At 36.5% G+C, this 72,089-nt stretch overlaps 1 protein-coding gene, 1 non-coding gene and 1 pseudogene across 2 annotated transcripts; 2 read left to right on the plus strand and 1 right to left on the minus strand.

The window, feature by feature from the left end:
• The first annotated feature begins 349 nt into the window (after positions 1-349).
• LOC122128169 lies at positions 350-3,116 on the plus strand (annotated as a pseudogene).
• Positions 3,117-29,657: 26,541 nt separating this feature from the next.
• Positions 29,658-59,661, minus strand: Tmem47 (transmembrane protein 47). Its single transcript, XM_042702444.1, has 3 exons — positions 59,191-59,661; positions 43,424-43,564; positions 29,658-31,045 (listed from the first exon to the last, which is right to left on the minus strand). Exons 1-3 carry the CDS (start codon positions 59,414-59,416, stop codon positions 30,867-30,869), a joined length of 546 nt encoding a protein of 181 aa, XP_042558378.1. The 5' UTR covers positions 59,417-59,661; the 3' UTR covers positions 29,658-30,866.
• Positions 44,801-44,910, plus strand: LOC122128195. Its single transcript, XR_006151385.1, has one exon. It is a non-coding gene; the product is annotated as a U6 spliceosomal RNA (small nuclear RNA).
• Positions 59,662-72,089: the final 12,428 nt, after the last annotated feature.

A 72,089-nucleotide genomic window follows, 5' to 3' on the forward strand; every position in this document is an offset into this window, starting at 1 on the left:
GCTTCTCTTTTCTAACAAAGCAGCCAAACTTCTAGTGCTTTCACTGACATTTTGACCTGGAAGAAGACTGTGAGATTTTTCTGAATAATACATGTGGATATTTCACTCTCAAGAAAGTGAAGTAATGCTCTTCTGTCCTTAAGTGTGGGCTACAAATAGTGACTTGGTTCCAAAAAATAATAATGTGGAAATGAGGGAAATGTTTCTGCAAGGGAGAAACCTAACAAATACTAACTTGGCCAAATTATCAAGGTCAGTATCAACAGTGATAAGGTTTATGATGGCATGTGCTGACTATACAATGAAAACTCTGCTTTACCTCTGTGATCTTCCCACCAAAAGCATATTAATGCAGCATAATAATGAAGTAGAAACATTACACAATCTCAGTGAAGGGCATTCTATGAAATACCAGACCAATAATCCTCAAAATTGTAAAGGTCATCAAAAAGTAAGAAACATCTAAGAAACTGTCACAATCTAGAGGATCCTACAGAATCATAACTACTAACTATGATATGGTGTCCTCAGTGGGATCATGAAGCAGAAAAAATGACACAGAAAGGAAAAGAAAAAGAAGAAAAAATGGATAAATCTAAATATAGTCTGAACTAATAATGTGTCAATATTTTGGTTCATTAATTGTGACAAATGCAAATTTGTCAAATATTGTGACAAATATAAGATGTTGGTAGTAGAACAAATTCAGGATGGGGTGTGTTGAAATTGTACTACATTTGAATTTTTATATTCTAAACCTGTTCTAAAGTGAAAAGTTGCTTTAAATCAGGGAATATGTTTAAAAGATGGAAATAAAACATAATGAAAGAGAATAGAGTGAAGAGACATATATTCATACCAATGTTACTTAATTACAACAAAAAGTATGATGGTAATAGCTAAGTTAAAGATTTTTGGAATCAGCCTAGGTGTCCACCAAAAGATGTATGGATAAAGAACATATAACATATAAGCACAATGGAGTCTGGTTCAGCCATAAAGCAAATGCATTAACTGAAGTGCAGTTTTATATATACATATATTATATAATATTTAATTAACAAAATGATCTTTATCATATTATTTTCATTATTTTTTTTTGGATCCGGTCGTAGGGCTTGAACTCTGGGCCTGGGCACTGTCCCTCAGCTCTTCAGCTCAAGGCTAGCACTCTACCACTTGAGCCACAGCGCCACTTCTGGCTTTTTTCTTTTTGCTTATATGGTGCTGAGGAATTGAACCCAGGGCCTCAGGCATGCAAAGCAAGCGCTCTACCACTGAGCCACCTTCCCAGCCCCATTATTTTCATTATTAAGATGCTTTGCTAAGATTTGGTCTACATCATGCTTTAAAAGCGAATTGAATGCAATAGAATTCAGCAATAAAAAGTAAAAACTACTGATATTTGTAATAATATAGATGAATCTCAAAAACATATTGAGCTATAGAAACCAAATCTAAATTGGCTGTGTAATTGCATTTATATGAAGTTATAAAAATCCAAAAAGTGGTTACCTCTCAGGGAGAGTTGAGTGGAATAACTTAGAAAAAAGTTGAGAGTATTGAAATGTCCTATAATTTTTGTAATAAATCATACATAAACATATACATACTTATTTAAAATTTGTCCAATTTAAAGTGTGTCAGAAAGGACTCCAAGGTTAAAAATTATCCTAAATTTATGTCAGTATTTTTTTAAAATGACTGACAATATCTTCAAATCTGAAATCTGTGTTTCTGACTTTTCAGAGAAAGTGAGATCTCGAAATAACATTCTCACATAAGTTGAACAGTTGAACTTAGGGCTCATTAAACCATATCCTGTTCAGGTAGACATAGACACGAACATTCTCCAATAAGTCTGACACTCAGTCATTTCAATTAATATTATTTCTATAGGTATGTAGGAATCTGAGTTTGAGGTTCTAATTATGTATTTCCTTCCATCTAGGGCTTTTTTGTGTCTAGTGTTTTGTTTACATTCTTGTCCTTGTTCCTGGTACGCCTGCCATCCTTATAGTTGCACTGTACATGCAGGGTGACCTCATGCATACATGCAGTGTATATACAAATCAACAGCATATCTACACTACTATTGAAAAGATAGTACCAGCTTTGCCACTGACAGGCTCTCCAAACCCCGACACCTAGGCCTGGGCCACATACCTTGGAACAGGAAGAATTCCCAAGGGACAAGAAAACCAATTTTTGGCATTGATTCCATACAGTGATCAGAGATTAAAGCCAAGAAGAACAAATCTGTATGTGATGGCATCTGTGTTTTTCTGTCTGTTCCTTTCTGGACTGGCTGTGTTTTTCCTTTCCTCATTCTCTTGATGTGAAATGCATTGGTGTGAAGTCAGCATATGACAGTTATGATGTAGAAAAGTGAATTATATATTTAAATATCACAAATACACTAAGGATAACAAACAATAACTGCTATTCAGTTGAAGTTGAAAATATTACTGCACGTTGTTTTCAAAAACAGTTACTGGAAAGGAATGTTTAAACAACATCATCAACATTGATCCACTAGATGTGAAACAGATTGATTATATATTACCTACTCTTATAGCAGAGGAAATTAGTTATATATATATATATATATAAACTTATATATATATATAACTTATATATATAAACTCATATATATATATATATATATATATATAAAACTTCTGTACATTGATATCTATCAAAGCCTATAACATAGCACTCATGATGAAAGTTACTGTGACAATGACATACTTTTGCAATTCTGAGCAGATATCCCAGGAGATGTACTAGTATGTGGAAAGAACGCAACCTACGAGCTGGGGAAATCTGAATATGTGAATGTCCTTCAACCAGAACAGTGATAGCAGAAGGAGATATAGTTAGACAAGATGGTACTTTTTGATCTCTTAAGAAGGAGGTACTTCCTAATAGCCAATCTTAAATAGAACAACCTAAAGTTCATGACTCTGTTTTAAGAGTTCAGCTAAGAGAAGTGGACTTGTGATTATTGCAATGCTCCACTCCATGTTGCTATGTTGGTACCATGATATTTAACTTGAACATAAATTACTGATTGGTTTGTACCCTATGATCCTAAAAGAGAAAAAAATACTTTCTTTGTAACATAATAAGTTAAAGTCATACAACTAATACCTAGTTCTAAGACAGCATAATTTTGGTGACAAAAATAATTTGAGAAACTTAATTTCTGGATTTTTCATATAGAAAATTACCAATACCCTATCATTCATGGAGGGCTTTTCTTTAAAAGATAAACCTTTTCTTACCATTTTATATATGACCATTGTTTCATATGGTAGCAATTAGAATAATCTTTGTAAAATCTTTTACCTAGCTTGGAAGGTGGCTCAGTGGTAGAGTGCTTGCCTTGTATACATGAGATTCGATTCCTCAGCACCATATAAACCGAAACAAAAAGCCAGAAGTGGTGCTATGGCTCAAGTGGTAAAGCACTAGCCTTGAGCTCAAGAGCTGAGGAAGAGCACCCAAGCCCAGAGTTTAGGCCCCATGACCACCACCAACAAAAAAACCCTTTTACCTAAAACTTTCAAAACATCTGTGCTTCATGTGTCTTTCCATGTTAGTTACATAACACTAAGTTGTTGTATGACAAAGCCCTTTAATGTACAATATTGTAAATAAACGACATGCTTTTATACAACTTTGATAAATGTCAAACAAAGCATTGCACATTCAAAATTTAAAGTTGCTCATAAAAATAAACAAAATAGGAAAATGAAATTCGGAAGTATGAACAGATTCTAATTATATGTTGGATCTGGCATAACATAAATTTGAAATAAAACATCTTGGTGCTTCAAAAAAAGAAAAGATAGGACCAAGATTTTACCTGATGCAATATCTGATAAACAGAGAATGGATTAGGGGGACTGTTTATGAGAACTGGTTGTCACCAACCCAGAGACCTTTGAACTGAACACTTTTTTTATAAAAGCACAAAGATTTAATAAATAAAAGTATGTATAGCTGGGCATCTGTGGCTCTTGCCTATAATCCTAGCTACTCAGGAGGCTGAGATCTGAGGATTGTGGTTGGAAGCCAAGGCAGACAAGAAAGTCTATGAGACTCTTATCCTCTTATCTCCAATTAACACACACACACACACACACACACACACACACACACACACACCAAAACAGAAGTGGAGCTGTGGCTCAAGTGGTAGAGTTCTAGGCTTGAGCACAAAAGCTCAAAGGACAGTACCCAGGCATTGAGTTCAAGCTCCAAGAGTAACACCAAAAATAAGTATGCAAATTTGAGACACCTTTCTTGTTTTTAAAGGCTTTAAATTCATATTAATATCAAATCCTAAAACCTATATTATGAAAGTCTCTGCATGAATCTTATTTCATAGTGAATTTCCCCAAAAAGGACTTGCAGTTAAGTATGGGGCATGTAAATGGTGTTTCTTCCTAGTTGAATGCTATTCCAGGCTTAAGTTGCCTGAACACTTTGTAGGTAAAGATTCCCTCATGGAAAATAACTAAATTAAATTAGATCAAAATAAACTTCACTTTTCATCAGAGATTAGATATAAATATTTCCATTCCTAAGGGAATTGTCTGGCTTAGGCCGACCTGATGAGTGAGATATGAAAGTCATGTTTTCAGCTTTGCTAGGGGATTTCATTTAGGAGAATATTTTCCTCTTGTTTCTAATCAGTAACACATGAAGTGAAAACAAAAACATTCCAATTAAGCAATCACCAAATTTCCTTATGAAAACACATTGTATTTCAGATGATATTGTCCCTAAGCATTGCATAAAACATGAAAGACAGCACCCTCGCAGCATGTTTTGAAACCAGTTGCCAACAATATTTGTCAGACATGGCCAAAAGAGGATGGAGAAGAAAAGAAGCAATAATGTCTGGAAAAGTCTGGTACATCAAACAGTTGTAGGTGGCCATTTAAAAAGGCATTTTTGTACCATGAAAAAGAAATTACTTTTAAGTAAGCATGTCATTTGTTTCCCTGTAAACATCTTCACTGATTCATTCCTCTGGGTTGCTGGCCAACAGAGTTGCCTGGTTGCAACGTTCCCTGTAACATCTACAGTACAAAATATAATAATTTATATTACTATATTAGAAAGAAAAACAAATTGAATTAAACTGGAATTCTGCCTGTCGCAATAGAACTAAACTAGGGACAATCTGGTTTGAAATATGGAATTTGATTTTGGCCAAGTATTCAAATCCAAAGAAAAATAAGTGGCTAACAAAGATAACATTTTCTTAGACACACTTGGAATTTTCAGATAAATATAAATATTGAGTCATGTATTAGAAATAAAGTGAATGGAAGGAAAAAGAGAGAACTGAGTGACATTATAATCAGTTGCGCATTGGTGTTTACAAATGCTGACCTGAATTTAGAGCTTTCGGGAACAGAGTTAAATGACACCAGGCCAATGCCCTGAATGGCTTTTAGCAGTGAGGAACATGACAAGTTCTAGAATGATGCTTCCAAAGCATTCATGGCCTTTCTCAACAAACTAGGTCAGTGACGTTTGAAAGAGAAGTTTGCTTTTTTGCAGACATTAAAGATCCAGAAATAATTTTTGATTCTTCTCTCCATAGAAATCAAGAGATAAATAAATTCAAAAATATAAATGGTGTCTGAGGATATAGCTCAGAAGTAATCAGCTTCTCTAGTGTATACAAAGCTCTGAGTTCCACCATTCTGTCTCTCTGTCTTTCTCTCTCTCTCTCTCTCTCTCTCCTCTCTCTCTCTCTCTCTCTCTCTCTCTCTCTCTCTCTCTCTCTCACACACACACACACACACACAATTGTCCAAATAATCAAGCTTTCTGAATTAGATAAATTTAGACATTTGTGTGTGTGTGTATGTAATTCCAGTGCAATCAAAGATTGTGATTTTATTTTCTCTTTTGGATATGTGTTTTCTTTTTATATGAGATGCTGAAAATGAAATCCATGGCCTTGTGCATACTAAGAAGCAAGCAAGATACCAAATGAGCTCTATCTGTGGAGATCCTGTATGTGTGTGGTATGGTGGGGTGCAGAGAAATTTTTAAATGTTGTGATCTGTTACCCTTATTAGATTATTTTTGTCTCTGTGACAAAAATCTCTAACATATACAATGTAAAAGAAGCATTCATTTTAGTTCATGGTTTCAGAGATTTCCATGTTTGGCTCCACTGACTCTGAGTATATGGTGATACAGAACATCAGAGCTCACAGTGGATGTGTGTGGTGTGTGTGAGATATGTGTGCGTGAGTGTGTGTGTGTGTGTGTGTGTGTATGAGAGAGACAGAGAGAGAGAGACAGACAGAGACAGAGAGAGAACATAAGAATAAGGCAGCCTAAATCCCAGTAGCCCTTCAAGGGCATGCATAAATTTTCTTCTACCAGGCCTCATGTGTTAAAGTTTCCACCACCTCTTGCCACCAGCTGGGGACTAAATGTCAACACATGAGCTTGTGAAGGACATTAAATATTCAAACCATAATGCTCACAAATAATAAGTGTCTACTATGCTTTATGTTCTATATTAATTATCTAACTTAATCTTTATTAAAGGTTCAACAAAATAATATTTATTTATACTCATAACTACCATTTTCTAAGTATAAAACTTGAGATTTTAATACATTCACTCACAGTCACTATGCTACCAAGTAAATGATTCAGGACTTACATTCTAATGTCTTATTTCAAATATTTTAAAACATGTTTTGTGACCCAGTACTGTAATATTGATCAGGTTTTTGTTGGTGGTGGTCATAGGACTTGAACTCTGGGCCTGGGTGCTGTCCCTGAGCTCTTCAGCTCAAGGCAAACGCTCTACCACTTCTGGTTTTCTGGTGGTTTATTGGAGATAAGAGTCTTACAAACTTTCCTGCCAGGTCTGGCTTTGAATTGTGATCCTCAGGTCTCAGCCTCCGGAGTAGCTACGATTACAAGTGTGAGCCACCAGAGCCCAGCTAGATCGGGATTTTTGAAAGACAATATGAATTGCCTTAGAATAAGATAGTTCAGAATATATTAGATAACAATACAGGTAGCAAAAGTTCATGAAACTTTTCTTTAGAATATATGTATATGTTCACAGCATGTATATACTAAGTTACAATGCAATGCATTTCTTATTGCACCACAGTTTTTGAAAAGTTTGAAAAATACTGCAGACTTCACTCTCTCATCAGAATAATCTGTGGTCATTATGATAAGCCAAAAAGGAAAACCAAAAATAAAGTACCATGACTGACAGATTTGTTAACTTCCTAAAATGTTAAAGACCGTGAGTGCTATTTTTTGTTTTAGTTTTCTCCTTCACCAGATAAAAGAGGACATTTCACATATGGCTCTTTGGATTCTGTGATTCAGAACTTCATCAACACAGCATCAACTAGGCACTGGTGGCTCACGCCTACAATCCTAGCAACTCAGAAGATCTGAGAATCACAGTTCAAAGCCAGCCAGGGCAGGAAAGTTTGCAAGACTTTTATATCCATTTTGCCAGCAAAAAGGTACAAGTAGGGCAATGGCTCAAGTGGTAGAGAGCTAACCTTGATCAAACAAACCTCAAGGAGAGCACCAAGGCCCCAAGTTCAAGCCCCAGGATTTGCACAAAAAATACACAGTGTCTCAAAAAATGCCAAGCAAACAGTGAGTTTGGATTAATACAATATTAGAAATAAGAATATAGAATTTTAGAAAGGCATATGCAATTTAAATAAATCTCTTGATGCTTCCTGTTAGGTCCAAAATAGCCAGGCGTCCTTTCTTATCTTGAGGGCCCAAATGAGTATCTTAATTTACAAACACTCCGGCCTTACTCTTGCTCCTCAACCAGCTGTAACCCATATGGCTGGCGACAGACCAAGACCCAAGACTTGTAGCTGCTTTGAACAGACTGGAGCTTTGATCAGACACCCCCGCCTCAGTTCCCTCCCTTTCTCCAGCTGTGACATGTTATCTATGTCTCACCATTAGTTACTTTTGTACCAATCACCACTACAGAATTCTTGAACTCCCTTGGGCCCAGTATGAAATGTCTTAGCTCGTATGCTAAGCTTTGGCATCAGGCTCTCCTCTGCAAGTTTTTCTCCTTAATAAACGTGTGCTAGTTTGGACCTCTCTGTCTATTTTCTGAGTCCTTTCAACTTAACACCACCCAAGTAGTACCCTCATTTAACTTAAAAGAGCAATAAATAGAATTTTGCAGTCAGGAAATTAAGAGGGCTTTGATGCTCCTGACCTTAGTGGGAAAAGGTAAGGGGATTGAAATTGGGTGTGTTTTAATTAAGATACTGACAGCACAAGAAACTTACTTTAGTAGCAATAGATGATACTGAGGAGTATCCTTCAATACCTTACTGCTTTTTGAAAGTATTATCATCTCTGAACCATATGAGACGTTACTTGTAAGACTAATTTGATTTGGATGATCATTTGATTGGCTTCACTTAAATGCCATATAAGGACATCAATTATGTTGTAACTATTTGACTATTTCCTAATTTAGTCAGTTCACTCACTCTCAGTAAAGGCCATGCAAGAGAAACTGGATAACACACCACTAGAGACATTTGGTACATAGTTCAGTACTAATATATTTGAGGCACAAATTCAAAAAGAATGCACATGTATTATTACACATAGTATAACTATTCAACTGGCTCAAATATAATTAAATATATAAACAAGAAATAAATGTGAAAAAATATTGTAGCCATCATGTTTAGAGATAAAAATGACTGCGTTTAACTCACAAATTCTCATGTGTTTTTGAGATTGCTTTTCTGAGAGAACTAATATAGCATTAGTTACTACCAGCTTCATTTCTATTTCTATTTCTAGGAGCTAGTAACTAGGAGATGGAATGCTACAGGATTATTGGCAAAAGTCCAGTTGTTTCAAATGTAAGTATTCACTGGCAGTGCATGAGTTTTATGACAATAAAGGCTTGGGAAATTTATGTCTCTGCATTATAAATATAATTGTGGAGTTATCATCAAGCATCTGAAAATGATGCTAGAATATAATGGAAGATAAGTAGATTTAGAGTCAGAAGATTATAATGAAATATAAAGCTGGATAACTGAAAATTACTTAGTTTTCAATTTCTACCATTGAAAAATATATACTATAATTCCTTTTACAAAATGTCTTAATAGTTATTTGAGATTGAATCATATAAATATGCTGATATTTACTCATTTTTATCCACAAAAATGATCATTTTATTCTGATGGACCTAACAATAATAGCTACAGAATCCTTCGTTATAGGAACGTTGCTATTTTACATGTTGTAGCCTTGTAGTAGATTACAATTTTGACTTTCCCTTTGTCACTTTGCAATATAGAAGCCTTCCGATCATGAGAGGACTAGTCTGCCCCATCCCTTGAATCTCATCTCAGTTATCTTGATTTACTTTGGCCAATGGAATACTAGCATGAGTGAAGAAGCTGAGGCTTGAAATAAATTTATGCACTAGGACTTGCTCTGGCATGCCATGAAAGTATGTCCAGGGTATACTGCTAGAGAATATGACACAGGTAGAATAGTAAAAGACCATGTGCTGACCCAGCATAGCCTATTTTTAGATCAAAGGACATGCAACCAACTCGGAGACCTATTAACAAGGCTAACCACGATTAGCACAAGCAACTTCTAACTAACTCTCAGCTATGAACTTACAGACCATTGAAGTTTTGTTTAGGTACATATATTATAGTGGCAATGGCCAGTAGATACAAATGATTATCTCATTTCATTCACACAATGGATCTGTAGGCACAATTAATTTCTCCATTGGACAAAAAACACTGAGATCCAGAGAAAAGTTCTGTAAATTGCCTGGATTCATATTATTAGACAGTAAATGTCAGCAGCAAGGTTTGAAATTAGGGAGTCTAACTCCAGAGCCCACCTTCTCTCAAGTACACTGACTTCCTTTGTTCTTGTGAAGATGAAATGAGATTTATTTTTTAAGTGCTTTGTCAATGCTAAAGCACACTAAAAATGCAAGGCATTATTATGAAGGTGCAACTCCTTTGAAAAGATGCTATAAAATTCCAGCTAATTTTTTTCTATGCCTCATAAAAATATTTCAGGCAAACACTAGATGATTTAAAATGAATCATTCTTTGGTATTCCAGTTACACAGGGAAAACTGATAAATGGTGAAATACACCACCTTCCTTCCAAATCAGTGACAGACCGCTGCTATTTGCTAACACAAAAATAAAGCCAAGGTTTACTTGGCAAATGTCATTAAAAATAGATTAAGTTTACAGTAAATATAATCTGTAACACAGATCACACAGACAAAAAACTTGAAAGGAAAATGAAGGCATTAATAAGATAGTTCTTGATTTTATGAAGCAATACACACATCAGTCCACTGAACCAAAATAACCTCAGGGAATCACAATGAAACAGGACATTTATTCCCTAGCTTCAGGAGGCTTGCATACACAAATGGTATAAAACAGGAAGGTGATTATGCCTCAGAATTGAAATAAAAAAAATCTGAAGATGCTAATGAGAATTTAGTTTATGAGGTGTGACTTTATTTACATGAAGTATTCTCTATGGGCATGAATTTTTAAATTCAACTTGATTTTTCATTTGCCTATATATTAAAACCTCTAGAGGCTATTATTTTCTTGAAAAAATAACAATAGAAGGCTTCACTGGACAAAATGAATAACTGTTGGACTACAAGAAGTAAGCTGAGCAGGGCATTGTCGCGACTGCCTCGACCCGCAAGGATGGCACGACAACAGGTTCTTCTTTCAGGCGGTTTATTCAGGACCTTTTACAACATCTTCTCTCCTGCTTCTTCTGCCCGCTTCTTCCTGCTTCTCTTTCCCTCCGCCCCCGCGCTCCGGTTATAAGCCTCCTGGATGGCCAATCCCGAAGCGCCAGGTAGCATATACCGATAGGGCTGCAAACATGGAAGCAAACTAGGAGCCAAGTCATAGCCATATAAGGAGTTGTTTTTTACAGAGAGCACTCGTCACCGGGAAGACGGAAGGCGGGAGCCAGCGCCATCTTTGGTCGCAGCCAAGCCAGCTACAATGTTGCTTTTGTGGCCAAGCGGTCTTTGGGCGCGGCTCCCGCAGCTCTCCACAGGGCATGACTAGCAGAGAGACTAATTCAAAAAGTTTGGGGGTAATGTTTAAATTTTGTATAAACATAGAAATTAGGACTGGGAAGGTGGCTCAGTGGTAGAGTGCTTGCCTTGCATGCATGAGGCCCTGGGTTCCATTCCTCAGCACCACATAAGCAGAAAAAAAAGCCGGAAGTGGCGCTGTGGCTCAAGTGGTAGAGCGCTAGCCTTGAGCTGAAGAGCTGAGGGACAGTGCCCAGGCCCAGAGTTCAGGCCACACAACCGGACCAAAAAAAAAAAAAAAACAACAACCAAAAAACAAAAAAAAAAAAAAACCATAGAAATTAACGCATTTTAAAAGGAGAAGGAAAAATGGACTTAAAAGGAAAAGAGAAGAAAACATTAAAAAGAACTCCAAAGAAATAGATTAGGAAGTTCTTTCTGCTTTGGAAAGCATAACTAAGACTTAAATGTTTTGTAGAAAATCTGTTGTTTCATAAATATCTTAAAAAATTCTAAATTTGATATGATTGGTTCTCATTTTAATTATGTTTCTTTTTTAATTGTCAAAGTGATTACAGAGGGGTTACAGTTGAATAAGTAAGGTTATAAGTACATTTCTTGTCAAACTTGTTACCCATTCCCTCATTTTTCTCCTACTTTCCCTTTTTTTAATTTTTAAAATTAGTATAAAGGTGATGTGCAGAGGGCTTATGTTTTATGCGTTTCTTTTAATCATTTAATATTGTAACCTAATTTCCTCTACCTTCAGATAAAAGTTTAGATGGAGAGAGCATGCAAATAGGATTTGCTTTGGAATGTATTTATATTATCTTTTATCACTTATTCATTTATCTATTAATTAAACATTATTTATTGAGTTAAATGGTCAGTTCAAGCTCCAATATCATCATGCACACACACACACACACACACACACACACACACACTAATACACACTCCTGCCATCCTTTTAAATACATATTAATTGTACAAAATAATGGATTTCTTGTCAGGCACCCAGGACTCATGCCTATAATCCTACTACTACTTAAGTGGCTGAGAGCTTAGAATTGACGGTTTTTTAAATATACTTTCCTGTATGTTTATTATTATTATATATATACATACATGTTAAAGATACTGTGCAGAGGGGTCACAGTTACATGAGCAAAGTAATGAGCTGAGCATTGTTACACCCTCTTTTGTTTTTCTCTTACCATCCCTTTCCTCCCCACCTCCCCAACTCCTTCCTCCCCAGCCACCCCGCCCCCCATCAAAGTTGTAAAGTTCGTTTTCAACATAGTGTCTTCTACATCTCATTGTTACAATGGGTCATCCTGTATCTTTATTTCAGCATTTTGTTAGAATTGAGGTTTAACGCCACTCTGTGAAGACAAATTCTGAAGATTCTTTTTCTGCAGTTAACTAGCAAAAAGCCAGAAGAAGAAGTTTGTCTTATGTAGTAGAGTTCTAGACTTGAGTTAAAAACTAAAATTTATTTCATTAGGTCATTTTCTTATAAGATACACCTTTAATATTACCCTCCCCAATTACCTTTGTTTACCTTCCCCCTTTCCTCTCCTTCTTACCTAGTAGTCTCCCTTCTAATTTCATATCTTTTTAAAAACCTTGATTCCACATGTGAGAATATATAGGGTTTATGTCTTCTTTGAATCTAGCTTATTTCATATCCATCATAATTATCATCCATAAGTGTCTTCATACTATTTCTTGCTAAGAGGGGATATAATTTTGTAGTTTCCACTGAACTTGCTATTACTCCATCATTCTAGCCTGCCAATAGTTTTCTATCCTGAGACTATAATCCTAGAATACTGACAATTTTTTGTCAGTTGGGGGACTTGACCTCAGGTTCAGGGTGTTTCTCAGCTTTTTTTTTCCCCACTCAATGCTAATGCTCTACCACTTTGAGCCACAGCACCACTTCAAGTTTTCTTTTCTTTTCTTTTCTTTTTTATTGTGAAAATACCGTACAGCGGAGTTACAATTACATGAGCAAGGTAATGAGTACATTTCTTATCAAGCATTGTTGCCTCCTCCTTTGTTTCCCCTTCCCATCCCTTCCCATCTCCCCTCCCCCCCACCTTCCCCCCCCCCCCCCCCCCCCCGCCAAAGTTGTAAAGTTCGTTTTTCGACGTAATGTCTTGTACATCTCATTGTTGCAATGGATCCACCTGTATCCCTATTTAAAAGATTTGTTTTTTCCTTTCCCCTCCATAAATTATACCAACATCAAATACAGTGAAAATAGGGGTTATATCATGGGAGAGGGACATGCAAAGCAACAAAGAAATCATCTTATAAATACATTAGAAACAATAGCAAGAAAGAAAAACCATTTGAGTCCTTATCTTGGGGTTCATTTCGTCTAACATCAACTTATCGGATAGTTTCTGCTTGTTTCAGACATATACTAGTTATTGCAAATAAGGGAAACCATGGGACCTATGTTTCTTTGGGCCTGGATTACTTCACTTAATATATTTTTTCTGTGAGAACTTAAAAAATGGCAAAACCTCCCATGCTCCTGGATTGGAAAGATTAACATCGTGAAAATGGCAATACTGCCCAAGGCTATCTACAAATTCAACGCAATACCTATCAAAATTCCACCCTCATTCTTCAAGGAAATAGAAGAGGCAATCCAAAAATTCATATGGAACAATAAAAGACCCCGAATAGCAAAAACGCTCCTCAACGGAAAGAATACTGCTGGAGGAATATCAATACCAAATTTCAAACTCTACTATAAAGCCATAGTAATCAAAACAGCTTGGTATTGGCATAAGAACAGACCTCAGGACCAATGGAATAGAATTGAAAACCCAGAAATGAACCTACAGACCTATAGCCATCTAATCTTCGATAAGGGAGCTAAAACAATAGAATGGAAGACAGACAGCCTCTTCAGTAAATGGTGCTGGCAAAACTGGTTAACTACATGTAGAAAACTAAAGCTAGATCCTTATATATCACCCTGCACCAGAATCAACTCCAAATGGATCAAAGACCTTGAACTCAAAGCAGACACTCTGAAAACATTACATGATGGAATAGGAGAAACCCTGGGTCTCCTTGGCTCAGGCCGAAATTTTCTGAATAGAGACCCGGAAACACAACAAATCAAAGAAAGGCTGGACAAATGGGATTGTATAAGGTTGCAGAGCTTCTGCAGGGCAAATGACATAGCTAGCAAGATCAATAGAAAGCCCACGGACTGGGAGAAGATCTTTACTAGCCATACAACGGACAAGGGTCTCATATCTAAAATATACTTGGAACTCAAAAAATTAAACCACCCAACAACAAATCCTCAAAGAAACAACTGCCCAATAAGTAAGTGGGCGAAAGACTTAAAGAGAAGCTTCTCTGAAGAAGAAAGAAGGATGGCCAATAGACACATGAAGAAATGTTCAACATCCCTAGCCATAAAAGAAATGCAAATCAAAACAACATTGAGATATCACCTCACTCCAGTTAGAACAGCAAAAATCAAGAACTCTAACAACAACAGATGCTGGAGGGGATGCGGACAGAAAGGAACCTTACTTCATTGTTGGTGGGAATGTAAACTTGTTCAACCACTTTGGAAAGCAGTATGGAGGTTCCTCAAAAGACTCCACATAGAGCTCCCCAATGACCCAGCAATCCCACTTTTGGGCATTTACCCAAATGATCACACACAAGGCCACACTAAAGCTACCAGCACAACTATGTTTATTGCAGCATTATTTACCATAGCTAAGACATGGAACCAACCCAGATGTCCCTCAGTAGATGAATGGATCAAGAAGATGTGGTATATATACACAATGGAATTCTATGCCTCCATCAGAAAGAATGACATTTCCCCATTTGTTAGGAAATGGAAAGGCTTGGAAAAAATTATATTAAGTGAAGTAAGCCAGGCCCAAAGAAACATAGGTCCCATGGTTTCCCTTATTTGCAATATCTAGTATAGGTATGAGTCAAGCGGAAAAAGTCAGATAATGTGATGTTAGGAAAACAAAACCTCAAATAGGTATTTTAATGTTTTTGTTTCTTTCATGCATGTGTTTCTAATGCATTTATAAGATTATTTTTTTGTTGCTTTGTATGTCCCTCCCCCACAGTGTAACCCCTGCTTTCACTATATTTGATGTCAGTATAACATGTGGAGGAGACGGGGACAAACAAGTCGTTTAAGGATTCAGGTGGACCTGTTGCAACAATGAGAAGTACAAAATGTCATGTCAAAACCAGCTTTACAATGTCGGTGGGAGGGGGGGAGGGGGGGTATGATTGGGTGGGAGGGAGGGGGGAGGCTGGGAAGGGAGGTGAAGGGTAAACAAAGGAGGAGGATGCAATGCTTGGTAAGAAATGTATGCATTATCCTGCCCATGTAATTGTAACCCCTCTGTACAGTATGTTCTCAAATAAAATAAAATAAAACTTAAAAAAAAAAATATATTTTTTCTGTGATTAATTACAGACTTTCTAGCCTGGGCTAGCTTTGAACCACAATCCTTACATCTCAGCCTCCTGAGTAGCTAGGATTATAGGCGTGAGCCACTAGCAACTGTCTGACAAATTCTACAGATGCTGGAGGAGATGTGGACAGAAGGGAACCCTACTACATTGTTGATGGGAGTGTAAACTTGTTCAACCACTTGGAAAGTAGTATGGAGGTTCCTCAAAAGATTCCACATAGAACTCTCCTATGGGGGGTGAGAAGGTGGCTCAGTGGTAGAGTGCTTGCCTTGCATGCATGAGGCCCTGGGTTCGATTCCTCAGCACCACATAAGCAGAAAAAAAGCCAGAAATTGTGCTGTGGCTGAAGTGGTAGAGCACTAGCCTTGAGCTGAAGAGCTGAGGGACAGTGCCCAGGCCCAGAGTTAAAGCCCCATGACCGGACCCCCCCCCCCCAATACAAAGAACTCCCCTATGACCCAGCAATCCCACTTTTGGGCATTTACCCAAATGATCACAAACAAGACCATACTAAAGCTACCAGCACAACTATGTTTATTGCAGCATTATTTACCATAACTAATATATGGAACCAACCCAGATGCCCCTCAGTAGATGAATGGATCAAGAAAATGTTGTATATATACACAGTAGAATTCTATGCCTCCATTAGAAAGAATGGCATTGCCACATTTGTTAGGAAATGGAAAGACTTGGAAAAAATTATTTGAAGTGAAGTAAGCCAGGCCCAAAGAAACATAGGTCCCATGGGTTCCCTTATTTGCAATGCCTAGTATATGTCTGAGACAAGCAGAAACTATCAGATAAGTTGATGTTAGGCGAAATGAACCCCAAGATAAGGACACAAATGATTTTTCTTTCTTGCTATTGTTTCTAACATATTTATAAGATATTTCTTTGTTGCTTTGTATGTCCCTCCCCCACAGTACAACCCCTGTTTTCACTGTATTTGATGTTGGTATAATTTGTGGAGGGGAAGGGAAAAAGCAAGTTGTTTAAATATGGATACTGGTGGACCCACTGCAACAACGAGATATACAAGACCTTATGTGGAAAAACGAACTTTACAATTTTGGCGCTGGGGGAAGGGGGAACGGTTTTGGGGGGGGAGATGGGAAGCGATGGGAGGGGGAAACAAAGGAGGAGGCAACAATGCCTCATCATTACCTTACAACAATACTCATTCCCTTGGGCATGTAATTGTAACCCCTCTTACTATATTTTCACAATAAAAAAAGACAAAAAGAAATATCAACAAGCTAGATGATAACTTAAAAAAGAGATTCAAAAAAGATATATCACTTTATTGAACATTGTCTTGCACAGCTTGGAAAAATGTTTAGAAATGTATATTATATTGAAACTGTAAATTATCTAATACCTATTAATGATATTACAAGTTATAAATATTCAAGGGTATCAGGTTTACAATCCTGGACAAAGCACTTTTGTTTTTTTGTTTTGTTTTGTTTTGGGGGGTTGGGTTGTAAGGCCTGAACTCTGGGCCTGGGTGCTGTCCCTCAGCTCGTCAGCTCAAGGCTAGTGCTCTACCACTTGAGCCACAGCGCCACTTCCGGCTTTTTTCTTTTTGCTCATGTGGTGCTGAGGAATTGAACTTAGGGCCTCAGGCATGCAAGGCAAGCACTCTACCACTGAGCCACCTTCCCAGCCCCAGACAAGGCACTTTTATAAGAATTACTGTAGCATTGTTTGTTCTAGTCCAAATTGACAATAATCTATATCTTCAACTATATTACAATTGATAAAATGTAAAGTTGTCATAAGTGGAAAATTATGCTGCACCAAGTATGACTAAGCTATGGCTACACACAAGAACATAATGTTAAGCAAAATAAGACACAGAACAAGTACTGCGTAAGTTCATTTTTTTAAGCATAAAAAATAAAAAACAACCTAAAAGTCATGCAATTGTGGCTCATGCCTACAATCCTAGCTGCTCAGGCATCTGAGATCTGAGTGACTTCAGTTCAAAGCGAGCTTGGGCATGAACACTTGTAAGACTCTTAGCTCTAATAAACTAATAAAAGTCAGAAATAGAGCTGTAGCTCATATGGTAGAGTGCCAGCCTTGAACAAAAATGCTTAGGGTCCACCCCAGTCTCTAAGTTCAAATCCCATATTTATGTAGAGAAAAATCATTCCAATAAACTGCTTACAGTTATAAATGATAATTATCATCATTATTTTGTGACTAAATAACATATTAGCCTGAATTGCTGGCTTGAGAAACATATTTTAAAAAATATATAGGTAAGACTTCCAAAGAAGGCCCCTCAAATTATATAGAGATCCTGGAAGTAATATTATTAAAACACTGAGAAATTACAATAAATTAAAGATACAGAAAATAAGACATAAAAGACAATTGACTTTCAAACCCTGATTTTTAGTCTTTATTGAATTCATTATTAGATGAATGTTCTATTTTTATTACTTTATTGTTATTATAAAGGTGAAGTACAGAGGGACTACAATTACATGAGTTGGGTGATGAGTGCATTCATTTTGTACATTGTCTTCTGTTCCCTCATGAGATAAATGGTCTTTAAATCACTTTCAAACCAGTAATAACAAAATTTCATCAATCCTAAAACATATCGTTCACACCTTTGACAGAGTGCATCTTATAATGAATACTATCATCAATCTTTATTACCCTGGGTTAAGGTCAAAGTCTTCCAGAGAGACTTTTTGCTCTCTTTTACTATCCAAATTCAGACACTACTCACCTGGGACCACTTCGAGTTAAATTCACTTTAAATTAAATTCTCTGCTTGAGGTTTTTTAGACTACACTAGTACTGTGGATTCAGGGCTCAAACATGTGTGAATAATGGCAAGTTGCTCAAATTTTCCACTCAGTGCCTTGGCTGAGGTGTGAAGTTTTCTTCACTATTCCTTCTGTTATGGCCACTCTACTAACTCATGGCCTTACATTAAGCTCGTATCTATCCTTGGTTGTGTTTGTTCCCTTCAATGGTACATAAAACCCTATATTCAAAAGTTTCTTAATATATAAAACACAAATGACAGGTACACAACATGTATTTCCCCAAAAGAAAATATTCAGCATATAATTGAACCAAAAAACCAAATGGATTTTTACATGAATAATTTTTGTGCTGGTACTGGGGCTTGCACTGATGGCCTTGTCCATTATCTTCTCCCCTCAAATCTGCTACTCTCTACTCCTTCAGTCACAGCTCCACTTCAAGATTTTTGCTGAAGAGTTGGAGATAAGAGTCTCACAGACTTTTCTGTTTGGGATGGCTTTAAACCTTGATCCTCGGATCGCTGGCTTTGAAAACTGTAAGTCATTTCACAATATAAGACAGCATTATTATATCTATGTGCATGCTTTGTGTTCCTGTCCTAGATAATATGACACTTGACATCTAAGATTTTACCTTCAGTAATGTCTGGCCACTATATATGCAGTTTTAACTCCATATTTAAGATGCAATAAAACTTAGTGAATGGTCAGAAGGCTAAAAACAAGCGTATGAAATACAATTGTAAGAAACAAAGGCCTCTGTTAATTTGTAATTTGTGTGTGTGTGTGTGTGTATACTTAAATGCAAAGGAAAAATCAGCACCTGATGGGCTGATCATCATTATGAAAATTATTGGTCTTGCCATGATTTCATATTATGGAAGAATGTTTGGGAGTGTTTGAGAAGCCTATCTACAATGCTTGCTCCAACTGATTCAATTCATAGCCCTAGCAGGTAATGAAAGAAGTCTTTGGACCATGTAAGAGATTGCCCAGGCATAGCTAGGTGCATTGACCATTTTATGTATTAATGCCTATCTCAAATAAATCATTTTTCTGGTCTGCTGTGAAAGGAAAGAGGATATTTCTGTTAGGAAGTGAATGGCGGATTACTGACTTGCTGACCTTTCCTGACTGTGATAAAAGATGACTTCTTTCCTTTCAGCAATACTTCAAAAATGGAAATTGCTCTTTTAAACATATGATGTGAGAATGAAGTAAGGAGCCAGCTATTATTCCATAAATAGATGGTGGCAGAGGGCACCCCTTGGGAAAGGGAGAATTCTCATTAGGACTATTTTTTCTGAGCACTGTCGGTATGCATGTGTTTGCATTTAAAGATTGGGGGCAGGGGAAGATGAGGTAAGCCTGGATCAAATGTATTTTTAAGACTCTAATTTTATTCATCTAACATTTAAATACAGTGCAAAATACAATACTTCTGAATGCCTTGTGCTAAATTTGCTATGTGAATTCGTGTGTCACTTTTCCTGATGGAGGACTCAGGAATGAAAGATTATATTGCTCCGCATTGTTAGTTCCAAATAAGAATGAAAAATAACGAGGTGTGTATTTTTCTTGACCCAAGAAATGTGACAATTGCCTGGGGTTTCAGAAACAAACGGATCGTGCTGCTCAGACCCAGGAAGAAAATATGCTAAAGGATTCGATGTTTTTGGTAAGTATATCCAAGAGCTTTTTAAAGGCCTGAGAAATTTAAATAAACTAGAAAATGGTGATATAGTCAAATATTTTGGAATATCAAATGCTAAGAAAACTAAAAGGGTTAGAGGAATGACTCAACATATCAATGAAATTTTCAGTTAAGTCTTGAGAAACCCTTCTTAAAGTTATACAAGTTGTCAGACACACTCTCTTTTCTCTCATTCTGAATATATGTGGCTGCTGTAGACACCTTGAAGATATTGCATACAATAAAGCAGAGATGGTGTATCGTATTAATGAATACTTCTGATGATACATCCATTTATCTTAAGGCTATCTTCTGTCATACAGAATCAAAAGCAAAATGTCTGTCAAGGCTGGAATTCACATCCATCAGTAGACTTTTATTTTGGAGAATTAAACTGGAGGGAAAAACTCTCAAAAATAGATGCTTTGCTTAGTCCCTGAATTAAAGCTGCAGAGAGGATAGATAATTTGACTGCCTATTATACTTTTTAATAGAAACCAAGAGCATTCTAGTATATCATCTAAATGCACAAATGTTTTTTGTTTCCTTGAAAAACAGAATAGCTTTCTGTTTAAAGATGTTTATCTACGTTATAACAAAACCTGAGACTGAAATACATGTTTTGTCTGTGGATCTTCATAAACAGCCATGATTTTTGTATTAAAAATAAACAATAAACAAAGTTGCCATTAGAAAAAAACAGATACAAGGTGGGGAGATTTTTTTCTTCTAGTGTCTTAATTCTAGGCCATGTTGGGAACACAGATTAAGCCATTCACTTTGTGACTCGCTCTTATATAAAGACATTTTTCCAAGTCTGCAGTCAGTATGTTAACCAAAGTGTGATATAATAATAACCATAACAAGTTGACTTGCTTATGAAACCATGTAGTTCAAGAGTCCAGGCGACCTGAATAAGTAGAATATTTTACTATAATCAATGATACTGTTCCCATCTTGGCTTGTTTCATTTGAGCCTAAAGCAGCAATAGCATAAAAGTAATAGAAACCCTAGTTGGTAGTGTTGTATGAGGTTATGGCTCATGTAACATAAGCACTAAGAAACAGACAAAGTTGTAGAACCCAGTGCTATTGGAGAATACCTGTAAATGGTGTTATTTTATGAGAGCAAGCACAATACCAATGCATGTCAAAGGTAAGACTGGAATGGGCTGAAAGCTTGGCTCAAGTGCTAGAGAGCCAGCCAAACCAGCTAAGCCCAACAAACTATAGGCCCTGAGCTCAAACATCAGTAGTGGCAAAACAACCAATCAAGACCAATACAGTTTTGGGATGGACTCATGGCTTAAGTGATAAAAGAGTCTGTTTGGGAAGCATAAAGCCCTGAGTTCAAAAAAAAAAAAAAAAAAGAAAGGAAAAATGAATGGGAGAAAAACTACCACAAGAAATTTCAGAAATTCCAGGCACCTTTTTAATAATCTGATAATTATTGATCTTCCCATTAGAAAGGTTAAAATGAAAATATTTTCATTTAGTTATATTTTAATATGAATGAAATAAATGGGAATCATTTTGATCAAGTACTTGAGTTAGGCACCCTGGAATGGAAATATGTAAAAATATCTCCATATACTTCCTAATTCTTTTTTTTTTTTTTTTTTGTCGGACATGGGGGCTGAACTCTGGGCCTGAGTGCTGTTCCTCAGCTCTTCAGCTCCAGGCTAATCCCCTACCACTTGAACCACAGTGCCACTTTCAGCATTTTTCTGCTTATGTGGTGCTGAGGGATCGAACCCAGGGCCTCATGCATGAGAGGCAAGCACTCTACCACTGAGCCAACTTTCCAGCCCCAATATATACTTCCTAACTCTTTACTGTAATTTTAGTATAATTTGAATATTGAACTTGTTATCATCACAGTCTTTGTTGAGGTTCTTCTGTGTCCAACTCTTTTAATTAGCTGAATCAAAACAGGAAACTCTTGAAGAGACAGGGAAGTATTTTATGGAACATAAGGCAGCTTGATTTTACTAGGAATTGAGACTGCTTCTATTTCTTTGTAACTCTATGAATATTTCAGAATTCCTCTTGACTACTTTTCTGTGTATCCATTTCATTCCTGCACTTGTTTTCTTTGCATCTTTGCACACACCCCAAAGCCCCATAGTTTATATATCTTACTACTAGCTACATGCAGAGCCAAATTCCAAATTAGTGGGCAAAAGAAATGGGGGGGGGGGCGGTTAGCTTAAGGCAGAAAACATCTCTGTTCTAATCATCTGTAACCAGGGTTTCAAGGTCATGGGGTGCAAATATGGTGGCCAGACAAGGCTTCTAGTCACAAACAAATCATAATGGATAAAGTATAAATTGCAAAACTAATGAATTACTTCAACTGTTAGGTTTTCATGTTCCTCTCACACTTGTATGACTAAATGGCCCTTGGAAGAAGGAAATTTTTATATCTTTTTCTTGTAGGAAATTTTCCACAATGTTTATTCTGACTTCAACTTTGTAGCTCCATAAATTTATATACAATCCCTTAAGTGCTCCAGTTTCAAAAAGGATAGTATATAAACCATTCTAAGTATATAAATGCATGGTCATTACACCTATTTATATTTAAAGTAAAACCAGGCCAAGTTTAAGAAATGGCATATCATTTGAGTATTTCCCAATCAAACATCATGAAAGTCAGCCAACAAGTGGAACCAGTGCTTTGGCTTTAAATGGGCAAAGGAAGGTCTATTTAATTGTTACCTCATCTTTTCAAGCATTTCTGACTTGAAGAGATCATGAGATCATTGGGAGCACTAGGTTAGCGCATTTTGAATCATAATTGAACTTCCTAAAACTCAAAGAGCTAGATAAGTATGCACTAATATTTATAGACTTTTGAGACAGATAGGAAAAATTACTTCTATGTAAGCCTGAAGAATGGCAGCAAGTAACTCAAAACATTCCATATCTTGAAAGTTGGCTGAGAAGATATATGTTGAATTGTTGCACAAAGAAGATTCTGTGCAATGAATTATCCCAACTTTTTCCTTGGAAGCATTTAAAAATTATCAAGGTCTTCAGAAAATGTAACTGAAAATTGCATAGGAAACTGTTTCCAAATGAAATTTCTCTGTCAAACCTATGCAAAATGTGTCTCAAAAGTAAACAGGAAGCCAGGTGCAGATGGCTCACACCTGTAATCCTAGCTACTCAGGAGGCTGAGATCTGAGGATCACAGTTCAAAGCCAGCCCCAGCAGGAAACTCTGTGAGACTCTTATCCCCAATAAAAACCACTAGAAAACCAAAGTGGTGCTGTGGCTCAAGCGGTAGAGCACTCACCTTGAGCTGAAGACCACAGGGAAAGCGCCCAAGCCCAGAGTTCAAGCCCCACGATCACCATCACCAACAACAACAAAAGTAAACAGGATTTAAAGCTTTGAGTCAAATGAGAAACTTGTCATGATTGTAAGCATTATGTCCACCTTTGGTCCTCAGCTCCACCCAGACCTGAGTTTCTCCCAGCCCTGGAATTCCTGCCCTACAGATGGCCACTTGTTCTCTCCGACAGACCCAACTGAGCTCCCACCTACCCCACTTCCTGTCCCCAGACCCTCCTGCTACTTGGATAGGGACAGTAGGGACAGGTGCTATGTGCTCCTTATCCTGGGAAATATGGCCCCTCTAATAAAACTTGTAATAAAACTTGTAATATTATTTCTCCTGTGCTTGCTTGCCTCCGGGTGGTCCCCTGGGATGGATGTGAAGGATACCTTTCAGTGATCATGTGTTAAATGTTTCATACAACTTCCTTGTTTTGCTCCACATATACATATATATACATATATACATATATATATATATATATATATATATATATATATATATATATACCAAATTTCCAATAATTAACACAATCACTGGGAGGAAGTGTTATCTAAAGCTAAAAATTGGAAAACTTGTGCTTAATGTCAGTTCTTGCACATAACCCCTGAGCTGTGATAATGGACAAAAAGGAGACTCATTCTCCAAAAATGTTCTGAAACAACAGAAGTTGCCCCAGAGAATTTGCCAAGCATTAGAGTACTAACTGCCTTTGTAGTTAACACGCAGTATCAAAGCTTACCAAAACAGTGTTTCATCTCCATTAAACTTTAACAATTTAGCTTTCTCTTCATAGCAGTCATAAGAAAAATGTGTCTTGCTTTCGTTTAAAACAATTTCTTTGAAGTCTTTCTGCATTTTTATTTAAGAATTGAATATACTTTATAAATGATTGATAGGCATTTCTTATTCCACCTTTAAGATGATAAATTCAGGTCAGACACTAGTGGCTGTAATTCTAGTTGTTCTGGAGGCTGAAATCTTAGGATCATGGTTTAAAGTCAGCAGGGGCAAGAAAGTTCATGAGACTCTTACCTCCAATTAAAGACCAAAAATCCAGAAGTAGAGCTGTGGCTCAAATGGTAGAAGGCTAGCCTTGAGCTGAAAATATTAGGGATAGCACCCAGGCTCTGAATTCAAGTGCTACGATTGGCAGTTAAAAAAAAAAAAGATGATAAATTTGAAGCAAACTGAAGGGCAGTCTCGAGTATCATCATCTTGCACATGAAACTTTTATGTTGACTTCTACTCCTGGATAATTTACATCTGTAGTCTAAGAAATGCCTTCAGCCAGCTCCTGATAGCTCATACCTGAAATCCTAGCTACTGAGGAGACTTGGAACATGGAAGGTGGAGTTTGGAAGTCAGTTAGGCAAAAATGTCTGCACGATGCCATCTCCAATTAACCAGGAAAAAGCCAGGCTAGAGGCATGCTAAAATGGTAATGTACCAGCAGTGAGCAAGCAAACCAAGCCAGAGCACGGGCTATGAAACCTAGAATTTAAGCTTTGGTACCTGTGTGTGCATGTGTGCACGTGTGTGCGCGTGTGCACACACACACACACACATCAGAAAAGTAGAAATAAAAGAAATGCCTTGAGAGCAACTAAAGATGCATCCTAATACAACAAAAATTAACATGTGTATGTGTATGCTAATATACCCATGGATAATACGAATATTATTTTATTCATATTGCATTCATCCTTGTCTCCTGCAGAGACTGATTGATGTCTTCAAGGTTTCCGGTGGTTTGATGACATGGTTTTCCAGTACATGTTCCAAGCTTCTTTTACAATCATTATTTCTATGAAGTCATTCAACTTGGAAATAATTGCCTGCCAAAACTAAGTTTCTCTGGTGAACCTCTCAACACAGCTTTAGTTTTACAAAGAACATCATTCTTTGTGTGCCATTAATCTTGGCTTAGAAACACCGCATATTATCCTTTCCACTTGAACAATTCAGCTCCTGTTCTTAGTTGTACTTTGGAACCATTAGGATTACTTTTAGAATACAAATATGAGTTACCTCAATGGTAAGTTTTAGAAAATGAATTTTCCCAGTATATTCCCCAAATAATATTTAGTAGATATTAGGAATATGAGGACTTCCCAAGAGTCCCATATTCATTTTATATAATGAAACCACTAGCATTTTATTGTGTTATTTACTGTTTCTAATTTCTGTGATTAAGTTGCTATGATACTGTATCCCAAAACACAGTACTAAGCACTTAGTTCTATTTTTAATTTGCTTTTAATCTTCTCATTGAACACTGCACATCTGAAATGTCATTAACAGAAAGTCTTAACATGAAAATTTGATAAACAAATGAATAATTTAGATATTCAGTGCATTCTTCTACAGAATACATAATAATTTTGCTATCAATTTACTTTCTAAACAGAATGACTTAAACCACTGAAATGGAACATTGTTTGTTGACATAGCACAGGCTTGACTTAATAAAGCAGACTGCTCACAGGCCATATGGCTATTATGGAAAAGTAAATTGAAATTGCTTTCTTGTTTTACGTTTACAATGAGATCTCTGAAGGTAAAGGAATGTTCCATGTCAAATCCTATTGAAGCTGTGTCTCCCTTTCTTCCGATTTCAGAGAAACTGGGTCATGGATAATTACTAAGCTAGGTTTGTTCGTAAAGGTGATTTGGTCATGGGAATTCTGTGTGAAAATGCAAGCAAGTACAAAGAAAAAAAATCATACCCTCAATGAGTGATACTGTTCCATGAAATTAGAATTTAAAGCCACAGAAAAGGGAAAGTTGTACACAGAAAAACTAAGAAGATATTAGAATTTACAACTAATAAACAATTTAAAAGTTGGATATTAAATATATCACAGGCTTACAGTATTTTCCTCTTAGAAAAACTGGGAATCTCTCTAAATTGTGAGACATGAAAAGGATTCTTTTACTAAAAATTATATTTTAGACTAATGGTATCAACTGAAGAAAGTTGCAATTGCATGATTCTATTTATATCTTTAGGAAGATTTTCTGGCATGCATACAAGTGAATTCTGTTAAATATTTAAATTGCTTTTTAAGTATACTCATTATTTTTACACATGAAAGGGTAATAGCAAATTTTAACTTGATGTATCCCCTCCAAACACAAAGGTGTACACCAAGATTGCTTCTTTAACTGAAAATTCTGCTTTTATATACTGTATAGACACTGAAAATTGCACAAGAAACAAATTACATCAAACCCTCTATTCTTGTTCATACTAAATATAGGGCAGGAAATAGGCCTACATTATGTATCTTAAAAAAAGAATTTGAAAAAAACTGCAATATTTTTTGTTTTGTCATTCCTTCTTCGTATAACTCAATGGCAGAACATAGAAACTTGGCTAAGAATCTGAAACAATAGTTTGATTTTTTTTTTGTCAGTCTTGGGGCTTGAACTCTGGACATGGGTGATGTCCATGAGCTCTTCAGCTCAAGGCTAGCACTCTGTCATTTGAGCCACAGCACTACTTCGGTTTCCTGATGGTTAATTAGAAATGAGTCTCACGGGCTTTCCTGCCAGAGCTAGCTTTCAACTGTGAGCTTCAGATCTCAGCTTCCTGAAAAGCTAGGATTACATGTGTGAGCCACCGGTGCCCAGCTAATAATTTGATGTGTGTGTGTGTGTGTGTGTGTGTGTGTGTGTGTGTGTGCCAAACCCGGGGCTTGCTTGAACTCAGGGCTTGTGTGCTTTCCCTGAGCTTATTTTGCTCAAGGCTAGTGCTCTACCACTTAAGTCAGAGCTCCACTTCCAGCTTTTTAGGGGGAGTTTATTGGAAATAAGAATCTCAAGAATTTTCCTTCCTTTACTGGCTTTGAACCACAATCCTCAGATCTCAGCTCCCTGAGTAGCTAATACTACTTGCCTGAGTCATCAGTGCCTGGTCTGAAATAATAAAATATTTTTTAAAATGGTTTGAGGGCTTGTTTTGTGCTATTTTAGAATTTGAGGCCCTGGGTTCTATTCCCCAGTACCGTAAAAAGCAAATCATTTTTTTAAATTAAATTTAATATGTCACATTTTAATTTATGTTATATATCTATATCTATCTACATACACAGAGAAAGAAAATATTTAAACTGAAGACATGTAATTAAAAAATTTTGTCTGAAAGGTTTACGTAGGAGACACAGCCAGTCCATATCAGTGAAACCACTTTTATTTTTATTTTTTTCCACATAGATAACTTCATGTCAACTACAAAAATCATGAAATGAAGACCTGAACATGAAATTGCAAACTCAAATCACTGAAGCAATAAACAAGTTTCTCCCAGATGGATGTTAAAAAAAAGTAACCAGGATTCCATAAATTCATATTTAAGTAGTAAACATGTCATATATTTAAAATAATAAATACAGAATAGCAGTAGAGAACTAATAGCATAAACAGCATGAAGTATACTTTATTTAAGACAGATGAAATTTCTAGGCACAGTTTTAGGCATTAAAGAGGACACAGAGGCATAGGTTAGTGTGCGCTGCTCTGTACAAAAATACAGTCTGAATAAATTACATTGCTAGCCATACAATTAGACATCACTTACCAGTCAGTTCATTTCATGTTTAATAATATACAGGTACATGCTAATCCATATATATCATTTATATTTCAAACACATTGGTCTCTCTATATTATGTCTTTAAAATTTACATGTTGAACTTACAAAAAGCTAAATACTTGTGCAAGAAATCTGATTAACTAGCCCTGCTGAGTACTTTTATGGTATGTGTGAGTATATATTATCTCTCTAAGATAAACAATGGGTTTGTGGTTAACAATTTTGCTTAATAAAACATCAAACAAATCTAAAGTGGCAAAGACATAATGTTAGTGTAGGTGAAATTTTCACTTGTATATATTCTGATAGGCAAAATAGTATTTACGTGAGCAACAGCAAATCTCCTGTTGTACTAAGCCTTCCTAGTAATGAAACACTTCCTAATATTAGTGATGGTAAAAATATAGCATAAGGCTTTTCACTGGGAATGGAGAAAGTTATAAATCTACTTTTCAATAAACTGTAAATGTATGGGCCTCAACCTAACAGATTCTGTCACATTCCAGTGTGTCATATTGACAGAAAATAAAATTTTGATAAGATTCTAGACATGATACTGGTCTAACAGCACACGGTATCCTCTACTGGGCCCATAAAAAGTGCCTCATTGATGGCAGCACCAAAGTACTGCTTGCTCTTCCATTATTCAGAAATAAAGAGATCATCTCACAATAGAGTATGTTCAGTAGCTCAAATCCCTATCCAAATAGTGTGTTTTTCATGCTGTTCTCTCTGCAATTAACTGCAAGACAGTCTGTCCCAGATCGTATATTTCTCAGGAAAATTGCTTGGAAATATTCTATAGTAAAATTGCTTGGAAATATTCTATAGTATTAACATCTTTCTGGAAAATTTCCAATCATAGTTTCTTATAGCTTCTTCATAGAATCATATACTTTTATAAAAGTTTCTTTCTAGGACACATTTAATCAGTTGTCTATCATTACTAAAAATAAGAATAGGCCTGGTACTTTGTATTTACTTTATGATTCTATAGAAAATTCACAAGTGGTTTTTTGGCAGTTGGATAATAAAATAGGTTCTTTTGAGGGGGGAGGGCTGTGTTTTGTTGGCAATTATTTTTAAGACAATCTGAAAGCAGAACTCTGCTCTGGGAGGTAAAGCAAACTATTAAATACTATTGATGTGGTCCTGCTTGTAATGGATTTTGTAATACAATAGCAAGTTGTTGGTATATTTGTTTCCTCGTTTTCCAATGCTTCTTTCGGTAAGAGGGCCAAACTAGAACATATTATTTCAGTGTCTTTGTTAACAAAAATAATTATTTATAACTTTCATATTAGAATTGTATATTTTATATAAAAATAGGTTTATAATTAAACTATTCAAATTTGTGTATTAAACAGAATTAACACAAGTTTGCAATATGAGATTAGTTGCAAACTTAGTCCCTATTGTTGATATTTCCTTCCCTTGGAATAGTCAGTAAGTGATTTCCCTAACAAAAATCCATTATACTTGTGTGCACAAATCAGTTAGCCTGTCAGTTCACTTTAGAGGACCTGGTGATAACCAAATGAATTCTATTCCTCTACTGAGACATTTAAACATTTCTATAAATCTATCACTATTTCTGGGCTTTTAAAAATGAAGACATTTAAAATACTTGCAAAAATAGCAGCAGCCTGGTATTTTAATAAATTTCACACAAAGTGATCATCCTAATTGCTAATTCTCTTTTGAACTACAGTGCTTACAGAAGAATCATTAATTTTCAGATTAATATCATTTCAGTTTTTCTTCTTAGGCAATTCTATTAACACTTTCCAGTGAAAACAGTAGAGAACATAGAGCAAAAGCTTTAAGGTATATGTACTTTTGTATGGCAAGTAAGTGTGAATACCAATCTAAGCCTCTTGATGATGTGTACAAGGTTAGTGTTCAAACCACTTCACTAGAGCAAATATGAATTATATGTGTGATTAGTAAATATATGTGGAGGGCCAAGAAACAGCTTATTACCATTTATACTAATGTTCACCTATTAAAAAAATTTAAGCTTCTTACATATGCACAAATGTTTGCTGCAATGTTTGGTAAATTATTTAAAGGGCACAAAAGTAGCTCATGCATATTTCTTTCTGATTGCCTCAGGGAAAGCAGAGATCCTTAATTTTCTTCCATTTTAGATGAGAAGGAGGCATGATTTCTAACCACATAGTAAAAAACACATGGCTCCAAGTCTTGAATTCCTTCCCAGGGAGATGTTGATTGTCAGAGTATAACCTCCCATTATAAAGAGTATTCTTGAAGGTGGAATTTGTATTGTTAACCAGTTATATTCACAACTCCCATTAGATGCCTAAAGAGCAGGTCACTTTTCAAGAGATCACTTGAGCAATAACCAATAGCCAGTGAAGTCACTGGGTGAATAAACAGGTGATAAGGGCTCTGAACAGTAGAATCTGTGTCAGTGCAAAGGAACATCTGAATGTTGCTTATGCCAGCTGCTACCCTGCAGGCAATAAAAGATTCAGTCAATTTTCATTCCAACTAGTTTCTCACAATGGTTGCTGTCATACAGACCCTTCACTTGTCAAGAAAAATGACATGAACATAATGGAAGTTTGCAGCATTTGCCTATGTCTAATCAGCTCTCTTAATTTGTGCAGGTCCCTAAAATGAATGTAAAAGCTGGTTATGATGTTGATAGCCAAAAGGCAAAGGGTATTAAATCAACTGAGTAAACTGCTTGATGCTCTACAAGTGTTTTAGAAAATAGTGAGTTAGAAAAGATGAAGACATAAATCTTTTGTTGGGTGGTTATTTTCTTTTTCGTTATCTTGAGACTTGGTTTAGTAGTAGTCTTCATAGTTCTTAGGGTTCAGGCAATAAAGGATGGCACCCCCGAATGAAAATATAGTGGCACCCCAGGCCAGACCATAACCCCAGTTGAACTCATGGTAAATTTTCAAGCTCACAGTTTCAATGAACTTGATTGGGTAAAGGACCAGACTGCAAACCTGTAAAACAACTGAAAGAAAAGCAAATTAAAATTAGAAGATATTATATATGAAATAAAAGAATTTAAACACATAAATATACATACATATATAGATTATGCTCTAATAAAGTAAGCATAAAAGCTATAGAATTAAAAGCCTTGGTTACTCTAAATGTACTATAGAACAGTAATCGTTTTGCTTAAATATTTTCACAATATAGTAAGAATGACACTGTTAATAATTAGCGAATTACTATTAGTATAAGTGCAGTAGAATAATGCATGAACATACAAAATAATGATTCTCACCTTACAAACATAATGCTAAGTAGTACTACTTAACTAAAATTTTCTCCTCTATAGAGTCTAAGAATAGTGTCCCGAATGTCGACTCTTGTTATTTATGTACTAATTAAGAAACAGAAATTTAAATCCATTTCTACTCTGAAACTAGCCAACTCATAATTTTATTGACCTTTGTTGGCTTCACAATCATCTACTTTGGTCCAATATTCTAAAGTTCTATCTTGATGTCTTTGTCCCTACAACCCTGATCCAAAAGTTTTTAGTCTTTTGTTCCCATCCAATTCTTACCTCTCATCTTTGAAAACAGGCTCAAAAAATTATCTTTGTTAGGAAGCCACCATTAATTTTACTCTTTTGTGAGATCTAACACCTGACATTTCAATACCTATCTCCTACCTACTTTCAAAAATAATTAAATCAATGAAAGAATAGGTACTATAGAAATGGTACTATAAAAACCTAGTCTAAGTCAGGTGTCAGTGGATCACACCTATAATCCTAGTTACTCAGTAGGCTGAGATCTGAGTGTCCTGGTTCAAAGCCAGCCCATGCAGAAAAGTCTGTGTGACTCTTATCTCTGATTAACCACCAGAAAACTAGAAGTGGTGCTGGGGCTTAAAGTGGTAGAATGCTAGCTGTGAGCCAAAAAAAGTGGGAGACAGCACCTGGGTCCTGAGTTCAAGCCTCATGACTGATACCAACAAAAACAAAACAAACAAACACCCCCACAATCTAGTCTAATAAGTGCTACTTTAGTAGAAGATAAAATTGAACTCTTTTAGTTCCTAATTAAATCTCAAGATTGTCAGGACTAAATGGGAAACATGATGAGTAATATTTTATACAATAAAACAAATCAATCAGGAAAGGAAAGGAAGTTTTTAAATATTTAAAATTAAAGTGGCATATATCTTGTGCACATTTTTGTAATAGGAGACTCTGGATTACACAAGAGATGATGTCATTCATTAGAACTTAAACTTCCTATTATCAAATTATATAATTTGGACTTGATTTCAATTGATTTAATGAGAATTTATAGGATGGATCTGCCTCATTCTCAACTATGACAACTTTATCCCTCAAAAATAGATAACTTTCTCTCTAAAATTTAGAGTACAGTATAGAGGGGTTGGAAAAGTACTATATCTTGTTGGCTGCTTCCTTTCAAAAAGCTGAATTAGAACAGAGCCATGTACATTTATCTACTATTGTCTGCATTACAATGACAGACCTGTAGTTGCAGCAGAAATTAAGTGGCCTATGAAGACAAAAAGTATTTGATTTCTGAACCTTTACAGAAAACATAAAGATGCAAACCTTGATATGTAAAATAAAATTTTTAATTATTTACTTCCTATAAAAATAATACCCAGGCTGTGAAGGTGGCTCAGTGGTAGAGTGCTTGCCTTGCATGCATGAGGCCCTGAGTTCGATTCCTCAGCACCACATAAGCAAAAAGAAAAAAGCCTGAAGTAGTGCTGTGGCTCAAGTGGTAGAGCGCTAGCCTTGAGCTGAAGAGCTGAGGGACAGCATCCAGGCCCAGAGTTCAGGCCCCACAACCGGACCCAAAAAAAATAAAAAATAAAAAAAAATAAAAATAATACCCATTTTTTTAATTTGAAGAACAAACATATGAACAATTAAGGGATAGAAGAGAAAAACCTGACATTATGCACACATATAATTTAGATATACTTTATTAAACTTTTAAAAAGAGGAATAGGTTGAGTAGCATGTTAATTAAACTATTTTATGCTTTAAGATCCACTTTCACTTCTTCCCAGCACCTATAAGGTATTCATAGAAAGTCTATATAGCAAATATCTATCTATGGCATAAACTTGAATTATAGAAAATTCATTAAGATATGATTCTCACAAGGGATCTATTTGGAACCAAATATAAGTATTCCAATTTGCTGAGTTCCTGAAGCTCCCACTTGTAATACTAGCTACTCAAGAAGTTGAATACTGAGGAGCATGATGAATCTCAGAGATTTCTATCTCCAGTTAACCAGCAAAAAGGCAGAAATGACAGTTAGATTCAAGTAGCAGAGCACCAAAGTTGAGTGAAAATGCCAAGGGAAGCTGAGAATCCCTGAGTTCCAGTGCTAATATCAGTGCATACCACACACAGAATTCCAGCCTTAGTCAGGCCCTGTCACCCTAGGTACTTGGGAGAAAGAAAGGAGGGACGCTATCTCAAAAGTAACCAGTGCAAAAAAAGGGTTGGAGGTGTGGCTCAGTGGTAGAGGGTCTGCCTAGCAAATCCACAGCTGTGAGTTCTAAACATCAGTACTCCAACAAGAGAAAAAAAAATCCTCCAGTCTTTGCCATGTACCTTAACCCTGCTCTGAGATTATCATATTTCTACTTTAATACTGAGAGTGTGTCCACAAAGAGGTTAAAAAAGAAGAAGAATATCTTGATATCCAAAATGGAAGCTGTACCTTGTTTTTAGCTTTAAAAAAGAAGAAAAAGTTTTAGGGTACTTTTAGGACTCAGCTGACAACATATTATGTAACCCAGACTTCATTTATTTTTATCTACTTTATAATAAAATGTTTATTAATTTTAAAAAATTGCTTGGCTTTGTGAAGAAAGGGAAAAGCTCATGTTTTAAATATATATATGTATGTATATAAAACAACAAGTCAAACATGATTAGCCACTTCCCCTTAAGTATCCATCCTTTAGTTCCAAGACTAGAGGCTATTCCTACCAGGGTATGATTGAAATAGGAATGTGAGTTAGACATCATATTTCATTTGCTCATCCAACAAACACATCTTTACCACAAATATTTGAATGTTACTCTAAAGTGACTCAGGTTAAGTACAGATATCAAAAGAGACAGTCAGTAAATACTGAACAAAAAGCTGGGTGTGTGTCAAAAGGATCATGAAGTAGAGGCCCAAATAGGCTACACAGGGAGATTGTTTCAAACAACAAAGAAAAGTAAATATGTAATTTAAAAGTAGATACTGCTGAGACATGTAAACCCAAGAAAGCAGGACCAGATAGAATAATGGAGGCAATAATGGAGGCTCTAAAGACACAGTGGGAAAAGGTCCCTCTGGCAAAGCCAGACCTGATTCCTGAATGAAGTAGAGGTACTGACTGGTCAGGATAGACTGTTCTGGAAGGCAGGCACAGATAGTGCCAAATTCTTGAGATTCAGGAGCATATCTGGTTGCATGGGAACATCAGGAAGGATGTTATGATGCAGATCAAAGGATTCACAGGCCAGAAGGGCTCCTGGACAGCCTAGAAGACAGCTAGGAATCTGGATTTCCTTGTAAGTGTATCCAGTAAACCACTGGAGGAATTTGAGCAAAAAAAAGTAGTAGTCAGAATTGCATTCTGAAAGAATTACAGTGCTTCTTTAGTGAATCAGTTAGTCCCTGGAGTAAAGGTGTTTACCTAGTGTGCTTTTAATATTCATTTCATTGTGTTTTATTTAGCAAATATTTGGCCTTTATAGTACAATGTAATGACATAGTTTTCCTTAGGGAGGACAAGTGAAAATACAACTGCACTGAGCTCCAATTGGTCTTAGACTGTTACTGTGTTGAAGCCAGAATTACCCTAAAATGCTTTAAGCCTCTGAATTATGTTACTCTCTTTAGAATCACACAGAGAGAAATACATGTAATAGGCAAACAGAGAAAATATAATCCTGCATTGGCAAATGCAAATGTTCTCAATTTAATAAAAAACACATGAATGCAAGTAAAAATTCCTCTTTGTCTTTCATAAACTCTGCAAGGGAGAGTAATAAAGTTCAGAAATTAAGAAAATGCCATTAACCTTTTTCTATTTTACCACCAATCAATAAGACATTGGCTGAGTTTTCTTTTTCCTGTGCTCTGCTCCAGAGACAACATCAGTAAAGTTATGGAACATTACAGGATTTGAAGAATTTGATGTTCTTCATGTTTCCATCCCACTGTTTTGAAAGAGACTATAGAACTACTGAACCTGTAATAGAAATATGGCAGGAACTTCAAGTTACAAACACTGGTTTTTGGTAGTTTTAAGACATTCTTTCTGGATGTTTTCAACATTAAAATATTCCAAACACAACATGAAAATATTTGGTATTTTCTTCTAAGGGAATATTTTAATATTCAAATACTGGTAAGTGTAAGATGAGAAAACCTCACAGAAAGAAGCATTTTGTATAGAGCTCAGAGGTACATGAAGATGTGCCTATCGTTTTGGGTAGAATGAAGGATACATACATACTGAGATGGGGGCTTCAGAACATAAAGGCTTAGTGTATCACAAAATAATAAACTTTTCTTGTGCGAAGAGAGAACTGATGTTCTATTTTAATTGTAGATTCTATTGAGACCCCTAAAGTAGGGAATGTCAACCCTACTTCTACTTGTCAATACTGGAATTTCTTTGTGGTCCCTCTAGTCACTCAAAGTACTTTGTATATGTCAGGAACAGACTATAAGTTCTGGAAAATTCACACTGATGACCCTTAATCATAACCAGCAACCATTATCAGTTACTCTCAGAATTTGGTAAATACCCCAGCCCCATAGTCCTGGGCACTGTCCACTGCCTCAGAGCTTTTTTTTTATCTCAATGCCAGTGCTCTACCACTTGAGCCACACCTCCACTTCCACATATTTTGGTAGTTAATTGAAGGTGATAAGAGTCTCACCAATTTTTCCTGCCTGTGTTGGCTTTGAACTGCAGTCCTCAGATTTCAGCCTCCTGAACAGCTAAGATTGTAGCCATGAGCCAAAGGTACCTGGCTGAAAGAGATTTTAAGGTGTGTGTTCTACACAGAATTCTAAAGTTTCTCCAGGAAGATTAAGGTCCAGTTGCTTTTGCTTCAACTGACAAGTGGGTTTTCACTTACTGCTTGATCCTTTTGCAATTCGGTCTCATTTTCTATAGTCTTTGCTTGTTTTTTTTTTTCTTCTATCTCCCAAATAATGTGCATGTACTTGATTCCCCTTGCCTCAGGAACTATTTTTGTGGAAATCAAAATGGCAAGTTCAAACTTCAAAAACAGACCCTCAAGTGCTTATATTCAAGGCAGAGTACGTGGGTAACAGTACAGTAGGACTAGCTCAGTGCCTGGGTATCTTCTTACCATAGGATGGTTGCACCAGTGTGAAAGAGAGGTTCAGAAATGTAAAGAAGAGACAATAAGGAAGAACTGCAAAACTAGACTATAGGAAAGGAAAGGAGTCACATGGACAATTCACTCAGGTTTTTCAATATAATAGGGGAAGACCAAATTTGAGAACAAGATGTACTGCTTGAGGAATAGTCATGGCCTTAACTAAGGAGATAATGGTGGTATATGAAAACAAGGTACAGACTTAGAAGATAATTTAAAGGCAACATTGACAGGCTTTATCAAAAAGGTCCCTAAATACAGAATTCACAAAAAGCAAATGATAATTTGGAAAACAAAAGCATTTGGCCCTGTCATTTTGTTTAAGTTGTAACTACTACTACTTTGAGCAACAGTATAAAATTAATTACTGGACAGTGATACTGTATAAAGTGTACTAGCCAGTGTAATTTGATATTGGTACATGGGAAGTATGATGGTGTTTAAATACTTATAGAACTCCCTTTTAGTTTGAACCTGTACACTATTTTTTCTGTCAAAATCTAGACTCAAAATAGTTCCAGTTATTTCACAGTAACACAAGCTAGTGACAAGAGGTACAAACCACATACTTCCCATCAGAGACAGCTCAGCTGTGGAAATAAGTTACAGGATCCTGAAAAATCATTATCATTCCATACAAAAAATTGTTTACATGAGGCTTCTGGCAGATATAACAAGAAGGCTATATCTGTAATAGTGCAATAAATTGGAGTATATTAACCTTAAAGTCTGAGTTATAAAACATTGAATTTTGTCTGTAATTAGTATTAAAGGCTTTGAGGGAAATAAACCACATATTCTACATCTCATTGGGTATAAAAATGATCTACAGGTAGGCTAGATGCTGGTGGCTCATGCCTATAATTCTAGCTACTCAGGGGGCTGAGAGCTTAGAATTTCAGTGAAGCCCAGGAGACTTTTATTTCCAATTAGACAAAACTAGAAGTGGATCTGTGGCTCAAATGGTAGAGCTCTAGCTCTGAGCAAAATAAGTTCAGAGACAGTGTCCAGGCCTAGAACTCAAGCCCCAGGACGGGCACACACAAACAAAAAATGATCCTCGGGCAGTTCAAACAACAAAAGAAGAGAACCAAGATAGAAATGATCCCTCTAATGTCCTCAAGTCATCTGGGAGAACTGGATGCCAATTATCAGAATCACATCATCTATTCTGTATCGCTGTCAGCTACACAAAAAGAAATACAATGTCAACCGCATTGCACATACATACAGCATTCACTATGTTTAGTCATGCTATAGATTAGTTTATAGTCATTAGGACAACTAAGTTATAACTTCATTTGTTGCTTCTAAGGTGGTAAAACTGGACTTACAGAATGGACTCTAACTGTAGTACACACTTGGCAGCTAAATTTAAAATCAAGGTTGAAGCTGGGTGTAAAAGGTCATGCCTATAATTCCAGCTACTGAGAAAGTGGAGATCTAGAAAATTAATATTTGAAGCCAGCCTAAAAAAACAAACTTGGCAAAACCCTTTCTCAGTGGGAAGCTAGTGTAATCTTCCTTACTCACTAGGCTGAGACCTGTAGAATCATAGCCAGCTCAAGTAGAAAAGTCTACAAGGAAAAGATTATCAACAAAAGGCTTGGCTGAATCTGTGGCTCAAGTGATAGAGTATCAGGCAAATAAGCAAGGTAAGCCCTGAGTTCAAACAGAAAAAAATACCCCTTCTTAACTGGGCTGGGTGTGGGATCCTAGATAAATAGGAGGATAACAGTCCAGAAGAGCCCTAGGTTAAAAATCATTAAGAACACATCTGGAAAATAACTAAAATGACAAAGGTCTAAGTACATTGCTCAAGTGGTACAGCACCTACCTAAGCAAGTTCAAGGCCCCGACTTCAAACCTCAGAAAAGGAAATAAAAAGAGTAAGGGCACATGTGATATTCACCCAAGCAAACATTACACATGAAACTTCACTGGGCTCAAGTTATATAGGTGCTTTGAACTTAAATTCTCTATTGTACCCTGACTTTCAAATTAACTAATCTCCCAGAAATTCTTCTTCACTAATAATATGAAGGAAATATGAAGGAAATAAATATCTGATTTTAAGATTGTTGTATCATGTTTATAATATTTAATATCAGTAAATGTAAAAAAATGGGATGTATTAAGTGTCTAATAGTGTAGCCTATGGTAGGTGTTGTTAGTTATTATTATCAGTAGTATTATTATAGATAACATTTAGTTCTAAAAATCCACACTTCTAGAACTGGTAAAAGAATTGTGAAAATGGGGCAATTGTTGAAAAGGGCTGCCATGATTGCTACTCTCTACTAGCAACCATTCAAACAGGTGATATGTCCTTCTAAAATGAAGACCTGGGGCTGGGAAGGTGGCTCAGTGGTAGAGTGCTTGCCTTGTATGCATGAGACCCTGGGTTCGATTCCTCAGCACCACATAAGCAGAAAAAAAGCCGGAAGTGGCGCTGTGGCTCAAGTGATAGAGCGCTAGCCTTGAGCTGAAGAGCTGAGGGACAGTGCCCAGGCCCAGAGTTCAGGCCCCATGTCTGGACCCAAAACCCCCCCCAAAAAACAGAAATGAAATAAAAATAAAATAAAATAAAATGAAGACCCGCAAGAAAAAGAACTAAACCTTTAAAATTTGTCTGGCCGACTTAATAAAATTTAGCCAGCAGTTTTCAGAAAAATCCTATAAAATGTATGATTTACCATGAAGTTATTATATTGAGCCTCACAAAATTGTTAAATCAATAAATAAACATTAAAAATTACCTTAGTTGCTATTAGATTTTTTAATTGTTTTGATCATGTGAAATTTGTTTCTTCATAAACCCTGATCACAGAATGGCTTTTAAAACCTAAGTTGTACTTACTTATTTACAAGCTTGTTTTTCCCCATACAGTTTAGTCATCTTTCCGTTATTCACTCCAAAACTATTTATTGAATGCCTTTGAGTACTAGGCATACCACATGATATTAAGAAAGTATGTAATTCTGGGCAGAGATCTTCCAAAGTGTTAGTGATGTGTCTGTTTTGAGTTTATGTACTGTACAACTCAGTAGAAGAAAATAACATTTCATTTTTGAGATACATATCATTCTCCATGTGTGTGAGCACCAAGACATTGCTTATTGTCACAAAGCTTGTTATTTAAACCTTTTGAGAAGAGAAAAATGCAGAGTATTATCAAGCACATGGTAAGTAAAAGAGGAAAATGGGCCCATATACCCACTTACAAAGAATCACTAAACAAAGAATCACTAAGCAGAACTACAAGTGAGATCTACAAACCACTTCAGTAAGTATGTTTACTAAGAAATAGGCAAGCAAAATAGACAATCATAATTTTAACTATTACTGCTTCAAGCAGGCAAATTTTCCAATTTTTCCTATCTTATGTTTACGTCAATGAGTACTGCTGGCTTATGAGAGCCTGAGACTGAAGGCTCATGGTTCAAGGCAAATCTGAGGAGGAAAAAACAGTCCTCTAGACCCCTTCTCAACAAAAAAACTGAATCCAGTGGTGTTTTTCTTTTATCCTCACTATAAGAAAGCCAGATGGACTATGCCCAAGCATGCATTTGAACAGAAAGCCAGCAAAATACCAGCAAAAATCAGGACTGGAGGCATGGCTCAACGATAAGAGCACATAGTTAGGAAGCACAGGGCTCTGAATTCCAACACCATTACTACGAATCTTTTTCAAGAATGGATAATTATTTAATAATTTTCCAGAAATCAGTACCAGCAAATCTTTGGTGACTTTTTCTAATGGGAAAGAGAAAACTTTTCATAGCATAGCATATTGCAAATAACCACTACTTTTTATTTTTCACAGTGAGTACAAAATTGATGATTGTTTCAAAAAATGATATTCCATAATCAGTGTGAAAAGGGAGTGAGTAAAGTTAAATCTCAGCACATATACATTTTAAAAAATTGCAGTATAATGCTCATTTTAGATCTCAGAAGGTAAAATAACTTTATATGAATGTTACTGTATCAATTCCTTTCATTATTTTATATGTGGAAGGTAGAGCTAAGTCAAACTTTTATCTCAGCTAAACCCATCAACTTGTGTTCCTTTACAACACTATTTTCTGTTACAACCAACATGTATTTTCATAATTTTTTATTATTAATGTTGTTTATATGAAAATACTGTACAAAGGGGTTACAACTACATGGGCAAGGTATTGAGTACATTTCTTATCAAGCATTGTTGCCTCCTCCTTTGTTTCCCCTTCCCATCCCTGCCCTCCCCTGCCCCACTTCCCCCCCCCCAAGTTGTAAATTTCATTTTTCGACATGTCTGTACATCTCATTGTTGCAATGGGTCCACCTGTATCCCTATTTAAACAATTTGTTTTTTCCCTTCCCCTCCACAAATTATACCAACATCAAATACAGTGAAAACAGGGGTTATACCATGGGGGAGGGACATACAAAGCAACAAAGAAATCATCTTATAAATATGTTAGAAACAATAGCAAGAAAGTAAAACCATTTGAGTCCTTATCTTGGGGTTCATTTCGCCTAACATCAACTTATCTAACCGTTTCTGCTTGTTTCAGACATACTACTTATTGCAAATAAGGGAAACCATGGGGCCTATGTTTCTTTGGGCCTGGCTTACTTCACTTAATATATTTGGGAAAGTACAGATACTATTTTAGATAAAAATGGAAACAACCCATTGTTATTCTAAATATGTTCATAACAGATGGCATCAACAATGGATTGTTTAATAGATTCTATATTTGCCATCATACATTGAGGTAAAGACTAAATAGAATAATAACTAGGAATGTACAATAATACTGAATATTTATAATGCACAACTAGAATATCTCTAATATTATCCTAAAATAAGAAAGGGCTAAAACTTATTCAAAATAGAAATGCAGTTTTGAAGAGTCATGTAACACTCAGAATAATTTATTGAACAATCCTATTTCAGACAAGACATATTTATTTCCTGGAATTTATTTTTTTAAACTGCCTGATAATTGCCATGGAAATCCACCCCGAGTACACATATCATGTACATATGTGGAAATAGAGGTAGGTAACTCAAGGAGATGGGTGGAGTTGGGATAGATGGGAGTAGGAGAAAAATGATGAAAGTAGTGACACTGATCATGATATATTATACGTATGAGTGGACATCTTGAATTGAAACTTTTGTACAACTATTTAAAGATAATAAAATTTTAAATCCTATTTTAACTGATCAATTATTATGTATAGTACATTTAAAATACTTAAATTTAATTGTGTGCTGGCAGCCAAAGCCCATGATCCTAGCTACTTAGGAGGTTGAAATCTGAAGATCATGGTTTGAAGTCCGCCCAGTCAATAAAGTCCATAAGACTCTTATCTCTAGCTAAACACAAAAAGTCAGAATTGGAAGTATGGCTCATGTGGTAGAGAGCCAGCCTTGTGCAAAAGAAGCTTAGGGTCAGCATCCAGACCCTGAGTTCAAGCCCTGGGGCCAGCACACACACACACATACACACACACACACACACACACACACACGTGCACATACACATGCACACACACACACACAGAGGGAGTGAATTAAGAAATGAACTAAAGAATAGTGATGAATCTTTAGAGGAATCCTCATATTGTAGCAAATCATTTACAGTAGAGGCTTTTATTACACATAACAGCAATAAAATAATACCACTGTTGTCAGTACCTAAGTTTTCAAAATGTTTTCTATAACTATGCTTTTGAATTTGTTAGAAAATATCTGCTGTGACATTTCGGCCAGTTTTACAGCTATCTTAGAATAATATTTGGTATATTACAGGCATCCAAGAAATAGTTGAATGACTGCATGAGGGAGTGGGTAATGAATGACTCACATGTCTGCCACTCATTTCTATGTGTTCTTCAGCAAGTTTATTAATTGAATATCTGAATTAAGTACACTATGGTGTTCCTTTTGCCCATTGTTTTTGTGCCACCTGCATTATAACCAATCTTTGTGGGTATAAGAAGATGAACACAAACAGCAGAGGGCAGCAGAACACTTTGGATTTTATATTTTTAGAACAAACTATACTTCAAATCCTGAGAAATTTCATCTATTCCAATCTTTAAACAGCTTTTAAAAATCTATCTAGCAGCTTAGATGGTTCTGTCAGTGTCTTTGTTATTGACAGTCACAGGGGCTTATTTTGCAGTCTTCAAATCAGATCTGACTGACAGGTAAATTGAAGGCACCGAAAGAATATTGCAGTTTGAGTCAAAAAGAATAATATATTCACGGATATTCTTATAAATGAAAATTAAAGCTCACATCAAATAATGTCTTGGGCTTTTAGTCTACAGGTCCCTTTTCTACAATTCTCTTTGTCTTTCAGTTTACTTTGGCTGGTATTTCAATTCAAGCTGTGCTTCACAGAAGGGTGGTTGTAGAATTAATGGATATACAATTGACCTCATATAATTAACTTGTCTGCTGGTTCAAGCTAAATGACACAATTTTTCAGTATAACCATGAGTATTCCTAAAGAGATAATATGCCTCGTAGGGTGCACATTTTGGATTTTTTTTTCCACTTACATGTCTGAAAATTAAAAAACAAAAAAAGAACAAAAAAAAGATGTTGCTTTAAGAACCAAGGGGACCAGGATAGGGGGAAATATTCCAAAGGTTAAAAAAAAAAAAAAAGACTGTAAATACATCTGCCCAATTCCTAAGGCAATAGCCCTGTCAAGAACTATTATTTATTCATGTTTGAGTTAGAAGTTTCCACTGTGCTCTGTGAAATGCTTAATTTGTTGAAAACTGATAAGATAAACCTTCAGCCAATTTACCTTAAAATATAACAAATGCTTCTCAATTTTTATGTAATGTGGCAAACACATACAGCTTCTGCATGAGAAGGGAAGACGGTAGAAAGGTTCATGAAACTTTAATAGTGCTTTGAAAGTAATGAATATATTTACCTGCTGCAAAGAGCATAACAGCAACAGGTCTGTAGAAGCGCCTTCGAGATCCCACGCAGATGGAAATCAAACCCACCAGGAATGCAATGAGAATGATGGCAGCACCACCCAGGAGCAAAGCCAGAGTAGCAATCTGCCAGTCTGGAAAGACAAAAAGAAAGGCGTTGCTTTTAATTGGTAAGTCTTCAAAGAATCAACAAAATTGTGCTCAGCAGCCTTCACCTTGCTATAGCTTAATAGATGTGATTTTACTGCATGCTAAGCATCCTTTGGGGTATGAAATGTTTTGCAGCAAAAATTAATATTAATATCCTTATTCAGAAATGTCTTCAATGCTAAGCTCAGCAGAGTGCTTTTAGACCAAGGCTTTGCTGTATTCTCTTTCCAAGGACGCTCTTAAACATTCATGTTAAATTGAGTGTCTCTTTCATGACCTATTTTCAATATTATTAAGATTTAAATTGTATTGAAGTACAAAGTTCACAAATCTTAAGTATAGAATATAAAGATGAGGCTTAATTTTATGTTTGCGCACGCACACACACACACACACACACTCACACACACTTACAGAGGAGCCTCCATCAAGATTAAGATCTCCAATACTCCCATTACTCAGCAAGTTCCATTGTCATTCCTGAGTCACTAACCAACCTTCAACCCAGGCTACTACTGATAGTATCGACCACTATGGATTAGTGTAGTTTAGCCTGCTCTTAAATGCTATGAATCCTTGTGTGTCTGCATTTAAATATCTGAAATCACCTGTGCCTTTATGTGTATGGCAGTAGTATATTGCTTTTTCTTCTTGGAACACCTTTCTTCTACTCATAAAAATTCCCAACCAGGCTCCGGTGGCTCACGCCTGTGATCCTAGCTTCTCAGAAGGCTGAGATCTGAGGAACACGGTCCAAAGCCAGCCCGGCAGGGAAGTCCGGTATACTCTTTTTTTTTTTTACTTTTATTTTTTTAATTTTTTATTATGAAAATACCGTACAGAAGAGTTACAATTACATGGGCAAGATAATGAGTATATTTCTTATCAAGCATTGTTGCTTCCTCCTTTGTTTACCCTTCCCATCCCTTCCCATATCTCCCCACCCCCCATTGCAACAATGAGATGTACAAGTCGTTATGTCGAAAAACAAACTTTACAGCTTTGGCCGAGATACTCTTATCTCCAATTAACCACCAGAAAACTGGAAGTGGCGCTGTTGCTCAAGTGGTAGAGAGCTTGCTTTGAGCTGAAGAGCTCAGGGACAGCGCCCAGGCCTAGAGTTCAAGCCCTATGACCAAAAATAAATAAATACATACATACATACATACATACTCCCATTTTTTTGCCTGTTTTTTTTTCCATTAAAACATGTCAATTGGGTGTTCGCTTCGGCAGCACATACACTAAAAAAATTAGAACGATACAGAGAAGATTAGCACGGCCCCTGTGCAAGGATGACATACATATTCGTGAAGCGTTCCATATTTTTAACAAAGGAGGAGGCTGCAATGCTTGATAAGAAATGTACTCATTATCTTGCCCATGTAATTGTAACCCCTCTGTACAGTATGTTCACAAAAAATAAAAATAAAAAAATGTAAAAAAAAAACAACATGTCAATTGGCAATGGGAGGACTTGTTTTTCTCTCCTTTCTTTTATTTCATTCTTATTTCAGGGATGGTTTCTGAAATTTAGTATTCCCAGGGATCCAGAGTAGGCTCTAAATGGCTGCTTCACCCTCTTCTTCATTCATACAAGAAATAGTAAGTCTATTTTGTCCACTTATTATGTGCAAGTCTCTGTACATAGTTATATCAAAGTCTCACACATACTCAGTGAAGAGCAAATCTCACTGAATACAGTTGTCATTTCTTATATAATAAGGATGGTATAGCAGAAAGCTGTCTTGTTTTCCATTCATAAGAAGGGTAGAATAATCTCCTAGTAGAAAGAACCACACAGGTTGATGGGGACAAACAAGTCGTTTAAGGATTCAGGTGGACCTGTTGCAACAATGAGAAGTACAAAATGTCATGTCAAAAATGAGCTTTACAATGTCAGTGTGGGGGGGGGGGGAAGGATTGGGTGGGGGAGAGGGGGGAGGCTGGGAAGGGAGGTGAAGGGTAAACAAAGGAGGAGGCTGCAATGCTTGGTAAGAAATGTATGCATTATCCTGCCCATGTAATTGTAACCCCTCTGTACAGTATGTTCTCAAATAAAATAAAATAAAATTAAAAAAAAAAAGAAGTATCACATAAAATTATAATAATCATGGCTGTTTACAAGTCCTAGGCTGTTCTTTTTGCCCCTCAGTTTAATGTGTATACACAAAATGTAAGTCAATTTCAATCTATTGTTAAACTATGATGCATTCCACTCAAAGTCCAGAACTCAAGATACTTTGACGCTTTTCTCTGAAATTATCCCTCCAGAAAGCTTCTAAAGTACCTTTTTGCTGCCATAGAACAAAAGGATGAGCAGAGGAACTTACGTTATTTTTTTTTAAATTTACACTACACTTGTATATTGTTGTTTCTACCATCTTTTTTAACTTCTCTAAAAAATTCTGGATATTTCACTGGCACTCAATTAGAATTTGCACAGCAATCAGGAAACAAATAAACAAAAGCAAAATAGAACAAATTCACACTTTTTAAAATAAAAAGATGAATCATAAGAAAGTTGAGAGCATTTTTATGCCATCTATTTGTAACAAAGCCATGTAACTTCAAACAAAATATATCTGGCTTTCAACTAGAAGTTAAAAGGAGAGCTGCATTATAGCTATTCTTTCTTTCTTTTTTTATTCCCTAACAGCATGTGGCTTTGAATTAAAAAAAAAATTGAAAGAATAATTCTTACACTTGGAAGTCTCTAATAATTTTCTCTGGAAAAGTTTATACATAGCACATTACTTAATGCAATAGAAATCCTTCTGGAAACTTATATGTATTGAAATTTGTGAGTAAAAAGTCAAAGTTTAATTATATTAAAGAATAAAATCCATCCGTGGCATCCATCCATTAGTGAAATACCTACAGTTTAGTTAGGAAAGCCTATACTGGATATTTCCTAATTGGACTGTTAGTTTTACAAAATGATTCTTCTTTTTTAACAACTTTCCCTAAATTATTTTACATATGCAAGAATATTTAAAGTACTGGCTTTGTTTTAATAAAGACACAAACATCTACTCATTTAAAAATATCAATAAAAATTTAAAATAGTTTGCTTCTCCCTAATAAGTAATTTCATGTAACTCAATATATATAAATGCTACACATTTCACTATTTTTACTTCCAACCCAAAACCAAACAAGAATTTGGTAATTTTCTCTATCTTAAATATACTCAGGAAGTAGTTAAACTGCATACCAGTTTGTATTTTGTAAAGATAGACCAAGAAAAAAATCAGCAAAGTAAGAAATACTTTCAGCTCTGTGGATCATGATCCTTGTTATACCTACTTAACTCTGTCTTAAAGTGTGAAAGTAGCTATAGATAATATATAAATGAACAACCCTGAGTTGTGTGTGTCCCCTTATAACTATATACAAAAATGGGTGGTAGGCTGGTTTTGAACCCTGTTGCTGGGCTGCTGTTTGATGATCCCTGGTCTATACCATATATTTCAATTTCAAAAGTTAAAACTATTTGTTTTCAAGGTAAAGGCCTCCCAATAAAACCATAATTTAGTTCATTTGATAAATAAGTTATAGAACATAAAGTATTGCATATCCAAAATAGCAACAGAAAACAGCACAAAGTCCTAATCTCATAAGTTGACTTTCTTTAAAATAGTAATATTTCATATGGAAAACTAAAAAACTGAATGTTAGTAGAAATTAGTCATTATTAAAATAAGTTTAGTAACTTAAAATTAAGTTATTAAACATGATTGGAACCTAATTAGGAAAGAATCATCTTGTAGCCCAGGAAATACATTGAAAAGTAGGTGAACACAGGAGGTTCTGGCTTTCTGTATTTATTTTTAGTATTAAGATCATGGCTAATGATAGTCACTCCAAATACACAATTCACAAAGTCAGTTACCAACAATATCGGTACCCTTCCCTTTGATCTATAATCAGAGCTATAGCTACTCAAATAGAAAAGCCATTTTATTTTCCCATGGTATTCTAGAATTGGGCCATGACTGGTGATGTCCTGGCCAGAAGCCAGAGCTTACACTGCAATACTGAGTTTATATCCCTGGGAGACAGTACCAACTTTTAGAATAACTATCATACTTACTTGGAAAGAATCACTCAGGCCAGTTGCCTAAGAACAAATCTTCGTTTTGAAGTTTAATTTTTATTAGAATAAAGTAATTTTACAAGTGAGTTTTATTGTGATGTTTACAACATGCGTATGATTAAATTCTCCTGGTCCATGACCCTCTTTCTTCTTACTATTTATGTGTAAGCTGGTACTAGAAATTGATGTCAAGGCATGGGCAATGCCGCTTAGCTTTATTGCTCAAAATGTCACTCTACCACTTGAGCCATGCCTCCATTTCCTGCTTTTCACTGGTTAATTGGGATTTAAAAACCCTCTTAGATTTATCTGCCCAGACTGGATTTGAACTGATCCTCATATCTCAGCCTCCTGAGTAGCTAAGATTATAGGTGTAAGCCACTACTGTCTGGCTATTTATCAGTCCTTCTTAACCATATTTTTAATAGTTTCCTTGTATTTTCTTGTATAATATTCATTAGTTCCTTTCCCCCTCCCTCATACCCACTTGTCCCCCATTTTCAAAAAAAATCTTCTAATTATAATCAGACAAGACCAAAACTTCAAACTTCTGACAAATCGTCAATTAGGAAGCTTAAAAAAAATAGGTTAGCTATAACTGCAATAGTCAAAGAGACCCAAGGTACTTTTCAAGGTTCAGCTGAGGAGTTTTGGAGCTGAGAATGAGGCTTGTGGTATTGTTTATCAATAAACAACTAGAATCTATAGTGCAAATATTAGGGCTAGACTGAGAGGTGAACTAAAAACTTAGAGACTGAAGATAGATTAAATACTTACTATTTACTTCTCCCTTTATTGAACAAGACTAGGATTTAAGGAATACAAAAAAGGAAAAAAAAGTCTTTGTACAAATACTTAGTAATGGTCATGAAAATAGCAGTCTAGACTTCATATTTACACAGATAGTTAGATATTTGCTTCTTAGCCAAACATCAAGAATGTACACATATAAAATGTATCATTAAATTCTACAGGACTTAGGAGATTTTATAGTACTATTACAATAGGTGACCAGGAAACTTACTTCAACCCTAATAGATTTTCCTTTAAAGTTTGGATGTTATAAATATTTGCTATCTCATCCATATTTACTGTTTGCAAAGCAAATTAAAATGTCATGAACTTTGCAATGTTCAGCCCCTTTTCTCTAAAAAAAAATAAAGCCATGTACATTTAATTTTTTAATCAATCAATTTCTATATCAATCTTCATTCCTCAGATAACATCCTCATTGTTGTCAGATGAAGTGTTAAAGAGTTCTCAGATTTATCACTCTGCATTCATCTAACATATTTCTGTAAATGATGTACCAATACTTGTAGTGGAGCTATGAACGTAAACCAGAATATCAGTAATCATGGTGCAGGTTTACAAACTGCAGAGTTCTGCACAAAACTGGCTATTGTTCAATATTAGACCAGTTGATTAAAAATCTCAACTTGTTTTCTAATACTGAGAAAACAGGTGGCAAACAGTTTTGAGACAATAATGTATATCTTTGGTCTATAAAACTGTTGAAGGCTTGGATGGCCAGCACATCATGTATAAGATGTGGTAATTAAACCTGCCATCCATATTACTATAGGTGTCACATTTCCTCCAGAGTATTTAGAGAAAACTGAGAAAAGTGACACACTGCGGATACTGTAACTGAACCTAGGAAAGTTGAAGCTGAGGTTCAAAGTAAGTGTTTCTCTATTAGTGCTTTTCCTAACAGGACAAAAGGAAAAACAAAAACACATACTTATGTACTCACAGGAATGTGTGTGTGTGTGTGTGTGTGTGTGCATAATATTTCCTACATAGCAACATGAAAAAAAATCAGTCACTGGATCATAATTTCTGGCTAGTATTAATATGCAACTCAGTCACTGTATTATTATATCTGGCTAGTATTAATATGCTAGTATTAATATTAATAGAGAAATGCAAGGGCTCTTTCAAGGTATTTTTATTAGTTGGCATCAGTTTCTAATGTTTGTAAGTGCTTTAGTATTCTGCAGAATTGTGCTGACTTAATTTAGCAGTATATGTTGAACTGGTCTGAAATTGCCAGTATATTATGAAAATTCTACAGTCTACATTATTACTGCCCAATTGAAGAATTCTCTTTTCCTGAGGGAATTCATGTTCAAAGTCCACTTGTGATTTTCAAGAAAGGCAAAATCTTAATAAGGATATGACTTCTACACTTTTGAATTAAGGTCAGTGTATCTTCTACACACAGGTGCCTAAAGCTTCCCTTCTTCATCTATGTTATCTCACAAACCTTTGACTTATCAAATAGTGGCTAATTTGCTTAACTCTGTAGCTATTGTTTGCATGATAAGACTAAACCTACTGTATATAAATCCTTGAGCACACAATTGCTACCTCTTGTATGGAATTAGGTGTAATTAAAAAGCAGTGAAGGAACATTTTTAACTTTAAACAAGTTCCACCTTGCTTAGATGGGTTGTCTATGGTTGTAACAGAAGAGTCTCATGTTTCTATAGTTCTCATTACAAATTAAAAGACAGATTTTTAAAAAGCTTTTATTATCACATTCAGATTTGTCAGAAAGGTTCTTAGACTGTCATCTTTGAGCACCCCTAAAAGGAAATTATGCTAATTAAAATGATATCCATAATTGCAATCAAACTAATTCACTTGACCACCTGACATAGTGATTTTACTTATCATCATCATGATACTACAATTTCTTAATAATTCACCCAAGTAAACTGGACCATTTTCTCTTATTTCCAGTAAACACCAGCTCTTCTAGATTCACCTGTAAGGACATATTTACAGAAAAATGTTTTAATTTAGAAATCTAACTCATTGTTACAATCCTCTCTTAGTGAAAACTGGAAAAAATCACTATAGTGTTTTAGGGGGAAACACTCAGTGACAGATTATTTTAAAACCTAAATACCCTGATTTATCTGTCTCTTCATTGAAGAGCATGTCTTTTTCACAACTGATCCTTTCTTTGGGTTGGAAATGATGACATTTAGTTCTTTTCATCAAATGGAAGTTAAGATTTTACTTCAAAAATTAATGCTTTGTGCTTTTGTGTTTGGATAGAAAGAATAAAATCTCATTTGAAAATGAATCAAAACAGTTTGTATAAATCAAAACAGTTTGTATAATAGAAAGTTAACAACAGACTGTATAGCCAACTTACCTCCTCAAATCTCAAATGTAAACCTTCTCTAACAGTCTGAATGTGACAAAGCGGAAACTGAAACCATTATGAGATAGTTTAAATTTTAAATGAGATTCAGATCCAAATCTATCAGTGTTACACTGATTTTCCATGATCCCATAATGTAGATATAAACCAAAGAGATCCGAAGAATTTGGTTTCTAATTCAAATAATTTAAAGACAACTTTTATTTTCAAACAAATGATATTAGAACCAGCAAACACTTTATATGTGTGAATAAATATTTTAAGCAAATAACCATTTATCTTTGATAAAAATGATAAACAATATGACACATCATGCATACTGCTACACAAAGTAAACTGGATTACTTGTAAAGAGCAGCTACTTTGGCTACTTGTGTTAGCCAAGTTGGCAACAACAGTTCTACTCTTTAGATGTATTCACAGACAAGGACTGCATCGGAAGTAATGTTAACCTGGTTTTAAGTTACATAAAAGTAACCATTCAAGTATGTGATTCAGTAACTCTAATGACCAAAGTGCATGTCAGTTTTGCCAAACTTAAGAAATTCTTGTCAGAAAGTGCCAGATGGGTTATTATATTAAGTGCCCCATAATTATTGAATGTATATGTTTGGAGTTGTGTCATATCAATGTTAGGATACTACAATGTTAGGAACATTTTAGCTGCTTCACAAAATTGTCTTTGAAAAGTCAATAGAAATGTAATTTATAATATAAATACCACAACATATGGTGTTTATTCCCTAAACAAAGCCATTGTATATAGTACTTAGCAACAAGTTTGCTATCAAGCATGTTTCAGTATTGAGCAAAGAAGAAAAGTATCACCTCTAGTGACTGCTGTCATGTATCATACTAGAACGCTATAACTAGCATTTGTTAATATTACTTAATAGATGGTGGTGTTTTTCAATATTAACTTCATGGCAGTCCTGGGGCTTGAAATCAGAACCTCTAGCTTGAGAGGCAGATAGTCCACCATTAAACCATACCTTCTTCATTCAACAATAACTTCTAATTATGGCATTTCTATAAAATTGTGTTGGGTTAGGTATATAGAAAACTGGTTCTTTTCTAGTTTTTGAAAAAAAATCTAAGAAGTTTACAATGTATAAAACAACATTATTTGGAAAAGCTGGAAGAAAAAGACCCATTTTAGGAGATAGAGTGGCTGACCTTTCTCTTGCCACTAAAAAGCTTTTGTGATGGGCTTCGTGAAGCTAACAATAATCAAAGAGTTGAAAGAAGGCAGCCAGATAGCCACCCACAGTCAGTAGTAGTAAGACACCCTGATAATAAATGTGGAAGGATTAAATAGGCAAGCTAATATTCCTGCCAGCACCTTCTTACACCCCACTACAGAAGTATGCCTTTTAATGTCTCCTTTTCAGCACTTTGTGCATTCCATTCATCTTACTCTCACTATCTAGCAAAGAATCTGGCACAATCACTGACTATACCAGGATCATGTCTACTTCTTGCTAGAAAAATCAATGTTTCAATGAACTTACTTTACTGAGTCATAAGAAGACCGAAAAATGGAGAAGATATTTCTATCTCTTTTTATGTCCCTGTTGGTGCTATAGACTCCAGGTTTTCTTCGGAACACTATAGCAGTCTTTTAGTGAATATATGGCTTAGTGATCTTTAATATGACAGGATAAAATCTTTTCTTGGTCAAACTTTGACCAAAGTGATCACTTTATCTGTACAGACTGTGTGACTAATAGGTCACAACTACTGTTTCATTCTCATTTTGTAATATGAATAAACATACCTCTTAAACAGTATCAATTTTGTGATATTGTCTGGAAATATAACTAAAACATTATAGAAAAATATGAAAACCATCCTAGCAAAAATACTATGGTTAAAGGTAACCTCCCTAATGAGTATTTAATATTCCATCCTGACTCATTTTCCTTTCAGATGCAATAAATGTGATTTGTCTGAATTACCAAAAAAAAAAGGTCTTTTCTACACTAATTGTGCTTTAACTCCACAACTCAATATATGGCCATTACTAAAAGAAAATTTGCATTTTTAAAACAAAAAAGCATACAAAAATAACTCTGTCATTCCATTCCAATATCTCTCTAGCACAGTTAGCTCTTGACAGGAATATTAACATTATTAGTATTCCTATACCAAGACAATCATCAAATGCATTCAAAACTTTTGTAAAAAGAATCAACTATTATTCCAAAACATGAAGTAATATATTACAGACTGTACTCAATCAATTTGAGCCCTGGTTATCTGAAAAATATAAGCCAAAGATGATAGGAGACTGATATCTATCTATCTATCTATCCACCCATCCAAAACCAATAACTATATTTTTGGAAAGATTAGGTTGTTTGTTCCAACACAAATCCAAACTAATGCCATATAAGAGACCAATGGTTAGACATATGCTTTGACTGAGGACAGCTTTTGTCTTTATCAGGCATTATTTACATAATAGATTTTTTTAAAAAATTAAGCATGAGTACAGTGCCAGTGGCTCAAGCTGTAATCCTAGCTACTCAGCAGGCTGAGATTTGAGGATGGTTATTGAAGGCTAGGCTGGACAGAAAAGTCCACGGGGCTCTAATCTCCAATTAACCCCCCAAAAGCCATAAGTGGAGTACTCCAGCCCTGTGTTCAAGCCCCCAGCATCAGAAAATAAAATAATATATAAGTACAGAAGCTATGTAGTTGTCTTTGTTCTGCAGAGGCAATAAAGAACAAAGATCTGCAACTAGACCAGAGTCAGATGGTATGCTCCATTGAGAAGTAGAGTCTTATCTCCTCCCCTTGAATCTGAGCTAGACACATGACTCCTTCATAACCAATAGAAATGCAGTGCTACAGATGTGTGACTTTTCAGGCTAGTTGGCTGAAAGGCTGATTTCTTTATGTGGGAAATCACTCATCTTACAATTAGACTATCCTATCCTGACATCACCATGTTAGAAAGACCACTAGTAGGTGCTCCACTAGAGTTCCAGCTAATACCAGCCTCTCAATGATTCTCATTTCTAAAGCTCTTACTAAAGCCATTAGGAAAACAATCCTCTATTTTCAATGTTCCAGTCCCAGCCACTGAAGTTATAGTTATCCTCAGCTATGATCCTAGATATTCTGGGTTAGAGGGATGCTATCTTCATTATCCCCTATATGAATTCCTGACCAATACAATTCAAGAACATAAAAAATGTTTTTTTTTATATAATCAATTTTGGGTGTGGTTCCAGAATCAATAATTCAAACACTCTTGGTAAAAATATGTATCTAATGCTGACTGTAACCTTAGTATACTTAGCAAGAGCTCTGAATAATTCATAGAGATTACACTATCATGTAAGTTTATTGAGACATTGGGAGTCAAATAACTGACATATCTGGAGTATAACACCATTAAATTAGATAAATTTTGTTATCATGACCTACTAAACATTTTATTAAATGCGAGGTGATGCATATCAATATTCACTTAATTTAAAACAAACAGTACTACATTATACATGAAAAGAAATACAAATAAATCTTACTACTTAAGGGGGAAAGTCCTTGCACTGAAAAAAATTACATAAGAATTTCTTAAATATATAATATGAAAAAAAATGTGACATACCATATGAAGAGATTAAATAAGTTATATGAACCCACATGATTGGTTAATGTACAAGTTCAGTTCGATTAGAATAGAACCCAGAGTCTCATGAATTCTATACTATTATGCCCTATCACAGGACTATGAGATAAGTTAGCATAGTACATAGAGAAATTTGCTTTAGTACTTAATGTGTTCAGGGATTTAGTTCAAAACATCTACAACAATTTACATTAACATATCCTAGTAAAGCTAGCTGTCCTACTATTAAACAGAAACAAAGGAAATTCCTTAAATGTATTCATGACAACAGGCTCAATCTACTGCTTCAGATATGCTTTTGTTTTTGTTTTGTTTTGTTTTGAAATTCCAGGCTTTGTCTTACAGGCCAGGCTTTTCACACACCTATCAAATCTCTAGGCTGCCAAAGCTTGATCTGAGTGGCTAGCTAGGGATTACAATACTATGAATGTGAGCTAAAGACAAATTCTATTTGCCTGCGAATTAACGTATTCTTTATAAAAGGAACTTGAAATTCTAGAAGATATTAAAAGAAAATCATCATAAAGCTCTTGGTTGAAATTACACAATGTTTTCTCTGATTTATTAGTGAGGAAGCTTGGGGTCTAACTAGAAGTTATTTTTTCACTTTCCAGTGGTGTACAGATTAAATGCAATTCCATTGGTCCTACTGATAGTTCTTTTAGAGGAAGCTCAGGGGGCATAACTATAATGATTTCCAGGCTTGCTGAGCTATTTATAAACATACATCATTATCAACTCATTTTTCAGGCAATAAACTGAACCTTACATGAAGCAATTCACATTGTGAGGTTGCTCAATGAAATTTCATTTCCAAATTAAGGTACAGATAAAAAAATATGCACAATGATATGTATCTGAACTCAAAACCATTGTGTCTCAGATTTTCTAAGAATTGCAGGTGTTCAGGCAATTCTGTTCATCTTAGACTATCATCTAAGATAGGTTTTCTTTGATAAATTCATTTCAAGTTGAATTTTTCCACTAAAGTAAAAAAAAATGAGCTACATGTAAGCATTCTTAAAAGGGCTTCCTGTCAACTGGAAATAATAATATTCACCTGTTATTAGCATAAGTCACACTGCCATTTCAAAAGTACCAGTGACTCATGTTACAAATGAAGCTATTTTTAGGACAGTGCATGAATGCTGTTAATAATATTCCTTGAAAAACACAATTTGATCAAGTATTTTGTGGATACAAAAATGGAAAGATATGCGTATGTTCTCAAATTACTATAAATGAGAGGTACTTTTGTTGGCATCTTTGTGTCAGATATCCTTATAGACATGTTATAGATATCTGTTGTATATTTTACACTTTAAACAACAAATGTAAAATCATTTTGTATACACTTGAACCGTCATGTTAGCACTCTGAATTCTCTTGTAATTGCTGTGGCTGTGAAACCCTAACAAGTATATTCCAGAAAAAAGTTGTGAAAACTAAACATGAGTAGGCAGAATTCTACAACATTACAATTCCTTTGATTAAGATGGAAGATTCACTGTTAAAAAAAACTGTTCAAAACTGTACTGGGGAAAACCATCCTTACAAAGGAATTCTGTGGCTGGCAGCCATGTGAAATACTGTATATTCTAAACTTCTTAAGCGCGCGCACACACGCGCGCGCACACACACACACACATCCTTTTTTAACCACTGTCAATTAGTCATTTTCTCATTTGTCTTTTTGAAAAACTTAAGATGAGTGTCTGCCTGACCCTCACACAATGAGACTCCAGAGAAAAGCATTCCAGCTGACTGACAACCCGATTACTGGTTCATACTAGAAGTGCTGACGCAACCCTCAATACACAGGACACAAGAGGCATGGTGCTGCTTTTGCTTAAAACAAAAAAACGGGTTATAAACAGCCAACAATGCATATTTGGTACCAAAATTAAAATGCTAGTTTAAAAATAATAGCTAAGGGGAAAGTTTCTGTAGAAACTGGGCCTAAGTAGGTCATACTATAGTCAGAAGAAACACTCCAGAAATTTTCCTTCTGTGAACACAAGCTTGCCTCTTTGTGGCAGTTTTCATTCTAATTAAGACAAAGGTTTTTAATTAAGCCCTAAGATCCTTTACTGAAGGACCTTCAGTAAAGTTGTCCTTGGTGATTTCTCCCAAGGTAATTGATTTCAAGAGACAATGAAGTGGATCTCTTAAGGAAAGACATTTCTCTCTACCTTCTGTTCCAGCACACAGCAAACAGACTGAAAAACGCTGTCTGCCCTTTGGACCAAGCAAGAAAAGCACTACTGTTTTCAATTCAAGCATCTCCCTTTCATCTCAAAAGAAGGTTCAAGTCCACATAACATTTTAAGAAAGCACATTTTGTAAGTGGAGACCTAGCAATTTTTATTTTACTCTCTCCCCCTACTTGCTGTTTGCCACCAGTGAAAAACAACTTAACTGTTACAATAGAAAGTCAAGAACTTGTTCCAGATAGTGTCAAACCAAACCATCTCTACTTCTTACCCGTTTGCTTACAAACCCTATCTTTTCTAGGCTGAAAATTTATTTTTTAACATAAAATAAGACTAACATTGATTTTCAAGAACCCAAATGCTAGTTATGAATACAGGAAAGGTGGAAGGAAAAACCTTTTTATAAAGGGGAGGGGGTAGAATCAGAAACTGCCTGACTTTGATTTTTATATACTACTATTACTGCTGTATTTGCATTAAGCTTGTTTCCCCTGCCCCGCGCCGCCCCCTCCCCCCCTCCCGCCAGAGGAAGGAAAAGCTGAAATAAATGGGTATGGAGGCAATTAAGAAAAGATTAGCAAACACTGCATACAGCTCAAACAAACTTGAGCTGGCTACCTTCCATTCCCGTCCAAAAGAAAGGATAACGGCCTGAAAAGCAAATGGAAGTTGAAGCTGGTTGCTCTAACCTATCTGAAAAGTCTTTATGCAATCAGAGGGCTATTATTTCAGGAGACAGAGAGAAAGGGGCAAACGATTCACGTTGCTACGGAGACCCGCTGAAGCTGGCATTCCTACATAAATTTCCATTTCTATTGAAGACGGGAAAGAAAAGATATTTTCTCCAAAGTTTGTTTGGATCCCCTGGTTACTGAAGAAAGACATTTTACCGATTTATTTTATCTTTAGTTGCAAACAACCAACCCTAAAAGAAAGAAAAGACCTAAATGTTGACCTCCTGCTGCCAACCAGTCCTCTCCACAGTGAATTAATCAACAAAGAGGAAACCCTTCAATGGGAATCTGAGGTAATAGCTAAGAAAAAGCCTTTTGTAAACACAAAATTAAATTTATGGAAGGAACTTAACCAAGTGAACTAAGCTCTAACAAAAAATGAAAGACAAAGGAAAACCAGATTTTTGTGGCTTCTTGTGCTATTTCAACTTTATTGAAACTTGAAACGCTTACTGTAAAGCTTTAAAAATAGTCTTAGAGAAGATATGAAACTGTCAGGAAGGAATTTGATGAGTTTCTCAGATGAGAAAAGAGAAGAAGAGGAGAGGAGTGGAGAGGAGAGGAGAGAAGAGAGGAGAAAATAATCATGGGCAAGTCCTTCCCTTTATCTCCCTTTGTGCAGACACCAGCAGCTGAAGAATCAACATTAAAAGTGGAACAGTTTATAACAAGAAATTAGAAGTTGGCAGAATTCGGCTAAGGGAATAATTGGAGCGATAGGGATAGGGAAGACAGATGGACGGTCGTCGGGAAAAGAATAAAGCCAAATAATCCTCAAGGGGCTGGTGATCCCTGGGGCTACCTGGTACTCCATCCCCCATCCCATCCATTTGCAGCTTTCAGTGCTGGCTGATTAAAGCACAACTTTCCAGACAACTGTGAGTAGCTAGCTCATAGGGCGGAGATAAAAGCAATTGGAGGCAGAGGAGTTCTTACTGTGGGAGAGAAAGAAAGGCAACTCAGAACCAAGGATGGTGTCACGGGGGGGGGGGGGGGGGGGGGAGGGACGGGAGGAAGGAAAGCGTTCTCTCTCCCAGTTCTCCATATCACCACCACCCCCTCCCCCCAAAAATTTAAGGAAATAAAATCCTAATCCTAATGGAAATTCGTTGGGGAAAACCCAGATATGGTGGAGTAAAGCGGGCAGAAACGTGGGCCCTGAGAGGTAACCGCAGGCAAATTCCTCTTTGAAAGGGCAGCGGAGACCCCACACATCTGCGTGGAGTTGGGGCGGTTCTGCCCGTTTCTTCTTTCCACGGGGGAGTGGAAGGCGTTGCATTATTTTACTCAGCCACATGGTTCTCGCTTAAAAAGATAACAATTTCCCCAAATAGCCTACGCGTTACTCCAGAGCGGGAGGAATGGCCCGGGGGGCCGGGCGAGGGCAGGGGCTGTGGCTTTGGGATCCGAAACCGGGAAAGCAGGGCAGGGGGGCCGGAGGGGCGCACGCGATGGCGAGGCTGCAGCCCCAGGGGCCGCAGTGGCCGCGGGGAGGAGGGGCCGTCCGGGCGCGGAGGGGCGCGGGGCAGCCCGCGCGGGAGTGAAGGTCCCGGCGGAGGAGAGCCGGGCAGCTGGGGCGGGAGTAGACGCCGTCCGGGCGCAGGGGCGCGGGGCAGCCCGGGCGGGAGGAGGCGCCGTCCGGGCGCATGGGAGCGGGGCAGCCCGGGCGGGAGGAGGCGCCGCCCGGGCGGAGGGGCGCGGGGCAGCCCGGGCGGGAGGAGGGGTCGCGTCGCACGAGGCCCTCACCGCTGCTGAGCGTGGACTCGCAGTGCCAGATGTCCAAGCTGGCGGGCTTCCGGCAGGACTCCCACAAGGACAGGTAGTACTGGTGGTCGGCCGTGACCCAGGCCGGACTCAGCACGGCTCCCAGGTCCAGACACAGCGCCAGGAAGATGCACACCAGCCCGACCAGCTTCAGCGGGGTCAGCACCGACACGCGCACCTCCTCCATGCCGCTGCCCGCCGAGGCCATGCCGGGGCGCCGCTGCCGCCCGCCCCAACCCAGGCGAGGACCCCAGGCGAGGTCGCCAGGCGGGACCGGAGAGCCCGGAGCCCGACCTCTCCACCAGCCGAACCGCTAAGCGCGGGACTGGTGTCCGATCTAGGGATCAGAGCCTCCTGCCGAGCCGCCAAGGTGAGTCGGCCAGAGAGACTACTGGCCAGATGGGGGTCGCGGGCGGCAGCAGCGACACTGATCCTACCCAGGACCTTCGCAGCGCGCTCTGCCCGCGCCAGCACTTGCTCCGCCTGGGCACTGCCTGGCTGGCTCCGCCCAGGGCCCGCCCCAGGCTGCAAGAGGCGGCGCCTAGGCAGAGGGGCGGGGGATTGGCACCTCGGCGGCGTCCCGCCCGGGTTCTGGGCGCCTGGACTCCCGCCCACTCCGACCTTTCCCCCCGTGATCGCAACCCAGCCCGTGGCCCACGCTTGACCAAGCTTGTCTGAGGTCGCTCATTGTCCTGCTTGCCCAGTTGCATGAGTTTCCTTTTCTGAGGGAGTAAGGGTGGGTCGTTTTCTAGAAGGTTTCCCATAAAGATTCCTACTTGTCCTAGCCTGTGGCCTTTGGAGCAAGATTAGGTCCCCAGTCTCAGTGATGTAACACTCTCTTCCTAGGCCAATTTCACACCTCTAGGGATTTGTAGGAATGAAGAAGAAAGTAACGAAAAGCATTTTGCCCTCTTTTCAAACCGCGATCACGCTGAGAAGCCCCCAGGACTTTATTTCGTTAGTTCTTTCCCAAGCTTGCTGCCGCTTCTATTTTCTGAACTTGCCTGCTTTTACGCCCCCTATGAAGGGCGTTTGCTCAGGGAACCGCAGGAGCTAAAATGGGAAAGAGATTTCCGCTAAATGTAAAGTCAACCTTATTTGAATTTCAGCTGCTCCATCCTTTGGGTGTTGGCTCAAACCTTAATTCATTTCCCTTTGTATTATGCCAAGATAGATCAGAATCTGGATTTGGGTATTAAGCTGTCCTTGTCTTCAGCAAGCTCTATCACAACGCTTATATGGGAAAAGTGATACAGCATTCCTGAATGGGAAACTAGGGAACCCACGAATGTTTACTGGAGAGGCTACAGATTGGGACTCAGCTCAAAAGGACATTGTCCTGGTTCTGGAGAGTAAGTGTTATTATCCTATAAGAGAGGACTAAACTCCTTGAAACAGAAATTGGCGTTTTGTAATTGGCTAGTTCATCTAGTTCATTGTATGGTTGGCAAGTTATTTCTGTTATCTCTTAGATTAGATTTCATCTCCCTTGAATTAAAAAAAAATAACTATTGACTAGATCATTCCTGACTGGAGAAAGAGTTGTTCCTGGATCACTCACGTGGTGGAAACTCTGAATGAAACTGAAGTTCTATACTCCAGGAACAATCTCTAGGAGTTCCACACATTCTGTTCTGTCTCTAGCCCTTACATGCTAAATAAAGAGACACTGTGAAGGGCAGAGAAAGGAGATTTGGCAACTTAGAAGAAAAAATGTAGCTGCACCCAGGGAGAAGCCAGGGTCTTGATAAACAAGGCATTGATGCCTGGCAGGTGGTCTGGTCCTTCATGGATTCTAAAATGGCTGTAAAGAGACTGAAGGAGACAATGGTTCTGGACAAAAGATACAGATATAAAGTGGAGGCTGGAATGCCTTGCTTTTATCTGGCTTTCAGTTAGTTCAGAGGCTCAACGGAAGTGTCAGTTGCTTCAGCAAATCCAACTTTTAAGCCTCTGTTACAAAAATTGGTGTTAAGACCTCGAGAATGGAAAAAACAGCTACCCTCCTTTATGAAATATCCTCACTACTACAAGATTTCATATATTTCTTGGCAATAATTTTGTCTTCAACCCACCTCTTTCATAGTCTGACCACATCTCGACCAAAATATCTTGAGTGGAAGCAGCAACCAAATTAATATCAAATGCCCAACAATAAAATTCAACTCAATGAGAAAGAGAAAATCTGGCTTTTCTTACCTTTGTAAATCAAAGGATTGCAAACTGTCCCTTACTACTCTACAAAACAGCCTGGTTCACACTGAGCTTCTTAACCTGGATTCCCCAAACAGCTTCTTGTCCTATGAAGTGGAAAGAAGTCTAAGGGAACACTGAAAACTAGGAGGGGAAGGGAGATTAGGCTTGTGATGGAGAGGAAGGGACATTAGGCTTGTGATGTTTCCATTTTACCTGGATTTATGTTTTAGAGTATGCAGTATTTATTCAAAAATAAGCTTTACGAAAATTTCTTGAGCTTACCCTCCTAGTTAAGTATAAATAAATCTTTTCTCTTTAAGTTCTATTTCCTTCCCTTTAGTAAGAATATTTTGGAGTCAGCTAATATTTTTCCTTTTCATTATTCCCTGTAATTCAGGCTTTCTTTCCTCTATCACCCTTATGGAAACTCCCAGCCCCAACATTTATTTAACTTTATCATTTCTGGATTGTTCTCAGCTGCTTACTTGAGTTATTCTGTCCTTTTTTAAACTACTTACACTATTTTCTTTATGTTATTTTCAAAATTAGAAAACCAAGACATTTCTTGAAAAGACTTGGAAAAATTATATTATGTGAAGTAAGCCAGGCCCAAAGAAACATAGGTTCCATGATTTCCCTTATTTGCAATAACTAGTATATGTCTAGGACAAGCAGAAAAGGTCAAAAGCTATGTACATATGACCATATAAGATGATGTTAAGTGAAATGAACCCCAAGATAGGGACACAAGAGGTTTTATCTTTCTTGCTGTTGTTTTTTTAATGTATTTATAATGTACTATGTAATTTTTGGGGGGTTCTTTTATATGTTCTTTCCCCATGATATAACCCATGTTTTCACTGTATTTGATTCCGATGCCCTGCATCTTGTATATACATTTTTCTAATTTGGGAAGGAGAAGGGAAATAACAAAGTGCTGAAATAAGATTTCAGGGTGACCCATTGTAGGATGAGATGTACAAGACACTATGTTGAAAACAAACTCTACAACATGGGGGGGGGAGTTGGGGAGGTGGGGAGGGAAGGGATAGTAGGGGAAAACAAAGGAGGGAATAACAATGCTCTATAGGAAATGTACTTGTTACCTTACTCATGTAACTATAACCCCTCTGTACAGAATCTTTACAATAAAAATATATGTTAACAAAACAAGCCATTTCTAACAAAAGACCAAAGTCTCCTAAAATGCTCATTGCTGTATCAATCATTTATAAAATTTACTCATCAAAATGCAGCAATCTGCTATAGAATTCACTATCAAAATATAGAAATGTCTCAAACAGCTGGGCACCAGTGGCTCAAGTCTATAATCCTAGCTACTACACAAGAGGCTAAGATCTGAGGATCCTAGTTCAAAGCCAGCCTGGACAGGAAAGTCCTTGAGACTCATCTTCAATTAACCACCAGAAAACTGGAAGTGGAGTTGTGGCTCAAAGTGGTAGAGCACTAGCCTTGAGTAGAAAAGCTCAAGAACAGTGCCCAGGCCCTAACAAAAAACAACAATAACAAGAAGACAAAACCAAATGTCTCAAACAAAAGTACTGTTTACTTTTTCTAAGTTTATAGTAATCTTGCCCAGTGGAAAAACATATTTCAAACTGATATGAGATGAATTGTGTTTTTAAATTTAATTTTATTGTAAAGATGATGTACAGAGGCGTTTCAGTTACATACATAAGGTAATGAGTACATTTATGGTCGAATATTGTTACCCCCCTCCCTTGTTTATCTCCTACTTTCCCTCCCCCTGGACTCTCCTTCCCTCAAGTTGTAGAGCTGATTTTCAACATAGTGTCTTGTGAGTATCACTGTTGGAGTGATTGACACTTTGTCCTTTGTCTTACCATTTTGTTGTTCCTCTTCCCTTCCCCAAATCAGATAAATGTATATACAAGACACAGGGTACCAAAATCAAAGACAGTGACAGCAGGGTATAAACTAAAGGAAAAAAAGAACAAAGGAAAAAGAAATAACCTCATATAGTACATTAAAGTCAACAATAACAAAGAGAAACCTCTTTTTTCCATATCTTGGAGTTCATTTGGATTAACATCATTTTATATGGTCATATGGACATAGCTATTGAGCTATTGTGATCCTCTGCTGGGACTATTATAGACATATACTAATTAAATTACAAATGAGGGAAACCATGGAGCCTATGTTTCTTTGGGTCTGGCTTACTTCACTTAAATATCTTTCCATTTCCTTTGAGTGGGGCAATGCCATTCTTTCTGATGGAAGCATAGAATTCCATTGTATGTATGTGTATGTATGTATATATATATATATATATCACATTTTCTTTATCCATTCATCTACTGAGGGGAATTAAGTTGGTTCCATATCTTAGCCATGGTGGAATTGTGGTTTTGTAACCAGGAATTCCAGGTGAGAGGTCTAACTCCAGGAAATGTACCCATGGTCAACACCAATATATTGGGTCTAGCCACTCACCCAATATTCTAAACAAAGAGGTGAGGAATGGTGAAGGGCAGAGGAAGGAGATTTATTATGTGAAACTGTCATGCCATTAGAAGAGGTGACGTAAACATTTCTGCTCATCTTTGGGGTACAGACATGGACTTCGAGTTTAAGTAGAGAAAGAATTGAGGCAGGAGATAAGAGATATGTGTAACTGTCAAAAAGTCACACTCTTTTTCTCAGTTTTGGTTCTACAGAAGCTCCAGAGAGTACATAGTTATGTTGCACTTGCTTCCCACGAAACTACTCCTGCTTCAGAATTCTGTATCCTCATTCTAAGGAATTGTCCTCATCTGAGAGGTGGTCTGTCCAGCAAGGTTACTACTCTTTCCTCAGGAGTAGTTTTGGTCCCTTGTCATAAAGATGTCATCAATCATTCTTATCCTACTGGAAACCAAGGTGATTGCAGCGGAGAGATTAAAGGAGACAGATGTAAAATGGAAGCAGAGATACAATTAGTTTCTTCCTTAATTTGTGGGCCCAAGTAAAGAGTCAGTGCTTCCCAATAAAAGCCCTTTCTAATCACCTGTTACACTTTTGAGTTAGTCCATTCAGTGTAAATAAATATGCATCTAGTGATGCTGCTGGATGTCCAGTAATTTATAGTTACAGTATGTGCAACGTAGTATCCTTCAAATATCTGAAAAAAATGAATTTCTCTTCACAACTGGCTTGCAAATTGTCATATAAAGTAGAATTAGAAAAGTGGGAGATGCAACAATTAGCAAGCAGTAAATAAAAACCTAACAAAAAATAGACCTGCCTGGAAACAATGACAATGACATAGAGTTGGAAATACCCATTACTTTTTCTCTCAATGTAACCAGTAATGGAGGTTGCAAAATATTTTAGGAATAGGAACTAGAGATTAATACTTTAGAGATTTTCTCCTTTTATTCAAGGTCACTCCAGGAGGGGGGGGGGATTGTGATGTGAGTGAAACCCTGATATAATGATGCCAATCTGCCACTTATGATAATTAATGAGGTCAGGAGAATGACAAGTTATGGGGTATTCTCTATTTTACTTTCAGGATTTCTCAGGTTAGGACTTTCCAAAAATGACTAATAAATGCTGTTTTTGGTCTTTAAGAAAAGGAACATTTACAAAATTTAAGATTACCATATCATAAAACCTAAATTCTCCAATTTTCTTCTGTATTTTCAAATGTATGATATCATTTCATCGTTAAGTCAATAATAGTGTGTTTAGTATTCATGTTATCTGTTGATGTTTTGATTTCAAACATCAACACATTAATTAATGTTTCATATTAGTACTCATGACCATAATGATTTACTCACCCACAAAGACAAAATAAATCATGAAAGTGAAAACATTAGAGGATACTTGGAGGAGAAGAATGACCAGTTTTTAAATAAATATGTTTATTGCAATGAAAAGATATGTGCCTCAAATGCGTAGGATGTATGAACATGAGAAAATTAAAATAGTCTCGTTGGAATTAATTCTAAATTCATTTTTCTCAAGCATTTATTTATTTTATTTATGAACAATAGTTCCCTATAGGCACAAATCATGCTGCACATTTACATTTTACTTGTATTAATTTATAGCGATGTGGGGAAATGACCTGGTATAAGAATACTGCACACATCATGACTAAAATTTATCATTGTATTTCTTGGTTTCTATTGCTACAAGTCAATGTACTTTTGGCTATTATGAAGCCAATGTATGACTACCAGCACATTCTTATCCGAATGGGATTTTAGGTATTCTTGGACACGATCACATATATTATTTCTGTAGCTGTTGCAGAGTGCCCTGTGCTTGGAAAGTAAATGGAAATTGAATCCCAAAAGCTTCAGAATCAGTACTCTGAGAACTGAAACTTAGGTTGGATGAGACCATGTAGCTTATGTTTGCTGAAATTTGATGTGACTTACTATTAAATCATGCCTTAGGTACTGACTTAGGAACAGATGAAGGAAATTAGAGTAGATGTGGAAGGGAGCATGAGAAAACCTCCTGGGAAATTATTCACCTTTTATCCTGGTCTTGGAGTTGGTTAGCTTCTTCGAGGATTCTAAGTTGTAGTCTAAAACCACCTTTGTGCAATCCTTGGTGAGTTTTTATGGAGTTTCCATATAGAAACTCTTTCTTTTTTGGATTTGAATGGAGGTACCTGCTGTTACCTGGGGAGATATAATCAATGATAAACATCTGCTTCTACATTTCCTCCTTAAATTAGAGGGCTATAGGGTCAGTTTGCCAACTGAACAGTAGGACTTTCTGATGTTTGGCATTGTTATGTTCTCTCTTACGTGTTGTAGCTGTGGGTAGTTGTCTAGTGCTCTTCCAATAGTGATGGTTTCTACAGTATCAGTCAAGTCTCCTTTGTTAGAAAGTATGAGCCCTTCCTTTCCTTTATAAGCCTGAAGGACTCACATACAAAGTGGGAAAAGAGGGCCACAAATTACATATCTTAAATACAGTGATGGCTCAACATTAACTGAAGGAAAGGCTAAAGGTAAAAAAGATTAAATAGAAAGGGTACCTAAGGGCAATAATACTCACAGTTCCAACTAAAAGAATGAAGCTAAGGTATTACTCTCTGAGGCACCAAAAAGGTGGTCTTAAATGTCAGCAGTGCTGGGGGATTGAAGCTAGTAGAAAAAAGGCCCTCTTAGGAATTTTATTTCAGTGTAGTTCTCACCTCCATATTTCACCCTTTCAAATTAGGCTGTAAAATGAGCCAGTAGTGCTGTATGATAGTCTGCAATCTGTCAAAATTCAAAATGTCAACACTTTCGGTCCAAACAAACAAGCGGAAAAACACTAGAACAATATGAAGATCAGTGCTTTATGTCATTTCCCCCCATTTTACTTAAGGTTACCTCTTTCACATTTTTTTCTCCTTACCTTTAAAGCTTTCTAGTTTTTGGTAAACAACAATGAGAATTTCTTTTGATTAGGCAAGACCAAGTTTAAAATACTTCTAAACCTAATGACTGTAACTTTGGTGATGGCATTAACATGAGTTCTCTCCTTTATAAAATGGGGCAGGCACACCATTTAATTGTTGCTGTAAGAGTGAGGTGAGTTACATAAGGTGTAATGCCTGGCACATGGCAAGCACTAATCGTAATTATTACATTATTGAAATCCAGATGTCAGGACCAAGGCCTCTTGGTCCCTGGGAGATTTAGGCAAACTTTGCTCAAATCTCTAATTTCACGATTATTCCAAATCCAAAATTCTTTCCCAAATTCTTTTTTTTTCTGCTTTTTTCTCTATTTGGTTCTACATCCAGTCCAACAGTCAATTCTACCTCTAGTAAACCTATGTGTAAATGTCAACAATTTCACCAATTGCCAGTGGAGGAAAAAACATGCATCAAGTGGTACAATATGGTCCAGAACTTTTGAAAACTTTCCTATTGCTTGAGAAGACATAAGGAAGGGATGCCAAATTAGGAAGAGGAAACCTCCATCACTAGCTTGTCTCAACAAAAGAAATATTTATCTTCCTATCTCTGTTAGTCTCTTTCCCCAGTTGCTCATTCAGTCCCTGTCATTCTCATTCCTTGCTCTCTGAAATGCAGAGCTTAACAGCACTACTTTCACTAGAATATTCTCTATAAATGCCAGTTTCTCACCTACAACTCAGGCCTACTGAGTGAGAATGTGTAGTTCAATGAAATCTTTCAGTTGTGAAGTATGAGAAGTACTGATCTACATATGTTCCTTAGACCTCGTCCTCTACTGAAATCAGCCATGTCAAAGATTTGGTTAAGAGAATAAAAATAAGTTATATTGTTCCTTACTATTCAATAGATTATGTGGGGACCAAAAGAATGGTGTTGTTTTCATATCCACTTCTCAGCAGGTTGTATTTATTGCAGATTTTGATTCCTTTCATAATAGTAAGTCAATATTTTTTAGCTAATGTCAATGTATTCTAAACCATTTTTACTATACTTCTGCTTCTGTGGTCTATGATTCTGATGCAGTCCATAATTCTGATAATGTTTTTTCAAATTCACTTAGAAGATCAACTTTTATGAATAAAGAAATAAAGAGTAACATCTTGCTTCTTGTGAATTCACTTTGTGACGTTCATGCAGTTGTATATTACATAAAATTCTACAGATTTGTTAAGTACAAGGCAGAAGTTCAATTATACAATTCATCAGCAGTAGCATCACAGAACAAAATCCAAAAGAGCACCTAATCCTCACTGATAAAGACCATCAAAAAAGGATCATCACAGGCCTGGAAATGATATCTCTAGGTAAAGTAAAAGGATGAAGCCCATTGTGCTTTCAAACTCTGGCCTCTTTGAAATGTACTCAAGGGGTTCTTTTTAAATTTCTTATCTTTTATCAACCCAGTTGTCCAATTGTACTTGTCAATAAATATGAGATGATGTGTCAGTAAAAAATAGAAGCTGCCTATGGTTCAGAAGCAAGCTATGGATGTCATTTGGAAGTCAATCCAGGTGGCATGTTATATGGAGACTTTGGGCACAAGTTTTTCAGGATGATGAAAGGCAATAAACATCTATTTTAAATAGAATTAGAAAAGTTCATTTCTACTCAAATGGTTGGTGAGTTAGTAGAAAACAAAGTAACACTAATTATTAGAGCTGACAATTATGAACAAATTTTTCATGGCTGGCATTGAATCAGAATGACTAGCATCATTACTCTAGGTTGTGCCACCACAGACTTAAAGTGAACTAAGTAAAGCTGTGATTTCTGATAACTCATTATTCTTTGACAGGATATGAGGAATTTTGAGAAAATAAAACAGATAAAGCAGATTCCTAATCATTGAGGGCAGTGCATTTTCCCAGTGCATTACAATATATTCCAGTTTTTTCATTGTATTTTGAATTGCTTTACTGACTCATTACTTTGATTTCAGTCTCTGAACCCTCTTGTGTGTGTGTGTGTGTGTGTGTGTGTGTGTGTGTATGTGTGTGTGTGTGTGTGTGTGTGTGTGTGTGTGTGTGTGTTGGATCTTTTTAAGTATAATTTTTTCATTGACTGAATTTCTGTGCACTGTTGTTGCTCATGACTTTCCCAGAATTTTTTTTTCTTTCTTAGAAATAAACTTCCTTTTAAGAGAAACCTCAAATCTGATTTTCATTCCTTGCTCAAGTTTTTGAGTACAGGATCAAATAATATGGAGAAAATAAATATACTGCAATTGTTCTTTGGAGGCAGCAAAACTAAACTCATCATTGTTTTAAAGAGCCTTATTTTAATTATTGACAGAGTTACTGAAAAATACTTTCAGTTATTTAGGACTCATTAGTTGTACGTTCATTTGTGACATACTTTAAATTTATGATGTTTTCCATGTTTACTCTCATTCCCCAAATCCAAAATGAGAAAAACAAAGAGATGAAAACTATTAAAATATATTCCTAAGTATGTATATGCAATTTACACTTCCTTGTTAAAAAGAATCTCAGTTTGGATTCTAGGAATGTAGTTCAATAGTATAGCACATATCTAGCATGTGTGAGGCTATGAATTGGATTCTCAGTACTCCCAAAAAATCTCCTTCCTTTTTTTTCCCTTTGGTCATATTCAATCTCCCACATGAGCCACACTCTTTTATAAAATAAGAAAACTAAAGTAAATGATTTGAAAACATACATGTACATACATATATGTATCCATTCACATAGATTTATCCATGCTCAGAGTCTATTATTTTATGACACTTATCATTATGAATGTCCTTGTTTTGTCCTAGAACAGTTGGAGAACCATATCTCACTGGAATCTAGTTACATTTCACCAAATTGAAAACAATTTACATATTTTATGATAACATTTCTTTTTCTACTTTGTTGACTATAGTGCTAGTTTTGCTACTATCAAGCGAGATCCAGGCCAATCAGTGTGATAATCAGACCCAAATTTAAGCTTACAGTATCTGACTAATTGTGCTGAAGGAATGAACAGACAGCACATTAAAAATCAGAATATCTTGCCAATCTTGAGGATTGCTCAAACCATACTGTGAAATGATCATTGTGTCCTTGATGTCTGTTTTCCTTCAAATTTCTTCTGATGGTATACACTTCCAGGCCTTTGCTACCATTCTGTTTTTCCTTTATTCATTCAAGTGGTTTTCCAGCCATGTTTGAGTTTTTCATTCTACCCCCTAATACTATACTGTTTAATCTTACAACATGTTTCTTGTCGCCTTAATGTTCCTCCTGGAAGTATCAGAATGATTCAAGAAAAGAGTAGTGGGAAGAGGAGAGTTTTGGTGGTGTTTATTAATGGTGCTTTACATGAAAACAGGTAAAAAGTAATCTAGAATTGAATTTCAGATTGAGTCACAAGCTGGGCTCACAGGTAGCTCACACCTATAATCTTAGCTACTCTGGAGGTTGAGATCTGGGGATCATGGTTGAAAGCCAGCCTGGACAAGAGAGTCTGTGAGACTTTTATCTCCACAAAACCTACCAAAAAACCCAAACCTGAAGTGGTAGAGTGTTATTTTTTGAACAAAAGGAGCTCAAGGACAGCACCCAGGCCTTGAGTTCAAGCCCCAGGACCATAACCAAAAGATTAACAAAAAAAGATTGAGTTACAGTTTGTTGTACAATAATGATCAATTTAACAAGGATTTGATAGCAATGGGGAAAAAACCTATATGGAAACAGCCAGGATAGATGGATGCTGAAGAATGATACTAAAGAATGAAGGCAGGGGCTGGAAATTTGGCTTAGTGATAGAGTGCTTGCCTAGCATTCATGAAGCCCTGGGTTCTATTCTTTGGTTCCACATAAACAAAAAATAAATGATTAAAAATAAACTTTAAAAAAGAATGAAGACAGAAAACAAACATGAACACATTAAAAGAAAAATATTTTTGGTGAAGAATGATAATTTTAGGAGTGATATTGATCAAGATGCATTGTATCCATAAATTGACATGTTGAATTGAAGCCCTTTGTTTGTTAAACCTATATCACAAGATTGGTGAAAAGATGTTCATACTCTCAAGACATTTTATTTAAAATTCAATAAAGCTATGTGCTGATGGCTCATGCCTTTAATTCTAGTTATTCAAGAGTCTGAGATCTGAGGATCCCTGTTTGAAGCCAGACTGGTCAGGAAAGTTAGTAAGACTCTTCTCTAATTAACCACCAAAAATTCAGAAGTGGAGTTTTGGTTCAATTGGTAGAACACCAGCCTTGAGGGGGGAAAAGCTAAGGGGTAACCCAGATTCCAAGCCCCAGTGCAGAAACCTACAGGCACCCCTGGGGAATATATGCACACATGCACACACACACACACACACACACACACACACACACATACATACACACACACACACACACACACACACACACACTAAGCAACAATGTTTTTTTTCAAAATAGGTCAAAGACAATAGCAACAAATACTTCACCTAAGAAGATAAATAGCTGAAAAACAACCATCTGTCAAAATTCTTAGCATTCTAAGGCAATTGCAAATCAAAACAATGACACACAAAGACACATGGCCAAAATCTTAATGACATCAAATACTGAAAAGAATGTAAAGCATTGATTTACTGCTAGTGAGGATGGAAAATAGTACTTTCAATTCTAAAGGCAGTTTAGCAGCTTCTTAACAAATCTAAACATTCTCTTACCAGATGACCCAGCAATTATACCCTTTGGTATTTACCCAAATGAAATGAAAATTTATATCCATACAAGAGTCTGCAGATGGATGTTTTTAGTAGCTTATTTTAATTGCCAAAACTTGGAGCAACCAAGATGTCCTTCTGTAGGTGAGTGGATCAATAAAGTATAGTACATCTAGACAATGAATATTATTTGACACTAGTAAATAAATAGCTATGAAGTCATGAAAATACACAGAGGAAAATATTTATGTCCATAAAGCTGATCTGAGAAGACTTTGTACCACTATGAGTTCAACTATATGACATCCTAGAAATGGCAATACTATCCAGACAGTTAAAAGATCCATAATTACCAGGGTTAGGTTACAGGGAGGAATGAATAGTGGAGCTCATTGAAACTATTCTTGTGAAAATTAATGAATCATACATATCACTATCCATTTTTAGAAATTCATCAGATGTACTATACCAAGAAATAATCCTAATGAAAATGATGTTTGGTGTAATGATGCATCTCTATATGTTCATCATTAACAATAATATATGTAA

Source organism: Dipodomys spectabilis, unplaced genomic scaffold, assembly GCF_019054845.1.
Source record: "Dipodomys spectabilis isolate Male_0828 unplaced genomic scaffold, ASM1905484v1 ptg000324l, whole genome shotgun sequence".
Taxonomy (NCBI): Eukaryota; Metazoa; Chordata; class Mammalia; order Rodentia; family Heteromyidae; genus Dipodomys; species Dipodomys spectabilis.

Coding starts and splice junctions, on each gene's coding strand:
- Tmem47 (XM_042702444.1), bottom strand. CDS start 59,416: ATGGCCTCGGCGGGCAGCGGCATGGAGGAGGTGCGCGTGTCGGTGCTG. Junction 43,565..59,190: donor CGAGTCCACGCTCAGCAGCG/GTGAGGGCCTCG, acceptor TTGTCTTTCCAG/ACTGGCAGATTGCTACTCTG. Junction 31,046..43,423: donor TGTTATGCTCTTTGCAGCAG/GTAAATATATTC, acceptor CTTTTCTTTCAG/TTGTTTTACAGGTTTGCAGT.